This window comes from Muntiacus reevesi, chromosome 7 (genome assembly GCF_963930625.1).
Source record: "Muntiacus reevesi chromosome 7, mMunRee1.1, whole genome shotgun sequence".
Classification (NCBI taxonomy): Eukaryota; Metazoa; Chordata; class Mammalia; order Artiodactyla; family Cervidae; genus Muntiacus; species Muntiacus reevesi.
This window is the reverse complement of record NC_089255.1, coordinates 57,000,551-57,072,639: the sequence shown is the minus strand read 5'-3', so window position 1 is coordinate 57,072,639 and position 72,089 is coordinate 57,000,551. Positions and strand designations below refer to the sequence as shown.

Genomic DNA, 72,089 nt, shown 5'->3' with positions numbered 1-72,089 from the left:
GACTGTAAGAGTTGGGTTTATAGCCAAGACTGTGGGGTTTTGAATAGAAGCCAGGGTGAGAAGCACTGCTTTAGTTCTTGAGCTGCAGGTGTCATCCTTGACTTAAGTAATAAAAAGATATCTTTAGCAATAGACATCAAAATATCAGAATGAGTTTGTTTTTTAATATGAAAAAATCCCAGCCTTGATTTTTAAATATATCCCCAATTATCAACAGGCTTACTTGCTAATAATGAGGGTTTCCTCTCCATGTACCCAGACTCTCATGAATTCTCCACACATCTTGTGGTAATTGCAGGCACTGCTGATCCCCATCCAGAGGAATCTGCCGTAGGAAATGAGGGGCCCAATTCCCAGAAAGTAGCCAGGACCTAGGAAAGTTATCAGATCACAATCAGTATTTCAGCACCACTCAAAAGAGCAAGTGCTTAAGATACTGCTGTTCTTGTTCCTATAAATCCAAATGTCCTTTTACATCTTCTGGTGTATGTGGGTGAGTCACACGCACAAAATAATTAAAACAACAACACAAGTTAACATGAGGCTCTTCATAACTCTATGAATTAAAAGTAGTCCAGATTCTGTACCTTACCACTTCCTTTTGATCTTAATAATTTCAGTCTGAATGGACCGGAATAGATGTCTACTATATTCTTGCTGTGTTAAATGGTATCAGTGGTGTCAGATACAAGTCAATCAGTCCCCCTTAGAATAGGAATGAAAATGAGAACAAGTGAGAAGTTGACAGATTTGTCTGGTTGCCGAGTTTTGTCTGAAAACTTTGGATTTGAAAGCATCAGTTAATGGAATGGGTAGGTTTGAATTGATTTGTGATTTTGGTGTCATCTTTTTAACTGTGAGAAATGTGGTCTGCAAAGACAATGTCCAAACAGAAGGCATCCATTTTTGTTGTTGTTGTTGTTGTTGTTTTCCCCCAGAGAGGTTTGGTTTAAGAAGAGAATCTTAAGTGAAACCTCATTAGACAAAATAAAACAAAGCATTGAGTAATGAGGTAGTGGGTCTGATCAGTGTCTCGACCAGAGTCTGAGTCTGGTGACATGGGTTTTCTGAAGAGCAGTGGCCCTCATACCCTTGCTGATGTAGATGATGACAGAATTGTAAAGAGCGTGAATCTGGTGAGCAGCCAGGGGATTTGTTGTTGCTTATATCAGAGAATAAACCTGGTAGCCTGATTTCAGGGGTGATGGTGAAAAGTTAATCAAAAGTGTGTTGGAAAGATTTTAGGAGTTCTGTTGTAAAGTTATAACATTTCTATATCTTAATTCTTAATTCCATTCTGTCAGTGAATTAGTCTTGGGGCCAAAACTTACTCAACTGTCTGAGACAGTATAATGATGGTAATTTAGATAAGTCTTTGTGTGAATTATTTAAATTGGATGTCAAAATCCAAATCTGACAAACAAGATTTATTACTTAACTTTGAAGTAGCTGAATTAATGTGGAAAAAACTGTCAGGGTTTTCTTTTTGCCCTTAAAATGGAAGGTCTTTGTTAATGTCTATATAGCAATAACAAGTTTGGGAGTCTTAGGTCAAGGAGTCTTAATCCTGTTATTGTTCTAATAACACTATAAGCAGTTGACTGACTCATAGAATTTTTTGTTGGACTGGGTACACATGCCTGCTATGAGGAATTCTCCCTGAAAACTGCGCAACAGTCTGATATTTCTGAGAATTCTGTTAATCTGATAGTGTAGAGTGGTGGGGTTTCTATTAGAATTATCTAGGTAATTATATTATACTCTTTTTAAAAAATTTAATTTTAATTTTTTAAAATTAATTAATTTATTTTAATTGGAGGCCAATTACTTTACAATATTGTAGTGGTTTTTGTCATACATCAACATGAATCAGCCACGAGTGCACATGTGTTCCTCATCCTGAACCCCCCTCCTACCTCCCTCCCCATCCCATCCCCCAGGGTCATCCCAGTGCACCAGCCCTGAGCACCCTGTCTCATGCATCAATCCTGGACAGGCGATCCACTTCACATACGATAATATACATGTTTCAACACTACCCTCTCAAATCATCCCACCCTCGCCTTCTCCCACAGAGTCCAAAAGACTGTTCTTTACATCTGTGTCTCTTTTGCTGTTTTGCATATAGGATCATCATTTCCATCTTTCTAAATTCCATATATATGCGTTAGTATACTGTATTGGTGTTTTTCTTCCTGACTTACTTCACTCTGTATAATAGACTCCAGTTTCATCTACTTCATTAGAACTGATTCAAATGCATTCTTTTTCATGGCTGAGTAATATTCCATTGTGCTTATGTAGCACAGCTTTCTTAACCGTTCATCTGCCAATTAATCCACAGAGGTTGTTGAAGATTCTTTCAGGGTGTGATGTTTCAAAGGATCCAGAGAGGTCGCCATTTTTCTTCCACTGTCCAGGGCCTATCTAGCCCTTAAGGTGGCCCCACCATCACCACCACACCCAAGAATAAAAGAAAATAAAGGGTGGGATGACGAGAAGGAATCAGTTCAAGGTGGGAGAGAGTAGAGACAAGGATGAGCAAAGTGGGAGGGAGACAGGACAAGAGGCATTCCAGAGGCGTTTTTACCTTCAGAGCAAAGCTGGAATGAATTTGAATCAAAAGAGCAAAGGCAGTCCTGGAATTTTACCTTGTTTTATTCCATCTTAAACTTACTTTAAAGGATACTTCTACCAAGTATATTTTACCAAAACAAAATGCAAACTAGAAGGCATTATCTAAGGTATTTTTAATGCTTTCATTTAACATGTACATCACATGCACATACATGTGATGATTGTTATAAAAATACTCACCTGAGTTCATTTGCTAATATATTGTGGCTTCAACCATACCCTCAGATTTACTCTTTGCCATTTTCAAACTTGTTTTACCCTCATGGACCAAAACCCCAAGAAAATATTCTCCTTAGATATAGAACTAAATGGCTGTATTATCTGGTATTGAGGTTGTGTTTTTGTTTGTTTGTTTGTTTGTTTTCAGCACAAGGCAGACTTTATTGATCAGTCCTAAGTAAAGGCGTCTCAGGTGGCGCAGTTGGTAAAGAATCTGATTGCAATGCAGAGACACAAGAGACAAGGGTTCGGTTCCTGGGTCAGGAAGATCCCCTGGAGGAGGAAATGGCAACTCACCCCAGTATTCTGGCCTGGGAAATCCCTTGGACAGAGGAGCCTGGCGGACTACAATCCATGGGGTCACAAAGAGTAGGACAGGCCTGAGCATAAGCATGCACGTAAGTCGAAGATATCAAAACCTAGACGGTAGTGACCCAAATCACCACCTGGTGGGACCGCCTCTCAGGGAAAAGGTCACATGTACTTAAGTTGGAAGGACTCTTTGATTCTGTGACACAGGGTGTCCAGTATACAGCAACTTAGTATACAGAACCAGGGCTCAATTAGAATTAAAAAAAATTTTTTTGGAAATATTTATAGGTCTGTAGGAAATTGCAAATATATCACAGAGAACGTCTCTATACCTTCACCCACTCCCTTCCTCCACCACTGGGGGGAGGTTACCTCTTGAGTAAAATATGGTATCAGAACTAGGAAGCTGACGCTGATACGAAGCGTGGGGATGGTCTTGCCCTGTTACTGCATGTGCAGATCTGTGTCATCACCACCACAATCAAGACACACAACTAATCCATCACCACAAGTTTCTCCCTTGCTGTAACCTTTGTGGTCTCACTCATCTCCTTCCACCCCAGCATTCCTAAGCCCTGGCATTAATTTGTTCTCCCTCTCTATAGTTTTGCCACTGTGAAGATGCTATGCAAATGGAATCATATGGGAAATTACACAGTGGCTTTTTCATACTGGATTTTCCTCACTCTCCATGATGTCCTTTAACTCTCTCCAAGTTGTTTCATTCTTTTTTATTCATGTGCATTCCTTCATATTGCAGGTTGGTATTCCATGGAATGGGTTCATTTAACTCTTCACCTAGTATAGGACATTTTTGTTGTTTCCAGTTTGGAGCTATTTCAGATAAAGTTGCCGTGAACAAGCATATATGGGATTTTGTGTGGACAGTTTTAATTTCTCATCAATAAATGCCCAGAAGGGAAGTTGCTGCATCATAAGGTAAGTGGATGTCTACTGTTTTTTAGCAAACTGTCAAAATGATTTCCAACATGACCAGACCATTTTACATTTGCACCGACAGTGTATGAGAAACCCAGCTTCTCTGCATCCTCACCAGTTTTTGGTACTGTCATTGTTTTTTAATTTTAGTTATTCTAACTTTTATTCTAACAGAAATCACAGCAGGATCCTCTATGACCCACCTCCCAGAATATTGGAAATAAAAGCAAAAATAAACAAATGGGACCTAATGAAACTTAAAAGCTTTTGCACAACAAAGGAAACTATAAGCAAGGAGATAAGACAGCCCTCAGATTGGGAGAAAATAGTAGCAGATGAAGCAACAGACAAAGGATTAATCTCAAAAATATACAAGCAACTCCTGCAGCTCAATTCCACAAAAATAAATGACCCAATCAAAAAATGGGCCAAAGAACTAAACAGACATTTCTCCAACGAAGACATACAGATGGCTAACAAACACATGAAAAGATGCTCAACATCACTCATTATCTGAGAAATGCAAATCAAAACCACAATGAGATACCATTACACGTCAGTCAGGATGGCTGCTATCCAAAAGTCTACAAGCAATAAATGCTGGAGAGGGTGTGGAGAAAAGGGAACCCTCTTACACTGTTGGTGGGAATGCAAACTAGTACAGCCGCTATGGAGGTTGTGTTTTCATAGTTCCAAACCAACAGAAGAAAGCCAGTGATCAGCAGCATTGCAATGCTGACAACAGTCACACCTTCAGCCACCATGCCGGTGACATCATAATGCATTGGATTCAGCACTTACAAAACCATCTTGTGGTCCTTGATCTCAGGGGAAGCAATTTAAAGTCCTGTAGAAATCAAGAGGCAGGAAAATTAGAGAATCCCCCAAAGGTACATCTAGGACTTCTGTTGCTTCAGAGGATGCTGTGCTATAGAGATGGGTGCTTTGTTTGATAATGTGATGGGACATTTAGACAAGACAAATTTGTGATTTCAAGTCAGAACAACCAATCCCAAGAGAGAGAGCTTTTGGTTTGAAGTGCGACAGTTCTGACCTTTGCTAAGTATCATGTTCTTTTAGATGCTTGTTCTGATAGAACCTTATCATCTTGCCCTTGAGTAGGTAGAGTGACTGAATTCTTAACTAAGAGCCAAATTTCTTACTGAAGTACATGAAAATGTAACTTATTCCAGAGATGGAGTCATTCTATGACTTCATCAGCATTTTGTTTAGGCAATCTTTTCCCTGGAGGCAAACTTTTTTTTTTTTCTAAAGCATTCCCTCACCCCCTTCCTGCTGAAAATTACTTTCCCCAAAGAGTAAGCTTTTTACAGTAATGAGAACTTTTAATTTCTCACTCTTCAGTTTTCTTCTGACTCATCATTTTTATGATCATTATCTCAAGCTCTTCAGCATGTAGATTGCTTATTTCCACTTAATTACTTTTTGGGGGATTTATTTTATTATTTGATTTGGAACAGATTTCTCTATAGCCTCATTTTGCCTAACCCACTGTTTTTAACCCTATGTATTTGGTATGATGATTTTGTTTCTAATCTTGGGGATTTCCTTATGAGGAAATGTCCTGCAGGCCCAGCAGTACACTGCCCTCTGGTCACCTGAGCAATATACTTTAGGGGTGCCCTCTATGTTGGCTGCGTGAGTCTCTCTGTTGTGGCAGGCTGATCACTGTGGGCGTGGTGATTGACGTGGCTGCACCAAGGCCAGATGCACCCTGCCTTGTGCATCCCTGGAGAAGGAAATGGCAACCCACTCCGGTACTCTTGCCTGGAAAATCCTATGGACGGAGAAGCCTGGTAGGCTATAGTCCATGGGGTTGCAAAGAGTCGAACACGACTGAGTGACTTCATCAGACTGCCATCTGTAGGTGGGCAGGTCCAGGTCATGAAGTGGCTTTGAAGCCCCAGGAAAGGGGGGCCTTGGGCTAATGCTGGTCTGGTGGTGACAGAGCTTGGTCCTGGGCTAGCTGCCTGTGGGTCCAGGACTCCTAGAGCTGGGCCAGCCTGTTGATGGGTGGGACCATAGCTCAGAAGTGCGAGGCTTAATGTCCCCCTACTGGTGGGCAGGGCCAATTCCTCACTTGGAATTGGGTGACTGTGGAGTCTGGGATGACCCAGAGCTGGTGACAGCCCACTGGTGAGTGCACCAGATCCTAACACAGCTAGCCGTGGGGCCATGGTTTTCCCAGGGCTAGTGTCCACCTGCTGATGAGTAAGGCCAGATCCCAGGTCTAGGGGTGTCCCACTGGTTGAGTGGATCTGTGTCTCTGGTTGGAAGGTTCTTGGATTTCCTTAGGTCCTTCGGTGTTAGCCTGCTGGTGGTCATTCCAAGGCAGAGGGGGGCTTCTCAAGACTAGTGCTGGCCCCCTACTGGGTAGAGCTGGGTCCCAGGGTCTCTGGCAGCAGGGCCCTAGTTTGACACCCAGAATTTGTGTCAGCCTGCAAGGGCTAGGGCCTAACCCCTTGTGGGTGAGGCCAGATTTAGGGCTAATGTAGGCCTTCTGGTGGGTGGTCTGGGTCTGATGACTAGCTTCAGAATCCTGGAGGTCTGGGGTTTTGCTGGGGCTTTGCTGGCCTGTTGGTAGGGAGGGCCAGCTCTTGGGCTGCTGGGTGCACAGGGTGTCCTTCAGCAGCAGGACAGTGGGGCAGTATCCCCACCCAGGGGATACTGGATGTACTGGGACTTCCTGTGACTCGGGCAGACTCGCAAGTGGGTGAGGGCAGGTCCCTGCACTGATCATCTAGGCAGAGAATGTCACAATGGTGATTACCAGCACCAGTGTTTCTTGGTAGGATGTGCTCTCATTAATGACTGCTGCCAGCATCGAAGTCCGTAGGCTGAGTTTCAGTTGCTTCCTGTGTCTCTGGGAGGCTCTCCAAGGTTAGCAAGTGGGTCTGACCTAGACTCCTTTCAAGTGACTGCTTCTATCTTTGGTCTGTGAGCTTGTGAGATTTTATGTCCACCCTTTAGAACTGGATTCTCTATTTGCCACAGACCTCTGGCTCTCCCAAAAGTAGCCCTACTGGCCTTAAAGCCAAATGTCCTGCAGGGCTGAGAATCCAGAAATACACCCATGCACTTATGCTCAATTCATCTACAATAAAAGAAGCAAGAATATATGATGGAGAAGAGACAGTCTCCTCAAAGAGTGGTGTTGGGAAAACTAGACGGCTACATGTAAAAGAATGAAATTATAACATTCTGTAACACCATTTAAAAAAACAAACTCAAAATGGGTTAAAGACCTGAACATAAGATTGGATACTTTAAAACTCCTAGAGGAAAATACAGGCAGAATACTCTATGACATAAATTACAGCAATATATTTTTGGATCTGTCTCCTAGAGTAGTGGAAATAAAAACAAAAATATACAAATGGGACCTAACTGAACTTAAAAAGTTTTTACACAGCAAAGGAAACCAAAAACAAGACAAAAAACCATTTATGGAATGAGAGTAATATTTGCAAATGATGTGACTGACAGAATAATTTCTAAAATATGCAAATAGCTCATGCAGCTCAATTTAAAAAAACCAAACCACCCAATCAAAAAATGGGCAGAAGATGTAAATAGACATTTCTCCAAAGAGATGGACAGATAGCCAATAGGCACATGAAAAATATTCTCAATATTGCTAATTATTAGAGAAATGCAAATCAAAACTACAATGAGGTATCACCTCACTCCAGTCAGAGTGGCTATCACAAAGAAGTCTGCAAATGATAAATGATGGACAGGGTGTGGAGAAAAAGAAACCCTCTTACACTGTTTTTGGTGGGAATGTAAATTGGTGCAGCCATTGTGGAAAGCAGTATGGAGATTCCTTAAAAAACTAAAAACAGAGGTACCATATCATCCAGTAGGACCATTTCTAGGGCTTATGTCCAGAGGAAACTAATTCAAAAATACATGTGCACCCCAGTGTTCATAGCATCACTATGTAGAATAGCCAAGACATGGAAGTATGCATGAAGAAGTGTGGATAAAGAAGATGTGGTATATATACTCAATATTCCTCAGCCATAAAAAGAATGAAATAATGACATTTGTAGCAACATGGATGAACCCAGAGGTTATCAAACTAAGTTAAGTAAACCAGACAAAGACAAATACCATGTGATATTGCTTTTATATGTGGAATTGAAAAAATAAATGGTGCAGATGAACTTATTTACAAAACAGAAGCAGGATAACAGACATACAAAACAAACTTATGATTTTCAGACGGGAAAGCAGAGGAGGGATCCCAAAGGGGAGTTTGGAATTAAAATATGTACATTATTATATATAAAATAGATGACCAACAAGGACCTACTTTAAAGCCCAGGGAGTTATACTCAATCAATATCATGTAATAACCTATAATTGAAAGGAATCTTAAAAAGTATGATTGTATATTTATTTGTAAAACTGTAACTGAATGACTGTGCTTTACACCTGAAACTAACAGCATTATAAATGAACTATATTTCAATAAAAGTTAAATGGATAGATACATTTGATTTTAGCCATTAAAAACCTACAAAAGTCCATGGGGCTCCTCTTCCTTGTACAGAATGACTGGCTGAGGAATCCAATGTGGGGTTCAGATCCCTGACTCACAGGGGAGCACCTCAGCAATGATAATCATCCTCTCATTAGTAGATTGCCCACCCAGTGTGTAGGAATCTAACCACGTCTCCTACCTGTCTTGTGGTTCCTTCTGTATATCTTTGGTTGTAGAAGATCCTTTCTGCTAGTCTGCAGATCTTTCTCATCAGTAGTTGCTTGTAAATAGTCGTAATTTTGGTGTGCCTGTGGAAGAAAGTGATTCTGGGTCTACTTGGCTACACCCTCCATCCTATGAGATTGAAGGACTGTGTATGGCTTCTGTAGGCATTCCCCTTGCTAATTTCACTGTGGGCTCCAGGACTGGCAGCCCTAAGCAGCCCGAGGGCCACTGGGAAGAAGGCAAGAATGTGCAGGATTCAGGCAGGGATGTTGTACAAAGTATGAGTGAAAAGTATGTTGTGCTCATATCCTCAAATTTGTTCTTTTCAAAAATCTTAAATTATGATATACGTGTACACACACACGCAGAATATTTTGCCAACCATGGACACCCTTCCTATTTGCCACATTGGCTTTAGAACACCTACCTGTAACTTTAGAGAACTAGAACTGTACAAATAAGTCCCCAAGTCCTCACGTCTTCTGTCTGCAGAACTGTCTGCATTCCAGAACCCAGCGCTCATCCCTGTGCGTGTGGTTTCAAGTGTGCCCCCGTCCTCTGTGGGCACTCTAACAGGAGTGTCCACATTCAGAGCCCCTGGCACTGCAAAGAGAGACAAGGTGGACACACAGGTTCGGAGACACGTGCTTCTGGGTAGGAAGGCTTGCTTAGGACAGGGAACCTTGGGGGGCTTCAGCACCTGAGGACATGAGGAAGAAGCAAAGAGGTCTTGAGGGTTGGTGCTGGGTGCAGCTAGCGCTGTGGAATAGCTACAGGTGGATGGATTGCAAGGATGGATTATCCCAGAGAAGTGCTGGGAGGTTGTATGTGACCCATGGCCATCAGGAAAACAGCAAAGATAGTGAAATGCCTTGAACCAGTGAAGGGTCAGCAGTGTGCGTGTGCTGGTTGGTGTGGGTGGTCACGGGGTTGGGAAGGGGTACTGTGGGCTTCTGGGACTGAAATGTAGAGGGTAAGACTTGTACATGTGTGCAATAATTAGACAGTCAGTTCAGTTCAGTTCATTCACTCAGTCATGTCCAGGTCTTTGCGACCCCATGGACTGCAGCAAGCCAGGCCTCACTGTCTATCACCAACTCCCAGAGTTTACTCAAACTCATGCCCACTGAGTTGGTGATGCCATCCAACCATCTCATCCTCTGTTGTCCCCTTCTCCTCCTGCCTTCAATCTTTCCCAGCATCTGGGTCTTTTCAAATGAGTCATCTCTTCACATGAGGTAGCCAAAGTACTGGAGTTTCAGCTTCAGCATCCATCCTTACAAAGCATATTCAGGACTGATTTCCTTTAGGATGGACTGGTTGGATCTCCTTGTTGTCCAAGGGACTCTCAAGAGTCTTCTCCTGTACCACAGTTGAAAAGCATCAATTCTTCAGCACTCAGCACTCCTTATAGTCTAACTCTCATATCCATACATGACTACTGGAAAGACGATAGCCTTGACTAGATGGACCTTTGTTGGCAAAGTAATGTCTCTGCTTTTTAATAAGCTGTTTAGGTTGTTCATAACCTTTCTTCCAAGGAGCAAATGTCTTTTAATTTCATGGCTGCAGTCACCATCTGCAGTGATTTTGGAGCCCCCAAAATAAAGTCTGTCACTGTTTCCACTGTTTCCCCATCTATTTGACATGAAGTGGTGGGACCAGATGCCATGATCTTAGTTTTCTGAATGTTGAGGCAGCTACCCAATTATTCCATTTTATTGGCATTTTAAAGACACCAACACTGTGTGAGGCACTGGGGAGAGTACAGAGGTGACTAGTTCAGTGTTTCTTGCACCAGGAGGCTTACAGTGTCTGGGGACGCAGGCTTGGGTCCCAGCCCGAGTCAGAGTCTGCTATGGGACAGAGATCCAGGCCAGTGTAAAGGACCACAAATGTGTACAAGGTTCCAGCTGATGAGGTGAGAAGAGCTTCCTCCAGGAAGGGCATTGAGGTGGGTGAAGGCTTCCTTGGGTACAAGTTGGCTTTTTTTTTTTCCCTTGTTTAAAATAATTAATTAATTAATTGTAATTGGAGGCTAATTACTTTACAGTATTGTGTTTTTTGCCATACATTGACATAAATCAGCCATGGCTTTTAAGCGAGAGTCAGAGGAACGTAGACAGGAGGGTTGAAAGGTACATGGAGGAGAGTGTGTGAGAAGTAAGATGGAAAGGAGCGACTTTCGTGACAGAAATAGCCAATGGGCTCTTCTTGGAGTTGCCCACCCTTAGGGGCCCCTGTAGACTTCTTCTTGGTATTATGTGGGGTGTGAGGCAATTGCAGTCCTCAGCAGCCTGAGGAGACCAGGAGAGCCCATTGACGGGAACACATGGATCTTGCTACTGATTCACATCCATGCTGTCCCACAGGTTCTCAGCAGTTATTTTATGTTTTCCTCTTCCCTCAAAGATTTCTGGACATCCTGGGTGTATCTGATGTGACCCCAGGCCTTTGCTGATCCAAAATGAGGATCCCTCTGCTTCTCCCCATCCCTTCCCACTGAACCCCAGTTTGCCTGTGAGTCACAACCTCAGCTATGTACATAGTTAAAGTCTCTTCTCATAAGGTCTTCAGATTAATGTTTTTCAGGAGATGCAGCTAGCTGCTGGGATGTTCCACCTCACATCGTCTATGATTAGTTTCCAAATCTGCCTGTGGTCCCAGCTGGGGCTCCTGATGCAGAGCGAGAGAGGGAGGGTGGGCAGGACACAACCTAGATTGAGCACGTGTTCTAATGGCAGGATCTCTGAGCCTCTTAGGCACCTCATCTCACTTCATCCAACCTGTAGGGTACATTCTCTCCTCATTTTTCAGGTGGGGAAACTGAGATTCTGTTTCTATGACAGCAACATTTGCACAGCTGGAAAGCAGCAGATCTGGCCAGTCTGTCTGGCTCAGAAGTCCCTTCCATCAAGCCATCTTGCCTTTCTTCTCTGCTTACCTCCCAGTGTTGTAAAGAAGGAAGTAGAGCTGGCAGTAGGGTCCCACTCAGATTCTGAGTCAAGACTGGTATTTGGGGGACTTGTCTACAGCAAGCATTGGTTCTTCTTGCAACTCTCTGCAGCCTTTCTCTGGTCCTCGGGTCACTCATCTGTAGAATGGAAGTGTTCTCTCATCTCCACGGTCCTTTCGGCAGTGACAGTTCATGATTTATGCTCTGAACCCCTCACCCTCATCAAGGATGGTCAGGAGACCCTTGAAAAGAGGTCTCTTTTGGTCTTTATTTCAACGAAGTTTGGTAGGCATTTCATGACCAGTTTGTTCCAAGGTGCCAGGAAGCTTTATTCCCATGTCAAGGGTGGATTTTATTATTACTTGTTACTGGAGTAGGCCTTTGGACTGCCTGTTTTACTAGCCTGTTATGGTCCAGGAGATAGTTTCCTCTTGTTGCTTCTTCCCATATCCAGAGTTACATTGTTAAGATGGTTGATCTTATGAGACTATATATTTGATAATAGTTTCAGGTTGCCTAATCATCATTCATTTTATCTGAGGCTCAGATACACATCTAGTAATACCAGGAACAATAATCTTGTAAATACATGTGGGCACAGTCACTTTAGTTGTGTCCAACTCATTGTGACCCCATGAACTGTAGCCCACCAGGCTTCTCTGTCCATGGGATCCTTCAGGCAACAATACTTGAGTGGGTTGCCATGCCCTCCTCCAGGGGATCTTCCTGACCCAGGGATCCAACCCAAGTCTCTTACATCTCTTGCACTGGCAGTTGGATTCTTTACCTCTCGCACAACGCAGGAAGCCCAATCTTGGAAATAGGCAGATACAAGTAATATAGCTAATAACATTGGTGAAATCATAAATAATTACTTAAACTAAGAATTTCCATTAGGTTTGGTCCATTATCTCCAAAGGTTATCTGACCAGTCTACCTGCACCAACCACTATGATTAACGGAAATTATATGTTGGCATTGTATATAAAGATCACCAAAGATGCTACATCTACCTGGTGAGTCATGGGTCTTTGTGTCCATTATAAGGTTAAGAAAGAAAGTTATCTTCTAAGGAGCTACCTGATTGGTGTCAGAAGGAGAAAAATTGATCTTTCTGGCTAAGCAGGTATTTCTGTCTTTGAGGGGTGGTTTGGTTAATACAAATATAGATGCACAGTGCACACTACACAGGAGAAAAGGGGCCAAAGAGAAAAAGCTTTATGTTTAAATTTTTCTGGTGTTTCCTTAAAAATTGAATTTTTATTTTTATCAGCATCAATCACTTTACTGTTGAGATTTTAAAGTGAACTCAGAAAGCAGTTACCAGTGAAACTATCTTCTTTATTCCAAGAAAATTACTTATACAAATCTTGCTTTAATATACCAACCACATGTCCTTACAGGAGGGCCTTAGTCATTTTTCATTCCTTGAGAAATTCTCAGTTCTTTTCCTTTGCTTGTGAAAAATCTCTTCAACCTCCCATCAGTCAGCTCCCCTGACATCTGAGGTAAAAGAGGTCTATTTCCTAGTGAGTTTGGTCTGAGAAGGGGCTACATTGGGAAAGCAGAACTGTTTCTATGTTACCTCTGAACTAAGTCTATAGACATTTGAAAGTCTAGCTGACATATCATAAGAAGCAGTGGATTTTCTGTCCACTGAGACACCCCCAGAAGGTCTTTGCCATGGTGAACTGATCATCATCCCAGTTTTAAGCTCTGCTCTATGGGCTTGCACATATGTCTCCCTCACTGTCTCAGCACCAATAAATCCACCCAGGCTGATGGAGTTTGTGGAGACAAGCTCCAAGCCTGAAGGTCAAAGTGCTGATGACAGTAAGAAATTGTAACTGCCAGATGGACTGCATATTCAGGCACTGTCTGTCTGCAGGTACACAGAAAGGCAGATGAGAATCACAGTATCTATTGCTGAGCATGAGAATGGAGAGAGAGGATTTAATTACAGGATGTGGTTTCATTTAATGGCACCAGATCTCAGCAAGCCTCTGTCCCCAGAAGGGAAGCATCCTTCCAGGTGGAACAGAGCTGGTGAGGCCTTAACAAGGCTCCTTTTCCAAGCATAGAGCTTGGGTGAACCTCTCCAGGCTTTCCATGGCTGACCAACTTCCTTCAGATTGGTACAGTCGTTCTGAATCTATTTTAATACCATCTGGTTTGTTTGAATTGGAACCAAGTCACCTAGGGTATCTGTTGTGGTCAGGTTCTCTGGAAAGCAGACTCCCGGGCAGAGATGTGTGTGCTTTGGGAGTACTCTTGGGATGAACACCTATGGTGGTATGAAGACAGCAGGGTGGGAAGAGGGAGTTGAAGTGCCATGCAGATGTGACAGAGGTCAGCCAATCCCACGGGAGGTCCTGGAGCTGGAATGGTCCCTTCAAGTTGTTCTGTATAAAGGTAGGAGGCCCAGGCTTGTTCCTTGCATCTATTACTGGATGTGGGTTATCTGTGGTAAGGGGTCATGACTTTGAATGAGGCTGTTCTCTTCAACAGAGAGGAAATCCTAGAGGAAAACTCATCTGAGCCATCAGACGACAGCACTGCTGCCGCTGGGGTCATCGATGCCTCAGTCTAGTACATACACCACCTCAGTCCACACTGTGACTTGTGAATATGAGCCTTGATCCCAGAGCCTGATTCTCAGTGACTGCTGAGCCCCATACAAGCCCAGCCATTTCAGTGCAGTGGCGTGTGAAATGAGTCAGAAGTGGCTGCATGGGATTTCATTCATTTGAAACCTCATTATTAGTTATTGCCTGAGGCATCTTCAGGAACGATAAATCTACCTGGTGGAGGGAACTTGGCCATCACGACCATTCTGTGGTGGTCAGAATCTGGGTCATTAGCCCACTAACTGTGCACCTCCTCTCCCACCATGGAGAAGGACTGCAGTTACAGACCCCTCCGTTTGTTCTGTGTGTTTCCATTTGCAGCTCCCTTTGCCTGGGATGCTCTCTGCCTAGCCTTCCCCCATGTCCAGCTGATGACCTCCTCATCTTTCAGGGTCCAGTGTGAATGTAACCTTCTCTTGGAAAACAGCCCCCCCCCCCGACCTCTCGCAGTCCAGTTCTTTCCAGTGCCTAGCAGAACTCCTTATGCCCTCTCTGGGTCCCTAGAGCACCTGTTATCCCTGCCTCAGGCAGCTCTGTACTTGTGGGTCTGTCGGTCTTTCTCCTTCTGAACTCCTTAAGGCCCGGGACTGGATCTCACCCCGTCTGTATCTCTGAGTACAGAGCCAGACAGATTCGGTGGATGAGCTGCCTGGATGAAGGAGGGAACTTGAAAACCTTGACTCAAGAATGAAAGAGAGCAGTCAGGCTGAAGAGAAGTTATGGTGGATTGAACTAGAAAAGAGTTCCTGTCAAGAAGCCCAGCAGGGAAGCTTCTCATCCTCAACTTGACTTTCAGGGTTTCACCTGAAACCCTCTGTGAATAAGCCCTCTCCCCAGTGCGCAGGTGGTGCTGCCTCGTGTCTCTACCCCCTGCCCAGTGTGTGGCTGAATATACCAGCAGTCAGTGCCCAGTCAAAATGTGTCAAATAAGTGAGAGACTCCAGAGTTCAAGGATAAAGGCCAGGATCGGGATCCTTCCTAGGAAGGAAGGGTTAATTTAAAAGTAGTTTGAATGTAGAAATCATAGCCTTGGTGACAGGCTGTAGCACCTGGAGAACAAGGAGAGCTCGTGCCACAGGAGAAAGCAGTTTTGAAGGTGGAAGAATCAAGTCAGTCAGGTTTGAACGTTGAGTTATAGTCAGCTCACGTGGTCCATACACTGAATGTGAATACTTAAGTCAACAAAGCAGGACTCTGGGTAAGAGAAAATGTGAAAATTATATTGTATAGCAGAATAGAAGCATGGTAGTACATAGGTCAGGTCAGAGCTCCTGTTCTATTTGTGATGCTTCACTTTAAATACTTGGAGTCGTTTTTTAAGATTTTTCCATTCAGAAATGACACCTATGGGTTTCCTGTCTAGACTTCTCTATCCTCTCAGTGGCTGTCAAATGGAAGCTTCCTTTTCTGTTTCCCATTCAGAAATGTTTGCTAAGTCACAAGCAAAACTCACTCGCTTCCCTGCAGTTGTTCTTGAGTCCCTCAGTCATGTCCAACTCTTTGTGACCCTGTGGACTGCAGCACACCAGGCTTCCCTGTTCTTCACCATCTTCTGGAATTTGTTCAGACTGACATCCATTGAGTCAGCGATGCCATTCTACCATCTCATCCTCTGTCGTCCACTTTTCCTCCTGCCCTCAATCTTCCCCAGCATCAGGGTCTTTTCCAATGAGTTAGCTCTTCACGTCAGGTGGCCAAAGTATTGGAGCTTCAGCTTAAGCATCAGTCCTTCCAATGAATAGTCAGGGTTGATTTCCTTTGGGAGTGATCCTGATCTCCTTGCTGTCCAAGGGACTCCCTGCAGAACAGTTGCTTTTTTTTTTTTTTTTTTAATATTATTTTATTAGTTGGAGGCCAATCACTTTACAACATTTCAGTGGGTTTTGTCATACATTGACATGAATCAGCCTTATAGTTACACGTATTCCCCATCCCGATCCCCCCTCCCACCTCCCTCCCCACCCGACTCCTCAGGGTCCTCCCAGTGCACCAGGCCCGAGCACCTGACTCATGTATCCTACCTGGGCTGGTGGTCCGTTTCACCATAGATAATATACATGCTGTTCTTTCAAAACATCCCACCCTCACGTTCTCCCCCAGAGTTCAAAAGTCTGTTCTGTACTTCTGTGTCTCTTTTTCTGTTTTGCATATAGGGTTATCGCCACCATCTATCTAAATTCCGTATATATGTGTTAGTATACTGTAATGTTCTTTATCTTTCTGGCTTACTTCACTCTGTATAATGGGATCCAGTTTCATCCATCTCATTAGAACTGATTCAAATGAATTCTTTTTAACGGCTGAGTAATATTCCATGGTGTATATGTACCACAGCTTCCTTATCCATTCATCTGCTGATGGGCATCTAGGTTGCTTCCATGTCCTGGCTATTATAAACAGTGCTGCGATGAACATTGGGGTGCACGTGTCTCTTTCAGATCTGGATTCCTCAGTGTGTATGCCCAGAAGTGGTATTGCTGGGTCATTTGGCAGTTCTTTTTCCAGTTTTTTAAGAAATCTCCACACTGTTTTCCATAGTGGCTGTACTAGTTTGCATTCCCACCAACAGTGTAAGAGAGTTCCCTTTTCTCCACACCCTCTCCAGCATTTATTGCTTGTAGACTTTTGGATAGCAGCCATCCTGACTGGCGTGTAATGGTACCTCATTGTGGTTTTGATTTGCATTTCTCTGATGATGAGTGATGTTGAGCATCTTTTCATGTTTTTGTTAGCCATCTGTATGTCTTCTTTGGAGAAATGTCTGTTTAGTTCTTTGGCCCATTTTTTGATTGGGTCGTTTATTTTTCTGGAATTGAGCTTCAGGAGTTGCTTGTATATTTTTGAGATTAATCCTTTGTCTGTTTCCTCATTTGTTATTATTTTCTCCCAATCTGAGGGCTGTCTTTTCACCTTACTTATAGTTTCCTTTGTTGTGCAAAAGCTTTTAATTTTCATTAGGTCCCATTTGTTTATTTTTGCTTTTATTTCCAATATTCTGGGAGGTGGGTCATAGAAGATCTTGCTGTGATTTATGTCGGAGAGTGTTTTGCCTATGTTCTCCTCTAGGAGTTTTATAGTTTCTGGTCTTACATTTAGATCTTTAATCCATTTTGAGTTTATTTTTGTGTATGGTGTTAGGAAGTGTTCTAGTTTCATTCTTTTACAAGTGGTTGACCAGTTTTCCCAGCACCACTTGTTAAAGAGATTGTCTTTTTTCCATTGTATATCCTTGCCTCCTTTGTCAGAGATAAGCTGTCCATAGGTTTGTGGATTTATCTCTGGGCTTTCTATTCTGTTCCATTGATCTATATTTCTGTCTTTGTGCCAGTACCATACTGTCTTGATGACTGTGGCTTTGTAGTAGAGTCTGAAGTCAGGCAGGTTGATTCCTCCAGTTCCATTCTTTTTTCTCAAGATTACTTTGGCTATTCGAGGTTTTTTGTATTTCCATACAAATTGTGAAATTATTTGTTCTAGTTCTGTGAAAAATACCGTTGGTAGCTTGATAGGGATTGCATTGAATCTATAGATTGCTTTGGGTAGAATAGCCATTTTGACAATATTGATTCTTCCAATCCATGAACACGGTATGTTTCTCCAGAACAGTTGCTTTTTGATAAACTACAAAATTAGCTTCATGGTATTTCAGCTCCATAAAAACAAATTTCTCTTTATAAACACCACTCAAAGCTTCATTATACACAACAGTTTAAAATTTACCAAAGATGTATTTAAGGATTGTAAAACCATTCAGAATAAACATACGAACAAATGTAATGACCATTTTTCTCTAACCAGGCATTATCCACTATCCTGCTTGACTTTCCAAAGGAACTCATTCGTCTAGGAGTTCTAGGTGGCTCTTTCCCTGAGTTCTGTCCATCTGTCTTAGCTTCTTTTCTAGGATTTTATGAAGTTTATCTCTGCCTCTTCTAAGACTTGAAAGAAACTACTTTTTTTCCTTTACTTCCTATATAGGTTTCCACAAACAGCAGGGACAAAGCCCTGGGATAGGGGTCACTTGACGAACTGACTGGAGACAGACAGAGAAAGTTGTTGAAGCTGGCTGAGCAGACGCATTGACTTTGTAGAGGTCAAGAAAGCCATACAACTGTGCTGATTTTATATTTCTTGAAAAACTAGAGTTATCATAACATCTCCCTCACGAGGTTGTTTGAAGAATGGATAAGAAGAGGACAAAAAGTGGTCTTTTGCTTTTGTGTGGAGCCCTAGATTCATTTCCTACTAAGTGTGTTGGTGACTAATGTTGAAAGAAAGAATATTCTCTTCCATTAAGCGATATAAACTTATGGAACTTATAAACTCTTGAAGTACTTATAAAAACTTAACTATATAAAAGCTGTAATTAGAAGATAAGGTGGGAAAAAATAATTCATTTACAATAGTGAGAAGCAGATAAAATATTCCCCAAATAAATGTTATCATGAAAGTAATATATTTCTAGATTAATTTAAGGAGACTTTACATCTTTTCATATAGATGTATCGGTATCAAAGTATTTTCAAATCCATAGAAGTTCAAACGTATCAGACCTTTCCACTGCTCAACGCTTTTATGGTATCCTCTTTGGTGTGGCTTAACATAGCATTCTAAATGTGTTTTTGATGTATATCTATTTATATGATTAAAGTCACATTTTTCTGCATATAACCTGAATCTAAGTTCACATGAAAAAGATGCATATTCTTAGAAAAATTATAATGAAAACATACTGGTCAAACCAAATATTATAATATTATAAAGCTCTGATAATTAAAACATGACTGTGTCACTAATATAGATTAAAAAGTAAGGCAAATACATGCTGGAATTTATTACATTATAAAAGTTGTATCAGGTAGGGAAAAGGTAAATTATTCATTTAATGATGTTCAGACAACTATTAAATACATCATTATATGAAAAGAAAAATTGCATCTCTAACTCACTTTTAACGACAAATTCCAGGTAGACCAAAAAAAAAAAAACTTCATAAAGAATAAAATAATAAATGTAACATGTGAAAATATGAATGATTTGACTAATAATAGCAGAATGTGAAATAATCTTTTAATAAACCACATACAAATTAGTAAGTTCCACTACATAGAAATAACAAAACAAGTGTGCATGAGAAAGAATTTTCAAGCAAAATTAAAAGAAAAAGGGCAAATACAAAGCTGAGAAAATGCTTGCCACCTGTGTAACTGATACAGAGCTATCTTCCATAATATATTTCTTTATACAATAATTACTTCTGCATATATAAAAGTGAGTGAAAGTCACTCAGTTGTGACTGACTCTTTGCAACCCCATGGACTGTACAGTCCATGGAATTCTTCAGGCCAGAATCTGGAGTGGGTAGCCTTTCCCTTCTCCAGGGGATCTTCCCAACCCAGGGATCAAACCCAGGTCTCCCGCATTGCAGGCAGATTCTTTATTACCTGAGCCACAACAGAAGCCCAAGATTACTAGAGTGGGTAACCTATCCCTTCTCCAGCGGATCTTCCTGATCCAGCTATCAAACTGGGGTCTCCTCCATTGCAGGTGGATTCTTTACCAACTGAGCTATCAGGGAAGCCCATATATGAAAAGCATCCTGCAAGTAAACATGAAATGGAAAAGTGATATGAGCAGTTATCAAAAAGGAAATATAAATGGTTCAAACATGAAAAGATTCTGAACTTCAGTGTATAATAATAGAAGTATAATTAAATGTATAATGAGATATCATTTTTGGTAGTCTATTGGATTGACAAAGATTTGACAAGAGGCTTTATCAATGATGAAGTTTTGTGAGCAAGAGGGATTCTGTGTCACCGCGATTTAACCTGTAATCTGTTTGGATTTTGAACTTCTTGAAGAAATGTAGTTGTCTGTGAAGTAAACTGGTATTTAAAAATAGAGTTTCCAACAATACTACATGAATTGCTGTAGGCAAAAATCATCTGTAGATGCTAAAAGTAGTGAAAAGTTATGATTGAGATACAGAGTTTTTATTCAGTCTCATACCATCTCCCTATAAGCTACTTAGTAAGAACAAAGTGAGAAGTACGGTACTTAATCCAGGCAGCCACCGTCCTGTAAGGAAGCCCAAGTGGCCACATGTACGGGATCTGAGGCTCCCAGTGGCAGATGTATGTGATGTATGTGAGTAAAGGAGCCTTCAGGAGATTCTAGCCTTTGGACTTCAAGTTTTCCAGCTACCTCCAACAACATCATGGAGCAGAGGCAAGCCCTTCTTGATGTACTCCCTCCCATCTCCCTCCCCATCCCACCCCCCTAGGTTGATACAGAGCCCCTATTTGGGTTTCCTGTAATGCTTTCTTGATGGAGGGTGAAAGAGGCATGTATGTCTGATGGGCTGGGTTTGATGACCAGATTGCCTTATCTCTATGCATTCCTTTTGTCTTGTTGACCTGGTGGAAATGGTATGGCAGTGACTCCCTAAACATAGATCAAAACCTGCTGAAAACTTCAATAAGAGAATGAGTAATATCTTGAGTTGAGCCATGGAGAGTTTGTCTTTGCCCTTAGCGCTTGACTTTGTTTTTGAGCTCAGTTTGACTGAAAGTACCACAAATTCCACTCAACTCCATACTTTGACAAAGTTTAATTTAGCCAGTCTTTCTGCAAATACAGATGATAAATTCAGTTCCAGAGATCAACTAATACAGGAGACTGAGGAGGCCCAGCTAGCACTCTTCCCAGCGGGCCAGTGCCACACACTTCTGTGGAACATTAGCACCATGAGTAGTGAGGGGCGCTGCTTAGAAATGAAAAGTGACAACTTCCAACTGGCTGTAATGGAAATCCCATTATGTGGAGTCTTTCTAAATGAGATGATTTTCCACTTGGGAGAGGGAAGAGTAAGAGGTCAAGGAAGGCAGAGGCAGGTGTCTGGAACTTCCAAAGATGGTAGACTACAGTTTTCGTCACAAGTTGAAAATGATAGAGCCCTCAGGTGTATGCATTTCACTAATAATTTATACATTCCAGTTCTTTGAGAGTTGGTGAAGACAGAATACACAGCACATTCAGAGTCACAATTAAGTACTTAACAATGAGGCAAAATTCTGAAGCGAAAACAGGATTTTCAAATATACGTTCATCAACCCAATGAAAAAATCAATGACATTCTGTATTCCTTAAGCCAAGTCTGTACATACTTATGAGGTTTGTAGTACAGGGAAAAGAGTGACAAGCTGAACAATTACCCAGATAACTTGTTTCTGGGAGAGTTTGCTTAGATAATGCTAACCGATATTTTTCCTCTCCCCTTGCCCCCACCCCACCCCAGTTTTCCTCGAGCATATTTTTGTATCTGCATTATCTATATACAACTATATTCACCTTCCATTTCACTTTGTATAGGCAGAGTATGACCTTGGCTGCATATATGCATTTTAAATACAGTAGATGTTCAAGAGAATTAGATGGATGAAGTACAGGGATTCAAAGTCTGTTTTTCTCTACTGTGCAGCTCCAGCCAAACAAAGTAAACCATTAATAATCACCAAGTAAATTAATGAGGATACATAAAGTCTAAAATCCTTTTCTTTCAGGCTTTTGAAGTGTTTGGATACTCATCTAGACCTGACTGCTTCCTTTGTGGCTCAACTGGTAAAGAATTAGCCTGCAAAAAAAAATTTTTTTTTAATAAATAAAAGAATTAGCCTGCAATGTGGGAGATCTGGGTTCGATCCCTGGGAAGATTCCCTGGAAAAGGGAAAGACTACCCACTCCAGTATTCTGGTCTGGAGAATTCCATGGACTGTGTAGTCCATGGGATCGCAAAGAGTTGGACATGACTGAGCGACTTTCACTTTCACTTTCTAGACCTGACTACACAGATATATCCAGATACACAGATATATTTCTGCATATGTTTATGTCATATAGATGATCTAGATAATTTCAATTTCAAATATTTGCTGCTTTATTAATGCCCATCCTTTAATTTTTAGGATACCTGCTTCTCCTTTACTTGATTTCTGGGTCAATTAGAATATCTCTGGGCCAGAGTGTCAATTCAGTATTGATCTTAAAAACAAATATGGGGCATAAGAATAGGGGACAGGCATGGATTCCAAAAGAAAGAAAAGAGCTTCTACTCTCAGGAGCTTACGTTCTCATTTTATACTCAGCTGTTGCCCTCCTGCCAAAGAGCAGGATGAGAAGAATATTCAGGTTGACTCAATGGCAAACATTTACATGTTTGTAAATGAATTTAGTTTTTAGTTTTTATGTGGCATTCAGCAGATACACTTGTAAGGCCATATCAATAATACACAAGGAAAGTCGTATTAATACTTGGAAAATTCACTCATCTGTTTGATTTGGCGCTAACTTCCAAGATGTGCATTTTCCCATGGTTACATATAGTGGTGATTCAGTAAACCAGGTTAACTGTTAAATCTCATAGGTGACTGTTAAATTGGAGCTAGGATAAAATGTGATTTTAGGGGTTCTACCCTGGCTGTGTTCTCTACTGATATGCTTGTTGCTCTTGGCTTTTGGGATCATGGAAAGAAAGAGGAGGGGAGAAATGGTGAGAGAGAAGGATAATGGTACAAGGGGCACTCCTGAGAAATTTGAACCCACTGGGCTGTAGATTTAGATATACACTTAGAATCTTACCCTCCCTGAAAATCATAGAAGCTTCAGTAAGAGTTAATAGGTGCCATTATCTAAATTTATCTTTTGGTTACTGCACTCCTGGAGCTAAGCAACAATGCAGACATGAAAAGAGGAATTTTATTTAATTTAAAATGCATTGTTTGAATTTTTTACAATGGCAGATGAATGGTACTGATTATATCTTATTCAGGCTATTAATAAGTTACTTAGTAGTCTTATACCTGAATCTAAACCTGTTGTATCAGAGTTAAGAGAGCAATAAATTGAGAAATTGGGAAAGGATAGTCTTCAATTTAACTTTTTCCGCAGACAAGTCACATGTAGATAAACAAGAGTTAATTGAACGTAGTTTGTTGCAAAAGTCAAATGCTGAATTTGTAAGCATTTCTCCAAGGGTATGGATGTTGTAGTCCCCCGCCCCGCCCCCCCCCCCCCCAAACAGCAAATGAAAATGTTTTATTCATGCTAGGAGATATGTTTGATCTGAGGTACGCAGATGTTGGCCTGGCCTTTGTAATCAATTGAGTGCTTCTGCCCCAGATGTTAAAAAGCTCCCAGTTCAGTGTAGGACAGTAAGGAGCTGGGCTGAGTTTTGCTGGTGGCTTGTCTATTTCAAAGCATGTTTTGTGGAATTGAGTCTTTAGGGCTGCAGTTTCCTGTACAAACTCTTGGCCTCTATTTTCTCTTGCAGCCTGGTGTCTGGTTTGGATCTGGTCAGATGAACCGTGTCTCCTGGCTGGCTGACAACCCACAGGAGGTAAGCCTATAAAACGGCACAGGCCATGGTTGTTCATGTGAGGAGGACCACCTGGCAAAGATGGGTGGTTCCCACGTGGAATACTGTCCAGCAGTGCTCTGGGGCAGGGACTGACCAAACTTCTTTAGTGCTCGAGGCACCTGTCTGAATTTCTTGGGATGAAAATCATTTCCAGCCGGTCGCTGGTCTCGTCTGGATGCAAGGATAAGTCATTTTTCTTCTGCATCTTCTCAACGCACCGACCTTGCAAAGTCTGCACATGGAAGCGTCTCAGAAGGGTGACCAGGATGACCTTCATCATCACCATGGCGATGTACTTTCCCGCACAGGCCCGGGGCCCAAAGCCAAATGGCTGAAAGTACCTGTAAGGAACCTGGGAAGAGATCAGACAATTAGCCAGTGTAGTAAAGGCTAGAGTCATGCATCTCCGTTTGATTAACCCTGAAAACACAGTCAGTCAGAATGCTTGGTTTTCGTGATTTGGCCATACTGCTTCCCCACAGACAGGGATGACTCTGATTCAGATAAGACTCTTTGTCCTTCCAGTTTGATTCACCTTTTGTGATACAGACACAACCTCAATAATTCCCAGCTACATTTTCATGTAAAGTACTCAGCTAACTCTGTGGGAAGGCCACATCTTTACTGCTGTTCTGCCAGTCACTGAGACAAAGACTGTTGTTGTCCCAGGCCATATAACCTGTTGACAAAGACAAATTTAGGCAAAAGTGTGGATTCCTGTCCTATGAATGCCAAGAATCTAAATATTTTTTGTTATACAAATATTTAAAGAGACACATCACTCTGTCTTGTCCCCATTTGGATTCAGTGTCTGGCACCTAATAGATGCTTAGTTATTTTAGACCAATTGGCAACATGGCATGGGTTGCTTATATAGAGGCAGAATGAATTAGAGAACTGGTTTAACTTAGATCATATCTCTTCTCCACATGGCAATGGAAAAAAGGGCACAGAGGGAACTATATGGGTAATTCAGATTTTTTAAAAATTTCCTAGAATTTGATATAACGGAGGTAGAATCTCTAGTACACCTCAATTAAAAACAAGGTGGGAGTTCTTCTAATTACTAAGTCATGTTTAGAATAGAGATTGGTACTTGTGGGGCCATTTGGAGAACCAAAGGCAGACTGAAAAAACCAAATCATTTCTTCTCATTTGATTTCCATCTACTCATCATACATGATACTATAGCTGAATCTACATGATGACAAGGTGATAAGTTTAAATGGAAAAGTGGGTTGGTTAAAGAAACTTCATCTCATTTTAGGCAAATTAAGGGCCTGAATTGTTCACACTTGATCTCTCATGTGCCCTCCATGAAGACATTTCCAAGAGCTGGAGAGCCAGCCTCCGTGGCTTGAGGACAGAACTGATGGGCATGTTCTAGCCGGGGGAATTGTGTTCTCTCCTGGTGATGCTGGAAGGGATGAGTAAATAGAATGAGATGTACAAACACAAATACAGAGGGGATTTAACAGCTGATTCTTTCAGGGGTGGCACACTCAGTTTTAAGGAAGGACTCTTACATTCTTGGCAAAATTTTCAAGAGTAAATTCATTAGGCTTTGGGAAAAACTCGAGTCTATGCATTCTTCCAAGATTCAGGATAATATTAGTCCCCTTTTTCACCGGGTAGCCATCGATGACGTCATCCTCTAAGGCTTTGCGCATGACCAGGTCCACGACGGGCTGGTATCGCATGCTCTCATTAATAAAGTTTTCTACCACTTTTAGCTTTTGCATATCATCAATCCTTATGTCTCTTTCACCTGTAGAATAAGATAAAAAGACACAACTCATCTTAATTTCAATATATGGTCAGTGTTTAAAATCATACATTTTCCACAGAGCAGTTTCCTCTTAGTTGAAATCATGTATATCTACAATTCTAATGTAAGCCAGTAACTGGACTAAAATATTTTATGCTTGTTCTGTAGAATGTTTTATGAAAATTTTGATTTCAATTTTCTTATCTTAACACCTAGGGGTTTCATAGTTAAGTCTACATTTCTAGGAAATTTAAAAAGACAAAAAGAAAAAAACATTTGATCCACATCCCCACATGGCTGCAGTTGGCTGAGGCTGAGTTTCTGAGGAGCCCTCTAGAGAAACTCCTCTCTGCAGCATCATGTAGACCTACCCAGTCTACTTCAGACATTTATCTGCCACCTCTGTGGTTCTTGAGTTTGGTTCCCTACTCTAAATTCTAAAAGATGTTAATTTCTTCTTTAGTCAAAGTGAGATGGTAAGTTTAATCACGTTCAAGGAAATGTTCTCTTCTGGTATCCTGTGCAGTCATCTGTCAGAAAATATCTTTGATCATCCCTCCTCCCCATCTCATCCAGGACAACCTGGTGTGGTAGGGTGGCAAGAACTCCCTATGCCCACCACACAAAAGGGGATCCTGAGATAAGACCTAGGTGAGTTGGGGACTGATGGACACCTCTATGATCTCAGCATGGCCCAACACTGGTCAGACAGGCTCAGATCACTCTCAGAATTGGCAAAACTTTAAAGCATTCTCAAATGGGGTATCACTTCTGTAGAATGAAAATCAACCCAGAGTCCCAAGGCAGGTCTGTCTCCTGTACTATCCAGGAGAGGTCTTACTTTTTCAGAGAACTCTACTGACCCAGCCCTTCATGTACTGCTCTTTGTACACTTCAGAGTCTAATGGGCGTGTTTATCTGGGGTGGGGAGGTAGAGGGCAGATGATGGGGAAGGTAATCCAAGTAAATTCCTAGGAAGTAATGACCAGGTGTGTGAATCTAGAGGGAGCACGTGTACATGCACTAGTGTTTGTCCCAGTTTTTTGTTTCAAGAGGACTGTTTTGTCAGGGAGACATCATGGAGCACAAGCCCTTTTCACCTCTCAAGGAGATTATATTACAGGCTTATGATCTCAAGAGCAGTTTCCCCCTTGTTGTCTGCAGTCTGCCATTCTGTGGCTCTCCTTCTCACTCCAGTGAGCCTGCTTGTTGAGTTCTCTTTTTCTCAGGAGACTGAGAGCCCCAGGACTGCAGAGATGGACCTGGCTTGTTCACCAGGTGCCCCTGCACCTGGCGCAGAACCTATAACCTGAAATGGGTGCTCGAGAAAACATTCCAGAACTGAAGCCTGGAGGTTATTGTGGTTCCTCACTATCTACCTTCCCAGGCAGCTTTCCTCCTACAGCAACACGTCTGCAGAAACCTTCTTTCACATATTTAATACTTGTATGAAGTTTCACCTGATTGTCAACTATTTCAAGCAGCACTCAATTGTTTTAAAGGTAAATAAGATAAAATTTTTTTAAAGTGTATTGCCTTTCATCAACGAAACAGGCTGTTTCACAGAGATTCTTTAAAGTCAACAAAGAAAAGTCTATCATTACAGATATCTCTTCACATGTGTCTGAAATGTACTTCTAAAGAGATTACTTATATGAAGCACGTTCCAAATAGAGCATTTCATTTTCTCCCAGAAAGCAATTCTGACTTTTGAGTGTGGCAGTATTTCTAGGGGAGTGTGGGGATATCAGGAGCAGTGGCAGAATGATGTGAAGCAGAGGCAGAGCAGGAGGAGATGGAGTTGGGAAGAGCTGAGCAGAGGCCTGGGAGATCCCCTGCAGAGGAGGAGAGGGTAGGGGGAGGAAGGACCTGGCAGTCCAGGACTGGGGGGCAGGGAAACAGATTGCTCCCCTGCCTTTGCTATCACCCTCTCTCCTCCCTCTGCTCCCAACTGGAAGAAAGGACTGCTTGAAACCCAGAAACACTGCCTTAAATAATAGCCATTTCCCTGAGTGGACCTTCAAAAGCCTTTGGTACAAATCCTTGTGGATGATCTCATATGTTTTAAACACAGACATATAAAACCAGATGTATGTGCTTATGTGGCCCTTTAAAAAGACCTGGAAGAAGACAGAAAATAATAACAGTGATTCCCTCTGGGAATTGAAATGAGGTTGAGGAGAAGACTGGTTGGGTTCAAGTGACAGTACTTTCTGCTTTATACATCTCTCCATTATTTGGATTTTTTCAATGAGTATGTGCTATTATAAAATTAGGAAAACACAGGAAGAACTATCATTTCAATCTGTCTGGCATAATGAAAATATGACACAATGACTTGCCTTATTGTTCTCTGAGCAGATTATAAGAGAGTTTTTGACATAAAAATTTTAGGACATAGAAGCTCATATCAAGAAATTGTTTTCTGAGCTCTATTGTTTGTTTGATAAATTCTTACCAACAACAGCCTGGATTTCCCTCATTATTGCCTCTTCAACCTGGGGATGCTTTGCAATGAGACACAGCATGAAGAACACAGAAACAGACATGGTGTCTGGTGCTGCGATCAGCATTTCCAATATGCACTGGTTTACATTCTCTCTTGTAAGTTCACCACGTTTCTGAAGAATGGGAAGGGAGAGAAATATTGGGAAAGTGAGCGAGGTTCAGAACAGGAAGGGAGGTAGCACTCAAGAATCAATTACCTCAACAAAATGAAATCGTAGGAATTACAAGTCTCTGGAATTGACAATGGACACTTTTATTAATAATCTTCAGCTCAAAGCCAAACAATTTAGATATTTATCTATGTATTTAATGTGTTTGCACTCCCTGGTTTTCATGTTTTGTATTGTACAGACAGAGATGTTTAAATCCTAAGGGTCAGTCCAATCAGATTGTCTAATACTGGGCTGTTTAGTCTGGGTGTTATATAAACACTAAAGCAAACATTTAAAAGCAGAAACATGCAACAATTAAGAAGTGGGAATGTTTAGACACCTATACACAATCATACGTGCTTCCCAGGTGGCTCCGTGGTAAGGAACCTGTCTGTAATGCAGGAGACCTGGGTTCAGTCCCTGGGTCAGGAAGATCCTCTGGAGGAGCAAATGACAACCACTCCAGTATTCTTGCCTGGAGAATCCCATGGATAGAGGAACCTGGTGGGCTACAGTCCATAGGGTTGCAAAGAGTCGGACATGACTGAACGACTGAGCATGCTTGCATACAGTCATACACATAAGTTGTGTAGGAATTATGATTAGTGTAGGCCTGTACCTCAGCAAAAATCAACTCAGTGGCAAAATCTATGCAGTCTTCCAGCTTCTCTGCTGTTGAAATCCTGTGTCTTTTTTCTTCTATGAGAATTTCCATGGCATCTTTCAAGTCCTTGCTAGAAATAAAAGTGAAAATATAATCTACCTGTACTCAGTTAAGACACCAAAAAATGGGTTTATTTGCCATTTGTTTAAATAAAATGAAATGCTATAGATGAAGCTATTAGTGTTCATGAATAACCACATTTATACTTAATTATTTGCAAATATCCTTAAATTATGCATACATTACAATTCATAGTAAGGAACCAGAATTAGCCACATATCTAGCTACTGGTAGCAAAGTCAAGGCTATAAACTATAGTTAAATGTTGAGAACTGTTACCAAAAGGCTAAATCCAATATATTTTTTTAAGTATTGGTATGATAGAGAAAATGCATGCTGGCTTTCTCACTTGTATGTGGAATCTTTCTCACTTATACGTGGAATCTTTTCATTTTAATTCTATTTATTCATCTTGGCTGTGCTAGGTCTACATTGCTGCCTGGGCTTTTCTCAGTTTGCAGTGAGTGGGGGCTACTTTCTAGTTGCAGTGCGGGCTTCTCATTGTGACGGCTTCTCTTGTGGCAGAGCACAGCCTCTAGGGCACGCAGGCTTCAGTGTTTGCAGCTCTTGGACTCAGTAGTTTTGGCTCCCAGGCTCTAGCGCACAGGCTCAATGGTTGTGGCCCACAGGCTTAGTTTCTCTGGCTCATTCTGGACCAGAATCAAACCTGTGCTCCTGCATTGGCAGGCAGATTCTTTATGACTGAGCCACCGGGGAAGCCTCGTGTGAAATCTTTTTAAAAGTGGGAGTTCATAGACACACAGAGCAGATTGTTGTTTACCAAGGCATGAAGTTGAGGGTGGGAGCCAACTGGTGGTGGTGATTATCAAAAGATACAAACTTTGGGTTATCATAAGTCACTGAGATGTCATGAACAGTATGTGTTCATATTACTGTGTTGGATATTTGTGAGTTGCTAAGAGGGATCTTTAAGGTTCTCACCACAAGAAAAATTTTGTAACTGTGTATGGTGACAGATACTAGACTTATGATGATAATAATTTTGCCAAATATACAAACATTGAATCATTATGTTGTATAACTGAAGCATAATTTTATATGTTATTGATATCTTAACAAAAAACCAAATATTGGCATATTGCAAGGGCATATGGGGAAGAAGACTAAACAATTTCTCTAGGTCTTTACTGCTCTCGGTCATAGGAGATATTACCTAGTTCACTATCCATTAGGAAATTTTATATATTGAGAGAATGTTGCTGAGCTAATTTTAAAGAAAACAAAGAGGAACTGGTATACAGTCTCATGTGATGTTACTGTGAGCCTGCTGACAATAGTGAAGATAAAATAATGACCAAATGTAGCTGCAGACCAGTATGACTCTTTCAGTTCAGTTCAGTTCAGTTCAGTCACTCAGTCGTGTCCGACTCTTTGCGACCCCATGAATCGCAGCACGCCAGGCCTCCCTGTCCATCACCAACTCCCGGAGTGTACTCAAACTCATGCCCATCGAGTCTGTGATGCCATCCAGCCATCTCATCTTCTGTCATCCCCTTATCCTCCTGCCCCCAATCCCTCCCAGCATCAGGGTCTTTTCCAATGAGTCAACTCTTTGTATGAGGTGGCCAAATTACTGGAGTTTCAGCTTTAGCATCAGTGCTTCCGAAGAACACCCAGGACTGATCTCCTTTAGGATTGACTGGTTGGATCTCCCTGCAGTCCAAGGGACTCTTGAGAGTCTTCTCCAACACCACAGCATCAAAAGCATCAATTCTTTGGCACACAAGTTTCTGCACAGTCCAACTCTCACGTCCATACATGACCACTGGAAAAACCATAGCTTTGACTAGACGGACTTTTTTTGGCAAAGTTATGTCTCTGCTTCACTCTGTATGACTCTTTAGGCCACACAAAATCTGACCAGAGTGAAGAGATGAATAATTGACCTTATTGATTGAAGTCACACTCAGTTCTGGTTGAGACAAAGAGAAGTGTTTAAGGAACCATGTGTCCAATTCATCCACCTGATACTCATCGACCAGTTGAGAACATGCAAGAGCAACATGAAGCTGACTTCCTTCTTGGAGACTAATATTATTGAATTTCAAAATGTGCAAATGGATGAAGTTAGCTCTTCAACCAAGTTTGGGAACTTTAAGAGTTGGAGAATTTAAGACAGTCTGGACATCTGAGTAAGATATGAACAGAGATATGAAGAGAGCTGACATGTTTATTGTCTCCTATGTGTCATGCTCTATGCTGATTGCCCTACATAGAGGATCTATTAACCTATTTCCCACCCTGGAAAGTAGGTTATATTTTATTTTAAAGAACTTCCCAAGATCATTTGGTTACTATGTGGTAGAGATAGGATACAAATCAGGTCTGTCTACCTCTAAATTCCCTGGGTTTTCCATTGGTGGTTAGAGGTGGCATGTTTAGTGGCTGGCAACTTACACACTGGAGCTTCCCTGTGGTGGCTCAATGGTAAAGAATCTGCCCGCGAAGCAGGAGATACAGGTTTGATCCCTGGGTCAGGAAGATCCCCTGGAGTAGGAAATGGAAACTCACTCCAGTATTCTTGCCTGGGAAATCCCATGGACAGAGGATCCTGGCGGGCTATAATCCATGGGGTTGCAAAAGAGTTGGACATGACTTAGTGACTAAACAACAACAACACTTGCACCCTGAAAACCCAATGATTATCCAGTAGGCCACTGGGCGTTTGTCCAGTCTTCTGCTATACTAGTCTGAGACCAAGGCAAAGCCATTTAATGACTATTTTAGGATCCCCCAAGACATAGAATGTATAATTAAACAAACAAACAAACAAAGCACACCTTATAAAAGTTCATCATGAAAAAATTATTTTGTGACTACTGTCAGTTCTTACAAGTTGAATTAAGTTAAATTGTTTCAATGGAACACAATAAATGATTTCATGTTTCCATTTTTCTAGACATGCAAAGATTTTTTGACAAGTAATAATGATAGGTTCAGCCAACTCTTTTGTCTTCAACTCAGAACATACTTCAGTGTCAAATCTAGTTGTAGATTTGGGGTTCTTAGTTTCCTAAACGAAAAGCATCCCTGGGCCAAAGGCTGCCTTTCCCCTGTGGTCTGGCCACATGTGCCCAAGGCGCTGTAAGAAGTGCTTCACCAGCATCTTACTCAACAGCTCCCTGTGGTTCTGGGGACGAGAAAGCTTGCCAAAGAGGCCAGAAATATCTGAGACACACACAAATCAGTCTCATCAATAATAATTCCAAAATGTGTTACTTACACAGACTTTTCATACTTTCTGCACAGCCAAGAAATCTTAAAGAAGATGTCTGGTTTGAGAAGGAGAGCTTGCCATGCATCAAAATACCCCTGGATTTTAACCACGATGGCACTTTCTGGAAAAAATGGGAGCAGATGAACAAAAACGTGAGTCCAAGAAGGGTATGCCAATGAAAGAAGATCCCCTGTAGGCTCTCCTAACATTTTGGACTCTAAGCAGGACAAGGTTCTGTCTTCAGTGGGTGTTACAAACACATGAATGTCCCCAAACAAATCAACACTAATTCATTCTACTTTAGCACCTAAATGGCCAAGTTAACCAGAGATTTGGTAGTTTTCATGTTTATGGTAGAGACCCAGCTTAGAATCTCACATGCATCTCCTTGGCTGAGCCTCCAACATCTTCTGTTTTCTTGATCATGGGAAATAAAAAGTAATTAATGTTATTATGGCCTCAATCTGGCACCAAAGGCAAAAAACCTTACCATTCTTCTGTTTATATTTCAGTTCAGAGTGTAGAATTCATCTTGTAGTTTTCAGTGCCTTATCCTAAGTCTCCTGAACAGTCAGTTCTTAATTGATTTTCTTGAACTACATTGAATACTAGAGAAAAGAAAAACACTACTTTTCTCAAATTATACACAAGGGAAGGGAAGAGACCTGTATTTTCAACTGGTAAACACCGGGCACAGGGTAAGGTGCTTTAGAAAGAAACTTCATTTCATCCTTACAGTCTTGCGAAGGGAGTAAGAGTGTCCTTGTTGTGCAGGTGCAGAAGCTGGAGTTCATAGAATTGAAGAACTTTGCCCAACACTATACAGCCAGTGTGGTTGGCAGCCCCTAGGCTGCAGCCCAGTCCTATCTGACCTCAGGGCCGTGTCCTTTCCTCTTTGGTGCACCATGGCCCCCAGGCTCACTGAGAGTTTAACAAGGACCCAGTGAGCAGGTGGAAATACACAGAACTCTGTATGGATTATGCAGGTTCTTAGCAACAAAGTCTGCATCCATAAGTTAACAGAGAGTTGTACAATGCACTTTTCTTTACCCCTCCTAAGATTCAAGGCTGTTTGGGAATCAAGGAGAAGGGACTTCTAAAATAGGTACCTGTCAATCCTTAGGAGTGTGTATGGAACAGGCAAATAGGGCTTTTAGAGTGCCTGTCTGAAAGGAGTTCAGACAAGAGGCTGTGACTAAGGTCCTCAGAGTGAATGAGACGCCCATCCTGATGTCAATCAGACTGTTATGTCCTCTTGAAAGAAATAATTAAAGAGTGGGGAGAGGAGGCAAGGAGAGTGGAAAAAAGGAGGGGAGGGCTTATCACTTGTTTGCTTGTCCAAATGTGGTCGGTCAGGGAGCAGGTATGATAGCTCAGTTGGTGTGGTCAAGAGTGAAAATCATGCCTTGTTCTTATTCCTGTGATGTTCTTCCCTCAGATCTGCAGAGGGTTCAGGGCTACACTTCATCTGGGGCTTTGTTCAGATGTCCATTCCACATCAGAGGATCAGAGGCCTTCCTGATCACCCCTTCTCTCCACAATAGTTTTGGCTTCTCTCCAACTGCCTCCCTTCACTTTCTAGCCCTTTGGCCTACTTTTTTTTTGTTCCCAAGGCACTTATTATTGCCTAAAATATTGCTAGATAGTAACTTGTTTACTGTCCATATGTCCACTGGGATGTAAACTCTTTGAAGGCAAAGACTTTATCTAGTTCATTGCTGTAACCCCAGAACCTAAACCTTCCATAAAATAGGCAATCAATAAATATTAGTTGAATGAATGTATGAATCAATAAAGATTGTTAGAAATCAAATCAGGAGAAATTTCTTTAAGCTGATAATAGCAGAATGGAATGAATCCACATGATTAATGTTTGGTTTTTTGTTGGTGGTAGAGTTAAATGGATGTGTTTAATATTTGTTTCTATAATATAATGAGGAAAGAATCTTCTTGAGTGAGAAATCTTGCCAGGATTGTTATAAATGCTAAATCACAAGCTTTATGTGAAGCAATATTTTATACTACTTGTCACATTGTAGATACTAAATTTATGGGAGTTATCATCATCATTTTCAGCAGCATCAGCTCGAAGTTTTCATACTTAGTGACTTTGAGGGAGAGGTATATGCACATATTTATGTGTGTGTGTTTGTATATATACATAGAAAGTTAAATAGGTTGAATGTGGCTATGGGTTTGTATGTGTGTGTGTGTGTGCATATATCATGTGCAAAAGAATGGTTGGTAATGGTTGAATACATAGGTTTGGTGGTAGGATATATTTATGACCAAATGAAATGATCACATCTATTAAGTTTCAGCTGTGGGTAGAATTATTGTATTTCCTAGAGCAATGAGGAGAGATACAAAAGAAATAGAAGATGGCTCTTGCTATGAATATTTAAGAGCTTATAAATGAAGAATGCAGACATACCAGGAAAACACTTTAGGAATTCTTAGAAAGATTTAAAGAACAGTGTACAAAAGAGCGTATCTTTCCATACGTTCATTACCCTTCTCATGCCCTGTTTAGTAAAGGGCTGAATGTCAAGTCATGAGAATGAAAATTTCAGTACCATCCAAGGGGATCCCCAGGAAGAGCATGTTAGAGGTGTCCAGCATGATGCGCCGCATGAGGGTCAACACGTCCACATAGCCCAGGTCAGTGCAGACCTCTTCCAACCTGTCCAGATGCTTGGTGATGGAATCAGCACAGATGGTCACCATGCGCACCAGGCCAGGACCGGATAAAGCTGAAGGGCACAACATCAGAGAGAGCTCCCTCCAACTCCAGGGCACACAACCAGTCAGGCAATTTTGGCTTTTTATGTTTGGAGCTTAACTGACCACAAATTTTTTTCAGTGAGTGGGTGGAAATTTTCATTTTCTTCTTTATACTTTTTCTGTATTTTCCTAATTTTCTACAGCAGATCATCACATTTATGGTTAAAAATGAAAAAATAAGTATTTTTAAAACAGACTATTCAAAATTATACTTTTATTCATATGATAACAAATCATTTGTGAGATTGCAAATGAAATATGTAATACTTGGGGTTATAAATCACAAATCTGTGATTTTCCATCTTTATTATATACCCTTCTAAAGAAGATTTGGATTTGGTAGTAGGATATTTTATGTTTCATAGGGTGGCAGAATATTGCTACAGAACTATTCAAATTGGATCTTACTGTTTTGATCTAAGGTGCTTACTGTTTAATTATAGGTTATACATGTAAAATGCTAATTTTCTAAATTACCAAATGTTTTTTGTTGTTGTTTAGTCGCTAGGTCATATCCGAGTCTTTGGAACACCATAGACTGTTGCCAATCAGGCTCCTCTGTCCCAGGCAGGAATACCGGAGTGGGTTGCCATTTCCTTCTCCATGGGATCTTCCTGACAGAGGGGTCGAACCTGTGTCTCCTGCTTGGCAGGCGGATTCTTTACCACTGAGTCAATTAGGAAGCGCTTACCAAATATAACCTTCTCTTAATCTTAGTTTCTCTTCAAACTACAATCATTCATTTTACTCAATCAATGCATAACAACAAAACAAATCCTTGTTTGAGCAGTCTTTCTCATAGAACTGGGCAGTCTTTCAGGGCAGTGATAACCTATTAGCTTTGTACTTCAAGTCCATAGTAACATGGTGGCTCTCCAAATGTATTTGTCAACTAGAGGAATGAATGAAACCTGGTAGAGTTAACTAGCTCTGTTCTCTCCCTTTGCTCTGCTCCTGACTGTCTTAGCAGCTACTGGGTCATGATGGCAGATGGTCTAACTTGAGAGTTTAACTCTTAAAATTATTTCTCCCCTTGTTCCAAGTTTTTTTGAGTTTTCTTTACGAGTAATTGCTTTTTTATGTCTTTTGTTATTCAGATTTGCTGTTAAATTCAAAGTGCTCAAGCAAAGCCAATCAACTGTGCTGCAGAGCCCCTGAAGACACACTTTACAAAGAAGGAAGAGATCTGTAAGTGGTTCTAGACTCTAAGCATGTCCACCCAGGTATAAAAAAGAAGCTTGGGTTGGCAGCATACTTTCTGACTTAAGGAAGGAGTTGGAGATATGGAAGGTGGGGATGCTGTTTTCTGGGTGACTGTCACATCCGCAAGTGGGACAACTAATTCCTTCATGAATCAATCCTTTGCATGAAAGGATTGACCTTGAATATCAGTCCCAGGCTGATGTCTGATTTGCCTTTAAGTTCAAGAGTTTGAAGCCACATTTCAGATGTATAAACAAATTGTAATATCACTGATAGGGCCATGGGCCAAAGAATGTGGGCAGCCTCTAGAAGCTGGAAAAGGCAAAGAAACATTTTCTCCCTAGATCCTCCAGAAAGGAATAGAGTTTTCCCAGTATCTTGATTGGAGAAGGAAATGGCAACCCACTCCAGTATTCTTGCCTAGAGAATCCCATGGACGGAGGAGCCTGGTAGGCTACAGTCCATGGGGTCGCTGAGAGCTGGACACGACTGAGTGGCTTCACTTTCACTTTTCACTTTCTTGCATTGGAGAAGGAAATGGCAACCCACTCCAGTGTTCTTGCCTAAAGAATCCCAGGGACAGAGGAGGCTGGTGGGCTGCCGTCTATGGCGTCACACAGGGTTGGACATGACTGAAGTGACTTAGGAGCAGCAGCAGCAGCAGTATCTTGATTATTGCCCTGTGAGACCCACATCAGACTTTTGACCCATAAAACTATAAGAAAGACTTCAATTCCAGTGGCAGATAGAGGGAGGGAAATCGCTAGATAAGGATTTTGGAATCTAGTTTTTGCTATTCCATATCTGGCTATGTTGCCTTGGGGAAAAGTCATAAGCTCTCTAGAAATGTATATACTTAAGTAAAAAACCTAGAGCCTGGAAGAAATGACATATATAGCCATTCACAGTTTTGAAATTATCTAAGTTATTTGCAAACTGTTTTCTGTTAAAACACGTGGGATGTCAACCAATGCTTCACCAAACATGTTGGCTGTGCTAAATATGGCTGACACACTCAATTCTTAATTGAAGTGACATTAAGTGTATAGAGAGCCGATTCTTCTTTAAATCCATGAGAGGGATGTAGAAACAGGAAGAACCAGATCAAAGTGGTTAAATATGTAGGCTCTGGGGTTGTCTTCTGTGCTACCATTTACTAATGGTGGAAATTGGGCAAGGCAGTTAACTTCTTTATGCCTCAGTTTTCTCATTTGCAAAATGTAGGTGATATTATTATTGTTTACTACATGGAGTTACTGTGGCATTAAGTGTTTAAAATCGCGCCTACTGTAAAATGCATATGTAATGAATGTTAGCTGTAACCATTTTAAAATTGTGAAGTAGCAGAAGTTAAAAATGCTTCCAAAACAGACATGCTCATAGACAAAGCAGCAGAATGTACCCGGCACCTGAATACCTTTTGTAAAGAAAGGTCGAACAGCTTTCCAGAGTGCTGGGTTATTGTTGAATATGATGCCTTTCTCGTGCATGCCGATGAACTGCAACCCCAGTTTGCTGCCAAACCGGGATATATAGTGACTGTGCTTCATTACATGGAACATACTTGAGGACCTGCAGCAAAAACAAACCTTGGTGTTGATTTTTAAGGGTCAAGAACTCACGATGATGAGTTTGACTACCTGTTGGCTCTTGGAGCAGATGCATTTGATCGAGACAAAAATGCATTATTTCTAGTGTTCAGATTAAATAGGTACTTGTGTTAGCATAAGAACCTCCTCCTCCAGTTAAAACATTTCTACCTACTAGCTCTCTGTTTGGGCGTCACTGAAGATCAACAAACAACACACAGAGTTATTTGTTATTTGCCCTTCTTCTCTGACACCAAGTCTCTAAAATATTACCCACGAATGTGGTCAAAGCTGCAAGGCTGTGAGAAACTGCACCCTCCACACCACCATGTTTCTGAGAGCCTCCAGCCCTGAAGCAGCCCCACTCCAGATGGTGCCCTTCTCTCCCCTCCCCGCCACCCCCCACAGAAGTGAATCTCAGAATTGGGAGATGCTGGAATATTTGAAGTCTCATCTCTTTAGTCTGAAAGCAGCAGTTCTGCCTTGTACCACCTATTCCCCAGAGTCTCTAATCAGGCCTGGCCCCTCCAGGGGTATCATTCTGGGACTGAAGGATATACCTGGGTACCTCTGCCTTGAACTTGACTGACTTGGGTGGACCTGGAAGGCTCTCTGTGGTGGTGACAGCAGTTCTTTTGAGGCTCTGCATCCGTCATGAATCACCAGGGTCTAGAGGGTCACAGAGTTCTCCCAAGATGTAGGATATGTTGAGCCATTAGATAGTCCTTGATATGGCATCCCTGGGACTTTGCCAATAGCCTAGGCTTCCTTCAACTTCCCAGTTCTTCTTGCACTACTCCGCCCTCTACCTTCGCTCTTGGACCAGTTCTTACAGCCTAGCTTCAGCTTTCAGAACAAGTAGGTAGGGAGGAGGCAGCCCCCTCCCCACAGATCTCCTCCAGGGCTTGCTTTCTACCTCCAATCCCAGTAGAATTAGGGTATGATAAGGCATTAAATATTATAAAATTTTTAAAAATTCTAACTGAACGCATCATGGGGCCTCCACATGTGAGGAGAATATCGTCTTCATAGGACAGCAGTACAGAGTTCTTTTTAGAGAGGCTCACTTTGATGAGAAGCTCTTTTATTAAGGCTACTTATAAGTCAGGCTATGGCATTAGAAGTATAAATCAATCATTTAAATAATTTAATAATTGAAAGGATAGGGTTTTCTATGTAATATCATGTGATCTCCAAAAGTGAGAGTTTTACTTCTTTTCCAATTTGAATTTCTGTTATTTCTTTTTCTTCTCTGATTGCTATGGCCAGGACTTCCAAAACTATAGCAAAGAAAAGTGGCAAGTGTGGGCATCCTTGTCTTTTTCTTGGTTTTAGAGAAAAAGCTTTCAGCTTTTCACCATTTAGTATGATGTTTGCTGTGGGTTTTTCATACATGGCTTTTATTATGTTGACATAGATTCCCTCTATGCCCACTTTCTGGTGAGTTTTTATTATAAATGGCTGTTAATTTTTATCAAAACGTTTTTCCACATCTATTGAGATGATCGCATGGTTTTTACTCTTCAATGTGTTAATGTGGTATATCACACTGATTGATTTTCCCACCTAGAGGGAAACATAGGAAGGTCACTCTTTGCCATAAATCACAGTAATATCTTTTTGGATGCGTCTCCTAGAATAGTGGAAATAAAAACAAATATAAACAGGGCCTAACTGAATTTAAAACTTTTGCACAGCAGAGGAAACCATAAACAAAAGAAAAAGACAAACTACCAATGAGAGGGAATGTTTGCAATTGGTGAGATCAATAAGGCATTGATTTCTAAAATACTCAAACAGCTTATACAATTCAATATTTAAAAAAATCAAAGAACCCAATTAAAAAATGGGCAGAAGAGGTAAATAAACATTTCTTCAAAGAAGACATACAGATGGTCAACAAGCACATGAAGAGATGTTCAACATTGCTAATTATTAGAGAAATGCAAATCAGAACTACTATGAGGTATCACCTCACTCCAGTCAGAATGGCTATCATGAAAAAGTCTATAAATAATAAATGCTGGAAAGTATGTGTATAAAAAGGAAACCTTCACTGTTGGTGGGAATGTATTAAATAAATTGGTGCAGCCACTATGGAAAACAGTGCAGAGGTTCCTTTAAAAACTAAAAATAGAGCTTCATTGTGATCGAATGATCCCATTCCTATGCATATGTCCAGAGGAAAACATAGTTCAGAACAATAAAGCACCTCAGTTTTCACAGCAGCACTATTTACAACAGCCAAGACATGGAAGCAACCTAAATGTCCACTGTCAGGTGGGTGGGTAAAGAAGATGCGGTACATACACACGATGGAATATTACTCAGCCATAAAACAGAATGAAATAACGCCATTTGCAGCAACTTGGAAGGACCTATACTCCAATAGTCCAGTAGAAGTTCCAATACTTTGGCTACCTGATGTAAAGAACTCACTCATTGGAAAAGACCCTGATGCTGGGAAAGATTGAGGGCAGGAAGAAAAGGGGACGACAGAGGATGAGATGGTTGGATGCCATCACCAACTCGATGGACATGAGTTTGAGCAAGCTCAAGGTTTTCTTGATGGACAGGGAAGCTTGGCGTGCTGCAGTCCGTGGGGTCACAAAGAGTTAGACACAACCGAGCAACTGAATGGAACTGGAAGAACCTAGAGATTATCATAGTAAGTAAACCAGACAAAGAAAAATATCATGGTATCACTCGTATGTGGAATCTAAAGTAAAAAAAAAAAAAGGATAAAAATGAACTTATTTACAAAACAGAAAGAGACTCACACATCTAGAAAACAAGATTACCAAAGGCGAAAGGGGGTTAAGAGGAACATATACACACTACTATATGTGAGATAGATAACCAACAAGGACCTACTGTATAGCATAGGGAACTATCTTCAATATTTTGTAATAATGTATAAGAAAAACAGGGCTTCCCTGGTGGCTCATCGCTAAAGAATTTGCCTGCCAATGCAAGAGACCCAGATTCGATCCCTGAGTCAGGAAAATCCCTTGGAAAAGGAAATGGCAACCCACTCCAGTATTCTTATCTGGGAAATCCCAGAGACAGACGAGCCTCCAGGCTACAGTCCGTGGGGTCATAAAGAGTTGGACACAACTTAGTGACTGAACACCAACAAATAAGAAAACAGAATCTGAAGGAGTGTGTGTGTGTAAAATTGAATCATTGTGCTGTATATCTGATACTAACAAAACATTGTAAATCATTATAGTTTAATAAAAAACTTTAGGAGGACAAGATGGCAGAGGAGTAGGTTCATGTGGCGTACATCTCTCTTCACGGATACATCAGGAATACGCCTTCAGACACAGAAATGCATGCAGAACACCAGCTGAGAGCAGATAAGAGTACCTGACCAGCGTAGAATAATACATAGAACCATGTAAAACTCACATCCACAGCTCACTTGAATACAAAACCTGACATCACTCAACAACCAGTAGCACCCTGTGCAGCATGCCTCATCTAAACAACAAACAAAGCAAAAATACAAACCCAATCATCAGCAGACATGATTACCACCTCACTCAGCCTTGCCCATCAGAGGGAAAAAAAAAAAAAAAAAAAAAACTCAGCATAAATCTCACCCTATACAGAGCTCACACAAACCACTGGAACAACCTTAGGTCTCATGTACCACCTTCAACCTCCCTTTGCTAGTACAGCTGTTCCAAGCTTGTTACCCAGAACCCTCTGTAGGGCAGGACAACAGGCTCTTCAGATTACAGGGTTTATGTCACAGTATTTATATGTGGACCACATGGCCAAGTGTAAATCCATCTTAGTAACACAAGCATAGCAGAGTGACTTTCCTCCTTATATGTTTATGAAACTTCAAAAATTCCACTTGAGTATCTTCAAATTGCAGCCATTTTTTCACAGAGATAATCAGAAAAAAGAAGCAGAGTTTGGGAATTAAAAAGAGGGACAGAGTGGTGAGCAGAGAAGTAGAGGTTTTTTGCAGGGCAGCAGCTGGAGACATGAAGAAAGTCAGTGCAGGGTGAACCGGTATCAGTCTATGGTTCAGCCGTATTTATAAGACAGGAGCCAGAATGTGTATAAAAGATGCCCACCTTGTGTGCTCTGGTGAGGAGCTGCCATAGGCACAGCTAAAATGATATAACCCTTAAATTCGGGGCTCAAGAGCCTACCTGCTCAAGTCTGCTAGGGAAGTTAAAATAGACCTTCCAGAGCTTTCCCACTATTCCATGTATCCAAGGCCAGAGTGGAGTTCAGAAGAGACACAGATCATGACATCAGAAAGGGATCAAACATTTGAGTAGAGGAATAAAGGAAAATATGAACATTATAACAGGAAAGTAAATATATTTTTAAACAAAAAAATTTTTTTTATGTGGACCATTTTTTGAGTCTTTATTGAATTTGTTACAATATTGTATCTGTCTTATGTTGTGATTCTTTTGGCTGCAAGGCATGTGGGATCTTAGCTGCCCCATCAGGGATGGAACCCACACCACGGGCATTGGAAGGTGAAGTCTTAACCACTGGACTGCCAGGGAAATCCCTAGGATATATTTATAAACATCTTTGTGACATTGCAAAAGAGGGAGAATCTGGACTTTTTCTGGTGTGCAGGGGATAGAAATTGGAAGGAATCACACAGTGCTCAATTGTGCAAATTCTAGATGCATAACTTATTTCTGATGTTAGCTTTACTTTAGATGTTATTTCCTCCCTTATTTTGGTGTGCTTAATATTGTACAGATTTTCATGTATTTACTAGTACTTTGGCTCTGCCTTCCTTCTATATTAAAATTCTGCTTCTCAACTGCAAATTCTCCTACTGTAGCTATTTTCTGAACAGACAACTCTGAAAGATGGGGAGTGGCTCCTATACCCTATGCATTTATTCTTCCAGTGGGTTAGGGCGGACAACTTCTCATTAGTTCCTCTCTCTCCAAGTTGCAATTGACTCCAAAAGGATGATTTAGCTCTAATGAGGTTGTTCAGTGAATGCCTGTGAGAACACATTGCCATAGAAGATCCTGGGCCAAAGGAGCTCAGCTCCAACTGAGTAGATTAGGTGGTGGGCTAAGTACTAGCCAAACCCACACCTCTGTGATGGATTTCAAGTTCCCATGTAAACTTTAAAAGAAAGCCCCTGAAATAATGGCAGTGCTATGAAATGAAAACAGAATTATCATATGAATGAGTTATTTACTTGATATCTATTTCAGGAACAAAATCTTATTTTCAAACCAAAATACTAAGTCACATATATTCTTGACTTAATCCCAGATAATATTAACCAAATTATCCTAGTTTGGGGTAAGTTTTTCTCTTCCTAGCAAATATAAAAGCAAAAAACCCAAATATCTAGATGCCTCTATTTGTGTTTCAAGGAATTAGTTTGACCAACTAGTCAAACTTTGTCCTGTGTGGAAATATCATGCTATAGAAAGGACTGAAATTTGTATTGATTAAAAGAATTTAGGGCTCTATCTTTCTCACCTTCCCCCACCTTGTTCTATAATTAAAACAGAAAGTAAGCAATTTATTGCCTCATTATTAACAAACTAGTATACACATTTTAGTTAGGAAACAGGCAGAACAGTATTTTTCTACTCTGACTCCTAGAGCTTTGGCATATTTCATAAAAGATATTGGTCTTTCCATATGTTTTGAGGAACTACCTTATCAGTTTAAAAGAAGAGAATAAGAAATCTCAATCCGAGTAAATGCTGGTTAATAAAGAGCTACCATTTAAAGGCAATGTGTTCTTTAAGGGGCACCAATATCTTATTTATGCTGAGACAGAGGCTCTAACTTGGCAAAGAATGCTTCCCAGGTAGTGTTAGTGGTAAATAACCCACCTGTCAGTGCAGGAGACATAAGCGATCCCTGGGCTGGGAAGATCCCCTCAGGGAGGGCATGGCAACCCACGCCAGTATCCTTGTCTGGAGAATCCCAATGACTGAGGAGCATGGTGGGCTACAGTCCATAGGGTCACAAAGAGACACGACTGAGCAACTTAACACGCACATGCAGGCAAGACAAAGGTGATACACACAGCAAGCAAAGTGTGACTAAAGACAAGCAGTTTAAAACAAGATCACTTGTCAAAAGTAGGCTGGTTTTATCTAACCAGAGTAAATCAGGAGAGTGAAGAAGGGAAGGTTGGTGAGGTGCTAAGCCCAGAGCTCTCCTGACATTTAGGTGGACAGTAGAGACCTCCTTCCCATAATTGTACTGGCTGTAACACTAGGTAAGGGGGATGTTACATGGATTGACTGAGAGACTGAGGGTCTCTCACCACTGAGAAGAGACCAGAGAGTCACCAAGCTCAGAAGGGATACTGGGTAGTTTAAGATGCCTGGTCCCTGAGGTTATTATTCTTCTCAAAACATGACTGAAGTCAAAAGCTATCTCCAAAGAAGGCAAATCTTTTGTCTCCTCAGAATGAAAAGAAGCCAGGAAGTCAGTTTAGGTGGTAAAGAAAAGAAGTTTAGGTGGTAAAAACAAACAAACAAACAAAAACATCCCTTCTGAGTTTAAAGAATTCACAGACTCTTGGTGAGGTTCAAGAATGATGAGTACTAGAAATATGGGGAGACAATCAGTGGAACAGCTGGTACCAAACATTCAAAAGCACTTGCTTCCTGTAGACCTGTTCTGTGCCTGTCACTCACACTGCATCAATCCTATCACGTTTTCCCTGTCTTTTGCCCTCTAATATTCTTATGCAGCTCTAATACTGAGGTCACTGCAAGAGAGAATGAATATAACAGACCTAACTGCAACCACCCTAAGCTGATTAGATTTAGTATTCATAATATGGGACCACCTTCCCTGGGCTCTTGATTATGATGCAATATGAAGTGTCCAGGACTAAACAGGAAAATATTCTTACAAAACAGTTGATCTGGATTGGATTGATCTTATAAACGTAGTGTTCAGTTTATAAGCAATACCAGGAATAGAAGAGTATGTTCAATGACACCATAATGAGACAATGAAAGAAAGATGGAATGTGTGACATCGTGTAAGACAACTGACATGGTCTCTTCAGAAGGTCAAGGTCAGCAAAAAGTAGGGAGATTGTTCTTCTTTCTTGTTCATTTGAACTTTTCTTACTAGAAAGTTGGAAAAATGTTTCTTGTCTATCATTACAGTCTCTGCCTGTCATGCATCCTCACCTCCTTGAACTTCTACTTACTTTGTCCTAGTTCCCTGGTAAAATCTCAACCCTATTAAAGCCAACTCCGCTTACTCTGCTTGCACCTGGCAGCTGAATGGGGCTAGGGGAAAACCATACATGCACAAAGACACACACACACACACACACACACACACACACACACACACACACACACACACACACACACACACACACACACACACACACACACACACACACACACACACACACACACACACACACACACACACACACACACACACACACACACACACACACACAGGTCTCAGTTAAATTCAAATGGGCCCAAGGTGCAGTTGCCCATTCTAGTACATTTCCTGAGTCCAGTCACACTCTTGTCTCCTGTATGACTGTTATATCCTGCCTCCTGTCTTCTCCAGTGTTCTACTTCCTCACCTTTAATCTCATCTACAGACTTGATTGGGTCAGGAAGAGGCCCTGGAGAAAGGAATGGCTGCACATTCCTGTATTCTTGCCCGGAGAACCCCATGGACAGAGGAGCCTGGCAGGCTACAGTCTGTGGGGTCGCAAAGAGTTGGACACAACTAACACACACACAGAGACTTGACCCTATTTTGCTGAGAAAACAGAAGCAATTAAAACCTCTGCAAGTCCAGCTATCAGGATCAGTGCCCATATGTTCAATCTTCACTTCTGTTACTGGGGATGAACTTCCATGTCCCTATTCAAGGCCAATTCCACCTGTCACTCCTTTGTCATCTCACCTGGCACACTCCTTCTTTCTGCTGCGCCGATGGTTTTCCTCTGTGACTCATCATTCCCACCAAAGCACACATATCATAGTATCTTGTATCTCAGCAAACAAAAAGACTTGGACCAAATACCCCTTTCAGCCTTATTCTATTCCTCTGCCTCCTTTAGGGCAAACGCCTTGAAGAGTTTGTATCTGCCACCTCCAATTCTTCTCTCCCCATTCTCCACAGTGGTCTCATTTTGCCCCCAGAACTCCACTGAAACTCCCCTTGTCAAGGTCACCCTTAACCTCCCTGGTGCTAAATGCAATGCTCACATCTCTGTCTAGTCATGTGGCATTATCTGGATACTTGCCAGTTCCATCCTCCCTGACATGCATTCCTCACCTGGCTTTCAGACCTCCACTCTCTCCTGGTTTTCCTTTCTCTGTTTGGCTCTCCTCCTCAGCTCCTTTGCTAGTTTCTGACTACAGTGGAAGGTCTGGATGGTCAGAAATTCCTTCTTAATATTCCATTCAGTGGTGCTAGGCAAGTCAAGTCAACATATCTGAAATGGAATCCTGATTCTTCCCCATCTGAAAGAAGTTCCACCCACCTCATCTTCTATACAGCACATATCTACCTGATAATAGTGTGGGCTACCATCCTGGTTTGCCTGGAACTATCTGAGTTTTACCATAAAAATCCCACAACATGGGGATAAATTTATACACTATTAAAATAGGTATATGAATACTATAATAGTAATTAGTATTTAAATTAGTAGGAGATGGGCCAATTTGACCCCAGTTAGTGGGCTTCCCTGGTAGCTCAGATGGTAAAATGTCTGCCTACAATGCAGAAGACCCAGGTTCGACCCCTGGGTCGGGAAGATCCCCTGGAGAAGGCACTGGCAACCCACTCCAGTATTCTTGCCTGGAAAATCCCATGGACTGAGGATCCTGGTAGGCTACAGTCCATGGGGTCGCAAAGAGTCAGACACGACAAAGCGACATCTCATCATCATCATCAGTGTATTAAGTGCTACTCCCTTATTGATGCTACCCACATTCTTCTTTTTGATATTCTTGCAAACACCAATATATACTTATGGCATGAAGTATCTGTGGCCCCTCATTATTTACAGCACCCCTGCCTGGGGGATGGTGCGCAGTTTACCTACAGACGATCAGATGCCCTCCCCCTGCCGCCCCCAGCATCTCAGGCAGAAGCCCAGCAGCACTGGTGCCTGACATCTCCCCCACCCACAGCTCTGCAGCCCCCACCACTTCAGAACTAAGCTGATCTGAAAAGTTGAGCCATAATCTCAGCACAGTTGTAATGACGACAGATGTCAAACTTTCAGAAGAGAGAAGACCTGGCATATTATTCAAAGAAAAAGCTTTCTGGGGTCCAGTGGGGTCTCTTCAAGAGGTACAGGAAGTTCTGGGAGGATCTGAAGAACAGCGAGGGAAGGAGATGGGGACAAACACGTCCTATTCCTGCGGGGAGCTCAGCCTTAACAACAAAATCTGCGTGGCTCAGAGGCAATTATAGAGAACACAGAGACTCCAACCAGAGAAAAGCCTGTGAGGACAGGACAGGGGGAGAGCTGGGAGAGCAGGGATGGAGCCGGGGGCAGGGAAGATGGCTGTTGTCTGTGTCCTCAGGGCGAAGTAAGCAGCTGACAGTGTCGGGGTCGGTAAGGTCACTTTCCTGAAAGGTGCAGACTGGTTAGACACCACGTGCTGTGACCAGGATCCTATTTCAGGAATCGCCTGTGAGGTTCCTGGGCATTTATCTGGGGATCTGAGTATCTAGTGTCTGCAAGCAGTTTCTGTCCTGATCACCTGATCCTTTCTCATGTGCTTCCTTCTTCCCTCCAGGTCACATCTTGCACCTCCACCACCTGACCTAGACTTCAGGGGGAGAAGATTAGACAAATCCACTACAACCTGCTTCAGTATTTCCCCATACTGAAGGGAAAAGCCCTCTGTCCTGGAAGCTTCTTACCTTCTCTCCTCCCTCCAGCTCTGCAGCATATTGGAAATACCTGGAGGGCTCTGAACACCATCAGTGCCTGGGTCCCCCCATCAAGAGACTATAAAACTTGGGATGTGACCTGGGCATTGGGTAGTTGAACAGCTCCCTGGGCGACTTTGATGTGAAGCCAGGGCAAGAAGCGGTGCTCTAGTTCCCGAGCTGCAGGTGTCATCCTTTTGGATAACTATCCTGTGGGTCCCTTCACCTGTATCTGAGGGACAGGCAGATGCTGACCTGAGGAGGGCTGGGAGGCAGCTTTCTGCCCTGGGAGATCAAAGAGCAGGAGGCAGTGTCCCAGTCCCCAAGCTCAATCGTCATCTGTTCCAGGACAATTTCGAGACTCAAAATTGGCTGCAAAAATGAGTGAAGTACTGATTCTGAACATGAGAACATGTCGAATTCACTTAAATTTGGCTGAGCAGAGCTCGATAGACCAAGTTGAGTAAAGCCTAAGAGCACCTATGTTCTCACCATTAGAGCAGCCAGTCTCAAACTGCAGTGTGCCTCAGAATGACCTGGAGAGCTCATGGACAAAGACCCCTGGGCCCCGACCCCAGGCTTTCTTCTTTAGTGTGTCAGGGAGGGACCAAGGATGGAAAGCCAGATGTGGCTGCTGCTGGTCAGGGGACCACAGTCAGAACCACTGTACTGGGGTGTTTGACTTTAACCCAGTGAAATGACATTTCCACCTAAATGACGTTTCCACTGAAGCTGTATAAGCATGTTTGGTTATATAAACATGGTCAGTCTTAGTTACTGTTAAGACTCTTACAACACCTAACTGAATGAAATGGGAGAACACCCAGGCAACAATTGAGAAATTAGTCTGGTTCAAAATAACATTCTTGGATAGGTAGAAATATTTGGAAGGATAACACCTTTTTCTCCCCTTCTCCCTTCTTTCAAGTATTTGGTTCAAAATATTCAGGCTTTGTGTTTACCATGGTATTTTCAGAAATGATGTATAACATCATGGCATGAGAAAAGCCAATGTAGTTCCCAGAAATGCTTCACTTATTTCTGGGCAAGTTTATGTATCTGAAGAAAAACTTCTAATAAATAAGTAAATCACACTGGTCAGTCTTAGTTTCTGAGTAAATCTTTGTCAGGGATTATAAATATAAAATCTCATTAATGAGACATTCTGGTACCTAGCTTTGCTAAAATTCTAGCAAAGTAGCTGAACATTTATGATATGTGCTTTATTTTAAACTCTTCATTTTCTATGATCAGTCAGTAAGAGAACTAATATTTCACAAAGCTAGTTCTTTAGTTGATCCATATTTTGTTAACACTGGAGTGAACTCCAAAGTTCTCCCAAAGTTATCTGGAAAATGTAACAGTATACGAGGAGCAGGAGAATGCCATTGCTTTTACTGGGACACTGGCAGACAGTCACCTTAGGATAGCTGCATTCTGTAAAGAGAAGAATGCCTTCTTCGTCTGCTGTCTCCCCTCCTGTTGGCATTAGAAACACATCAGCAAATTGATGCAATCAGAATTCCGCTCCCCTCAGGTATTTGTTTTCTATTACTATTGCTTGTTTATTTGTTTTCTTGCTTGCTTCTACAGTTAAGACCAAAATCTTAGGGAAGTATAAAAGATAACACCTCTCCTTCAAGAGTTTTGTCAAAACCAAATCATCTATATTCTAAGTTTCCACATTCCCTGCTCAGAGATATTTTGAATAATTTCCAGTCTTTCTAGAATTCATTGTATATACCTCAGGTTTCAAGCAAAACCCAATTATTCTGTTTGTCTCGAGTGTTATATTATTCCCTGGGAATCACTCATCTTTATTTAAGTAGTAAAACCATTGGAAACAAAGATGGCAAAATATCAAAATAAGTTTGATTTTTAATAGGAAATATCCCAACCTTGATTTTTCAGGTATCTCTCCAGTTATTGAGACTTACTTGCTAATAATAAGGGTTTCCTCTCCACATACCCAGACTCTCATGAATTCTCCATACATCTTGTTGTAGTAATTGCAGGCACTGCCGATCCCCATCCAGAGGAACCTGCAGTGGGAAATGAGGGGCCCAATTCCCAGGAAGTAGCTGGGACCTAGGAAAGTGATCAGATCACAGTCAGTATTTCAGCACCACTCAAAAGACCAATTGCTTAAGATACTGCAGTTCTTGTTCCTATAAATCCAAATGTCCTTTTACGTCTTCTGACGTATATGGGTGAGTTTCACATACAAAATAATTAAAATAACAACACAAGTTAACATGAGGCTCTTCACAGCTCTACAATTAAAAAGTAGTACACCCCACACCAATTCCTTTCGGGCTCAATAATTTCAGTCTGAATGGACTGGTTTAAGAAGAGACTCTTAAGCTAAACCTCATTAGACAGAATAAACCTGTGCACATGAATGTTCATAGCAGCCTTGTTCACAGTAGCCCCAAAGTGAACACTCCCCAAATGTCCACTAACAGTAGAATAGGTGACTAAACAGTGAGATGTTCATGTAACTGCATACTATGTGAACTGCAGCTGCATGCCACAACCTGAATGAAACCTACAGGCAAAAGTGTAAGGAAAAAACCAAGACAGAAGAATAAGTAATATAGGATTCCTGTTGCTAAAATATGCAAGAGCAGGTAATACTGAAGTATGTTGTTTAAAATATGAAATTAGGTGAAAAATCTATCAGAAAGCGGGGGAGTGATCATTATAGAATAGAAGGCTATTTATTTACTTCTGGGGGTGACAGAGGGTATAACTGGAAAGGCACAAGAGGAGTTTCTGGGATCCTGCTAACATCCTCCTCCTTGTTCTGATCTGTAATCACATGTTTATTTGTGCATTTTATGTAGAACAGATTTTTAACGGGCAAAAGGAGACTGTATCACCATGCCTTTTTCCCCCCAGTGCTCCTGTAACGAATGTGGTGCACAGGGCAGAGAGAGGGTCTGGGGGAGAGGGCCCACGTACAAGGTTAGATATCACCCTGTAAACTTGGGGAAGGGAGAGGTGCCAGGCGCCAGGTAACCGTAGCCTTGGCAGAGATCAGTGAACTGGCGCAGTTTCCCCAAGTTGAAGCTTGCAAATCACCAAGTAGGAATGATTCTTTCCTCTCCAACCCTCACGGGCCTCCCTGGCACTATGTCCTCTGCCTATGTGTGTCACCTGTGCACACTCCGGGACCCCCTGTCCCCATGACCTGATAACACAGGGCCTCTCAGTAAATGTGGGTTTAAGAAGCTTAGATTTGAGTCCGAGCTTCATCATCTACCAGTTGTGGACTTCTGGCCTCTTTATGTCTCATTTTTTTCATCTGCAAAGTAGGAATCAACACACTTACCTCACCAGAGTGCCCAGAGCTTCACAAGAGAACGTGGGCATGAAACTGCTTTGAAAATTGTTAAGTGGAGGAATTTGGCTCACTGTCTGAATGGACTGGTTTAAGAAGAGGTTTGCGTTGCAGGTGATGGTAGAACTCCCTTGGAGTTCCCTTCCCTATTCTTTGGCTCCACTGACCCTGAGATTCCCCATATGCATAACACTCAGAGCCCAGAGAGCTGGTGATTGGAGGGATCTGGCCTAGAGGGTTCTAGAGCTAGAGAGTTCTAACCAGACCTCACCTTTCCCCAGGGAAAGCATGATATTCAATAGAACTCCCTAGTAGCAAAATGAACATCCATCCGGGATTTAGGACTTCCTGGTGGTTCCCTTGCTCCCCCATTCCCACTTTCCTTCCAGCTGAGATGCTGGCAAGCCTTTTCTCTTCTGGAGCTTTAACCCCTCACGTATGAACAGAAGAGATTGACTCCGCAGTTATTCATACTGCCTGAACCAGGCAGAGGCCCTCTCTGGTGCTCAACTTCCCTTTATATCAAATGAAGGGGTTGGGCTCCATTCTGTGCTCTCAACCTTGACTGCTCAGGAAAACCACCTGGGAAAATGAAAGGTCCACACGAGGATCCACTTCAGGCAGGACTGAGAGTGACAGCACTGTGTGATAGTGTCATAGACTGTGAGTGTGGGACAGCCTCATGTCCTCAGCCCAGAGCTTCAGGGATGCTCATTCTGTGCCTGCCTCCCCCCACCTCCCCAAAGGTCCAAGGGAGTTCTACCATCACCTGCAACGCAAACCTCTGGGGTGACTTGTTAAAAACAGCCCCTCCCTCACCTCTACCAGTCATGGACCCTGACTTAGGTGCCCACTGGTGGAAGAGAATTCAGTGAGAAAGGGGCAGTGATGGAGATGGGATTCAGTGAGTTAAAGACCATGGAACAGTCTTCCTTCAGACCCCTATCAGGGAGTAGAGAAGAAAACCAACTAAGCATTCCATTACATTGGGCATTTAAAGTAACCTAAAATACCAGGCTGAATCAAACAGAGAGACAGCCCATTCTGTCGAAAATGATAAAGAAACCAGACCCAGGGCATTTTGCAGCAGCCCTATACTCCCACTCTCCATCACTGTGCAAAGAGGCCTACACTTGAAAGTGTGTAATGAGTATGCTCTTGAAATAAAGCCTTATCAAGTGTCCTATGGGACTGGGGACAGATGCTTGCTATGAGGAATTTTCCCTGAAAATTAAAAAGCAGTCTGATATTTCTGAGAATTCTGAGTTAGTATGACAGTGTGGAGTGATGGTGTTCCTACTGAAGATATCTGGATAATTATATTATACTCTATTTTTAATTGGTCCACCGAGCTTGTTGAAGATGTTTCTAGGTTTTCAAGGCAATGATAGTGGTCCCCCACTTTTCTTCCAGTATCCAGGACCCATCCAGCTCTTATGGTGGCATCAACATCACCACCTTATCCAAGGATAAAAGAAAATAAAGAATGGGATAAAGAGAAAGAATAAGTTTGGGAAGGGAGAGGGCAGAGGACATGACTGAGGCAAAGTTGGAGGGAGACAGACAGAAGGACAGACGGCATTCCAGAGACATTTTTACCTTCAGAGCAAAGTTGGAATGAATTTGATCAAAAGAAAAGTGAGTTCTTGGAATTTTACTTTGCTGTCCCCATTGTAAACTTATTTTAAAGGATACTTGTGCCAAGTCTATTTTACCAAAGCAAAGTGCAGCCAGGTAGAGATTATCTGAGGAATTGTTTTAATGCTTTCATTAAACATGTGCAGATAATTGCCTAACATTTTTTCACCTGAGTCCTCATTTGCTTATATGCTGTGGACTTCAGCCAGCTCCCCAGGTTTACTCTTTGTCGTTTTGTAGAATTTCCTTTACCCTCATGGATCAAAAGCCCAAGGAAACAATCTCCTTAGATACAGAAATAAACGACTGCCTTACCTGGTATTGAGGATGTGTCCTCATAATTCCAAACCAAGAGAAGAAATCCAGTGAGCAGCAGGATTGCAATGCTGGCAATAGGCACAACTTCGGACACCATGCTAGTGACATTGTAATGCCTTGGGTTCAGCACTTCCAAGAACATTTTGTGTTACTTGATCGGGAAGCAATTTAAAGTCCTGTGGAGATCAGAAGAGTGGAAAAATTAGAGAATCCCCAAAATGTACATTTACGACTCCTGTTGCTGCAGAGGATGCTGTACCGTAGAGACCGGCGCTTTGTTTTATAATATGATTGGACACTTAGGCAAGACAAATTTATAGTTACAAGTCAAAACAAGCAAACCCAAGAGAGATCTTTTGGCTTGAAGTGCAGCATTTCTGACCTTGGTAGAGTCTCAGGTTCGTTTAGACACTTGGTCTGATAGAACCTTATCACCTTGCCCTTGAGTGGGTAGAGTGACCGAGTGCTCAACTAAGAGCCAAATTTCTTACCAAAATATATGAAAATGAAGCTCATTCCAGAGGTGGAGTCATTCTGTGACTTCATCAGCAGTTTCTGTTTAAGCAATATTTTTCCCGAAGCCAAATACATTTTTTATAATACAATCCCCAACTACCTTGCTTCCTTGGGATTACTCCCCCCAAAGTAATACCCAGTCAGAAGGTATTTCTGAGGCATCACTAAGGCATTCTCAGAGCCTCCCATAAATTGTCTATTGAATTCTCCTGACTCACTCAGGACAATCTTTTCCTATTGGTTTAATGAAGCTTGAAAACCTCTTGCACCATGTGCTGGTTGAAGCAATACACATTGGACTATGACAGAGGTAGTAGGAAAGAAGAAAAGGAGAGAAAGAATAAAAAGAGAGGAGGAGAAAGAGAAGTGGGGAAGCAGGAAGAAAAGAGATGACTTGGTTGATACCACCAGCAGTAGCTCAAGTGCCACCCAGCCACCGGCTCTCCACAACAGCTAATCTCCTGTACAGGATAATTTTCAGTTTGATTCTCTGGTTCCGATGTGGTTTTCTTTTTCCTTTTTTCTCTTGGAGAGCATTTTTTTTTTTTCTGCTTTATTGAGTTGTAATTGACATACAGTAGTATGTAATTTTAAGGTGTACAATATAATGATTCGACTTACATGCATTCTGGAATGATTATCAAATAAGGTTAGTGCTGATCTATCATCTTATACAACATTGAAGAAATAGAAAAATAATAGTCTTCCTTCCTTCCCTCTCTTATTAATTCATATATAAGATGCAGCAGTGTAGGTCATCTTTATCATATTGTACTTTATCTTTCCTAGTACTTACTTATCTTATTACGGGAAAGTGAAAATCCCTCAGTTGTGTTCGACTCTTTGCATCCCCATGGACTCTACAGTCCATGGAATTCTCCAGGTCAGAATACTGGAGTGGGTAGCCTTTCCCTTCTCCATGGGTTCTCCCCAACCCAGGGATTGAACCCAGGAGGATTGTTTACCAGCTGAGCCATAAGGGAAGCACTTATTTATCTTATTACTGGAAGTTTGTACCTTTCGACCACCTTCATTTAATCCCCCGCCCCCTTCCACCCCCTGCCTCTGGCAACCACATACTTGATTTCCTTTTCTATGAGTTTGTTTTTGAGGTTTAATCGAAGTACACCACCATTTTGGTTCCTGGTACACACAGCATAGTGATTTGGTCTTTCTATACATTTCAAAATAATCACCATGATGTCTAGTTGTTATCTGTCACCACAGAAAGATATTATGTAATTATTGCTGTGTTCTAACACTATAAAGTTCATCCCCATGACTAGTTTATTTTGTGACTAAAAGTTTGTACCTCTTAATCACCTTCAACTGTTTCCTTCCCCGACACCCCTCCCCTCTGGCAACCACCTGTTTGTTCTCTGTATTTATGACTTTGTTTAGTTATGGTTGTTCATTTGTTTTGGTTTTCAGGTTCCACATATAAGTGAAATCATATGGTGTTTGCCTTTCTCTGCCAGACTTAATTCATTTAGCATAATACCCCTTAGGTCCATCTATGTTGATACAAATCGTAATATTGCACTCCTTTTTATGTCTGAATAATATTTCATTTTATACACACACCCCACATCATCTTTATCCATTCATCTGTTTACGAGCTCTTAGATTGCTGCCATATCTTGGTTATTGTGAATAATTCAGCAAAACACATAGCAGTTCATGTATCTTTTTGAATTAGTATGTTAATTTTTTCCCATAAATACCCAGAAGTAGAATTGCCGATCATAGGTAGTTTTATTTTTAATTTTTTGAGGAAGCTTCGGATTTTTTTCCAGAGTGGCTAGAGCAATTAACACTCCCACCAATAGTGCACAAGTGTTCCCTTTTCCCCACATCCCCACCAAAACTTATTTGTTCTCTCTTTGATAATAGCCATTCTGACTGGTGTAAAGTGATGTCTCATTGTGATTTTGATATGCATTTCCCTGGATAATTAGTGATGTTGAACATGCTTTTATGTGACTGTTGGCCATCTGTGTATCTTTGGAAAAATGTCTATTCAAGTCTTCTGCCCATTTTTAAATTGGGTTGTTTTGTTTTTTTGATATTGAATTGTATGAGTTCATTATATATTTTGGACATTAACACTTTGTTGGACATATCATCCTCTCCTGTTTAGTTGATGATCATTTTGTTTGGTTGATAGTTTCCTTAGCTGTACAAAAGATTTTTTTTCCCACTCTACTCCCATTTATTTATGTTTATTTTTATTTTCCGTGCCTGAGGAGACATATCCCCTAAAATATTGCTAAAACCTGTGTCAAAATCTATATTTTCTTCTAAAAGTTTCAGGTCTTACATTGAAGTTTTTAATCTGTTTTTAATTTTCTTTCATATACGGTGTAAGTGGTGTAGTTTGATTCTTTTGTGTGTAGGTGTCCAGTTTTCTCAGTACCATTTATTGAAGAGGTTGTCTTTTCCTCATTGTTGTAGATTAATTGCCCATATCAGTGTGAGTCATTTCTGCACTTTCCACTCTGTTCCCTTGATCCATGTGTCTGATTTTGTGCCAGAAGTATACTATTTGGATGATTATAGCTTTGTTTCAAATCATGGATACCTCGTGTTTTTCTTTCTTAAGATACTCTTGGCTAATGGGTATCTTTTTTGTTTCCAAATTTTAGAATACTTGTTCTAGTTCTTTGAAGAATGCTATGTTTTGATAGGTATTTTATTGAATCTGTAGATTGCCTTGTGTAGTATGATCATTTAACAATATTAGTTCTTCCAATCCATGAGCACAGTATATCATTCCATCTGTTTGTGTCATGTTCAATTTCTTTCATTGCTGTCTTTATAGTTTTCCAAGTATAGGTCTTTTACCTCCTTGGTTAGATTTTTCCAAGGTATTTTATTCTTTGTGATGTTATTATGAATGGGATTATTTTTAAAATTTTCTCTAGTAGCGCCTTTTATTGTATAGAAATGCAACAGATTTCTGCATGTTAATTTTGTCTCCTGCAATTTCACTGAATTTACTGATGAGTTCTTGTAAAATTTTTTGGTGGTGTCTTTAGGATTTTCTGTGTGTATTATCAAGTCATTAGCAAACAGTGACAGTCTTACTTCTTCCATTCCAGTGTAGATTCCTTTTATATCTTTTCCTTCTCTGTTGACTGTGGCTAGGACTTCCAAAACTATGTTGAATTAAAGTGGTAAGAGTGGACATCCTTCTCCTGAACTTAAAGAATATTTCAGCTTTTCACACTGAGTATGATGTTAACTGTGGGCTTGTCATTTATGACTTCAGTGTGCTGTGTTCCCTCTATTATCACTTTGTTGAGAGTTTTTTTTTTTTAAATCATAGATGGATATTGTATTTTGTCAAAAGGTTTTCTGCATCTATTGAGATGATCTCATGATTTTTATTCTTCAGTTTGGGAATGTGGTGAATCACATGGACTTATTTGCAGATATGAAACCATCTTTGCATCCCTGGTATAAATCCCATTTATTTATGATGTATGATCCTTTTAATGTATTGTCAAGTTTGGCTTTCCAATATTTTGTTGAAGATTTTTGCATCTATGTTCATCAGTGATATTGGCCTGTAATATTCTTTTTGTGTGTTATCTTTATCTGGTTTTGGTATCAGGGTGATGCTGGCCTTGTAGAATTAGTTTGGAAGTATTTCTTCCTCTGAAAGTTTTGGAATAGTTTGAAAAGAGTGTTAGGTATCTTCTGTTTGGTAGAATTCACCCATGAAGCTGTCTGGTCCTGGACTTTTGTTGGGAGGATTTTGCTTTTGTTTTACTAATTCAATTTCATAGGTAGTAATTGGTCTGTCTGTATTTCTATTTCTTATTGATTCAGTCTTGAGAGGTTGTACACTTCTAAGAATTTGTCATTTTCTTCTAGATCGTCTACCTTATAGGCATATAATTGTTGATAGTAATCTTTTATGATCCTATGTATTTCTGTGGTGTCAGTTGTAACTTTTTATGATTTTATTGATTTGGGTCTTTTTTTCTTGATGTCTGGCTAAATGTTTTCCAATTTTCTCTTTTCAAAGAATCAGCTCTTAGTTTCATTGATCTTTTCTTTTTAAGTCTCCCTTTCATTTCTGCTCTTACCTTTATGATTTGCTTTCATTTTCATTTGTCTCCAGATATTTAAGTTTCCTCTGATTTCTGTAGTGATCCATTGGTTGTTTAGTATATTGTTTAGCCTCTGTGTGTTTTTGTAGTTGGATTCTATTCTCATAACTTTGTAGCTGGAAAAGATGCCTGATTATATTTCAGTCTTCTTAAATTTACTGAGATTTGTTTTGTAGCATAGGATGTGATCTATCCTGGAGAATGATTTACATGCACATGCATTACTTTTTGATGGACCGTTCTATACATCTATTAATTTATTCTGATGTAACATGTCATTTAAAGTCAATATTTTCTTATCCATTTTCTGTCTAGATGATCTGTCCTTTGATGTAAGTGGGGTGTTAAAGTCCACTACTATTTTTGTATTACTGTCAATTTCTCCCTTTATGTCTGTTAATATTTCCCTTTATGTATTTAGGTACTCCCATGTTGGATGCATATATGACTGTGATTGTTAGTTCTTGTTGGATTGAGCCCTTGATCATTATGTAGCATTCTTTTTGTCGTAACAGTATTTAAAGTCTATTCTGTCTGATATAAGCACTGGCATCCTGTCTTTATTCTATCCTATTTTCATGAAATATACTTTTCTATCCCCTCAGTTTGTCTGTGTGTGTGTCTTTAGATCTGAAATGAGTTTCTTGTAGGCAGCATATATATGGGTCTTGTTTTCATATCTATTCAGCCATTCTAGGTCTTTTGATTTGAGCAGTTACTCCACTTACATTTAAAGTAATTATTTCCTGGTGATCCAGTTGTTGACTCCATGTTTCCAATGCAAGGGCCACAGGTTCAGTCACTGATCAGGGAACTACATGGGCTGAAATCCTGCATATCATGTAGCACAGCCCCAAAAAAACAGATTAAAAAAGATACTCTTCATTGTTATGTATTTATTGCTATTTTGTTAATTCTCTTTTGTTTGGTGAAGCTTTTTAAAATTCCTTTTTCTCTCTTCCTTTGTAATTTGATGGCTATTTTTAGTGTTATGTGTGGAGTCCTCTTTTTTTCTGTGTATATCTACTATAGATTTTTTATTTCTGGTTACAAAATGTTTATATATAGTAATATATATATGAGCATATATGTGTGTATATATATTATATAGTCATTTTGAGTTGATTTTTTAAGTTTGAATGAATTTTAACAACTCTGAATTTTCTCCCTCTCCCCAACATTTCTTTTTGACATATTTTATAGTCAAATCCTGAGTTGGCCGGCTGAGAGGTGTCCTCCCAAGGTGTCCTCCCAGGGTGTCCTCCCAGGGTGTCCTCCCAAGGTGTCCTGGAGCTGCTGTAGGCCTCCTGTTAGCCAGGCCCAGACCCAGGGCATTCCTGGGTGGTGCCAATCTCCTGGTGGGTAGGTTGGGTATTCACATAGCTGGGCCTGGGGCTACTGTGGGCCTGGGGTGGTTGTTTTGCCTGCTGGTGGGTGGGACTAAGGCACATGGTTTCCCTGGGCTGGTGCCCAACTACCAATAAGGGCAGGTCCTGGCACTGCTGCCAACCCACTGATGGGCACAGTCAGGTCATGGGTTCTCTGGTTGTAGGCCTAGGGGTTCCCATATCTGGTGCTGGCACACTGGCAACTTCACTGGATTGTGACACAGGTAGCTACCGGTCCTTGGTGGTCCCAGAGCTGTGTCCATCTGCCTGTGGGTAAAGCCATGGCCCAGGGGGTCCTAGGGCTGTTGTCCACCCACTGGAGGGTGAAGTCAAGTCTTGAGGTTACTTCCAGCTCACTGGTGGGCAGATCTGGTCTTTGGGGTCTTTGGCTGTAGGGCCTCAGGGGTCCCAGAGTTGATGTTGGCCTGTAGGTGGGCAGGGCTGGGACCCAAGGGATCCCAGGGCTGGTTCCTCCCTGATGAGTGAAACTGGGTCCAGGGCTAATGTTGGCCCAGTGGTGGGTGGGGCCATGTTCCAGGGTGTCTAGATGCTCAGGGGTTTGTATAGAAACAGGCCTGCTGGTAGGTTTGGATGTGTCCCTATCTAGCCTAGTCACCTGACCTGGGAGTTTCCAGGACTGGTATCAATGGGCTAGTGGGGATGGGCTAGGTTCTGACATTAATAAGGTAGACGAAGGATTCCAAAATGGTGCTTACCAGCAACAATGTCCTTGTGGTGGGATCCACTCCCCAAAATGGCTGCTGCTAGTGTCATCCCCACATTGAGGTTCAGTTGCCTCCTGATTCTTCAGAAGAATCTCTAAGATCAGCCAGTGGGCCTGCTAGCTTTTGAATTACTGCTTCTGCCCTTGGTCCAAGAGCATGTGAGATTTTGTGTACACTTTTTAAGAGTGGAGTCTCATTTCCCACATCCCTCTGGGGCTCCTGAAAGCAAGCTTTGCTTCTGCTGCTGCTTCAGTCGTTTCCAACTCTTTGTGACCGTATGAACTGTAGCCCACCAGGCTCCTCTGTCCATGGGATTCTCCAGGCGAGAATACTAGAGTGAGTTGCCATTCCCTCCTTCAGGGGATCTTCCTAACCCAGGGATCAAACCCACATCTCTTAAGTTTCCTGCATTGTCAGGTAGGTTCTTTACCACTAGTACCACCTGGGAAGCCCAAAAGCAAGCCCTACTAGCCTTCAAAGCCAAATGTTCTGGAGGCTCATCTTCCCAGTGTAGAACTCCCAGACTGGGGAGTCCTATGTGAGGCCTAGACCCCTCGTTTATTGGAGGCCATCTCTACAATTGTAATTATCCTCCTGTTGGTGGATTCACCTACCTGGTGGTATGGGTCTTGACTATACTATATATATCTCCTCCTACCCATATTATAGTTCCTTCTTTAAACCTTTAGCTATAGATCTTTTCTACTAGACTTCAATCACTTTCATGGATAGTTGCTCTGTAAATAATCAAAATTTTGGAGTGCCCACAGGAGGAGGTGAGCTCAAGGTCTTCCTACTCTGCCATCTTGGCCACTCCTCTCTGCAGTGTTTTTCAACAATGTAGTGTTGAGTCTTTCTTTTCAATAAGGATTTCTAACACCTATACTTTCAGAAGAGATTTTCAGGGATTGTAGTTTGTTGAAGAGACTTATATTGAATCGTCTTATGTAATGAAGAATGAGCAACCATTCCATTCAGTTCCTGGTGCCAGGTGACTACTCCAAAGATTATCTTCCCTTGGAAAGTGTCCTAAGTTTCCAAGACTTGCAGTGTTATTGAAACAGACTTTGGCTGAGTTTTTGTTGTTGTTCAGTTGTTAAGTCATGTCCGACTCTGTGACCTCATGAACTGCAGCATGTCAGGCTTCCCTGTCCTTCACTATCTCCGAGAGTTTGCTCAGACTTATGTCCATTGAGTCAGTGATGCCATCCAACGACCTCATCCTCTGTTGTCCCCTGCTCCTCCTGCCTTCAGTCGTTCTTACATCAGGGTCTTTTCCAATGAGTCAGTTCTTCGCAACAGGTGGCCAAAATACTAGAGCTTCAGCATCAGTCCTTCTAATGAATATTCAGGATTGATTTCCTTTAGGATTGATTGGTTTGATCTTCTTGCTGTCCAAGAGACTCTCAAGAGTCTTCTCCAGCACCACAGTTCAAAAACATCAGTTCTTTGGCACTCAGCCTTCTTTATGGTACAACTGGCTGGGTTTTACCTAATGATAAAGTTCTAGATTCTTAATGAAGTCTTGTAAGTGGATATCAGGGGTTATGGAAACTCCTTGAAATACTGAATAAAATGTTATATCTGCGCTTTTATGGGGGAAAGAAGCCATAATTTTCATCAGATTCCTGAAGTATATATAATTACTTTTCTCCCCTTATCCATATGAAATCTTAGATATGCAATCAAGGACACATTTCTGGCAAGAACAGAAATTTCATGACATAGTTGAATTCATTCAGCTGCCTGATTCACTCTATTGATTCATCCTATTATTCTACCATTTAAGTAATCATTAACAGCTAAGTGCAAGGCACTAAAACTTCTTGCACATATGTTGGGCAGTTTTTTTTTCCTTTTAAAAAATATATTTAAATTGAGACTGAAAAGTCAGTCTTGTGTCTATTATCATTTGGTTCCTTTGTTAGTGAGCAGTTCCTTTGAACAGATTGAGTTTTTAGGTATTCAGTTTCCAGACTGAAATTTTACTAAGTAAAGCTCATTCTGAGTAAGCTCCTTGTGACTTCCTGACAGTCAAGACCCTCAGCATTTCTGTCTACATTGATGAAACCTGAAAGCAGTGTTAAAAGCATAAGTGAAGAAAGTGAAGGAGAATGATGTCCCAGAGAAAGTGCTGAGAGTAAAAATTTCTCATTTAAAAAACTCTCAGAGATACTACAATATTGGGAGCACAAAGTATAAGATATTGGAAGCTGATGCAAATTTATAAAGAAGTGTGACAGTTCAGCAAGGCATAGAAAAAATGTTCCAGTTCTACAAAAAGAAGACAGCAGGGACTGCTGAAATACTCTTGCTAAATTTTTTTTTTTACAAAGAAAAAAACACTTTAGGAATTGCAATGTTTCTAATGTTTAAATTACAATGTATTAAAATATTGGTTTTATTTTTTTTAACACTTCCATATACACTTAAAACCTATAGTAAGAGAGTTTTTCATGTTTCAACAAAATTTTTATAGGTCACAGTACAATTTTTAGGATTATCTTGCATAGTTTCAGCTTGCATGGTCATTTTACTGTCCTGCACTACTGCACAATGTTAGCACTGCCTGTATGTCTAAATGTTTGCAGGGGCAAATAAGCCTGATTCCTCATCTTCCTCAAAAATATGTCATAAAGATGCCTCAAAGAGCACGAGAGACCCAAAGGATGAGAATTTTTTTAACATTTACAAAGCATTTGCTGTGTGTCAAGGCAAAGTTCCCAGCACTTTACAAATATTAAGACATTCATCCTCACAATAAGTAGGCTAAGCATGATGGTACCCATTTTACAAATGAGAAAACCAAAGTGTGGTAAGTATTTTGCCCTTTGGCACCCAGCTAGTTATTATAGAGATGGGATTGGAACCCATGGAGTCTGTTTCCAGAGCCCATGCTCTGAATCATGCCATTAGCTGCCTGTTATGGGATTCATTTGGTCGCTACATTCAAGGATCTTTCAGTTCTGTATATTCATTCCCAGGCTATTCAGAACGACTCCCTTTAAAAAAGTTAGCTTTTCTGACCTCTGAATGCTATAGCTGGAAAAGTCATTAAAGATTGTCCCTGCCTTGCAGATTGGTTTTCCTGTCTAGTAGAACATTCCAGTGGGCCACACAGGTTGAACATAGGCCTTTGAGTTATGGTACAGGAATGGAGTAAGGTCCTAGAACTTCAGAGAGATTACTTATATGTCCCTGTGCCAGGAATAGTTTCCCCTCACCCACAAACATACATATACACACATGTGGCCACGTACCTTCAAAAGCCATCTCACATACCTGGCTCTCCAGGCATTTGTTTACAGAGTGGTCTCCTTCATTGAGGCATCCCACTCTGTACCAAGCAGAGACTTTGGCCTCCTGTTGAACTAGGCCTGTGCTCCCATGCTGCATGAACCACAGGTATCCTACCACCTTAATGCTCTACAACCTCAAGATAAATACCAGTACAGAGTCCCCAGTGTGAGCAAGGGCAAAGTCGGCTGGGGGCACAGCAGAGGCTGGGTGTACCAGGGCCTTGGGGGTCAGGATGTACTCTGGGCCCCACAGTGCTGGAAGGGCCTCCCAGATCCCCTGATACAGTCCTGACCCTCTGCAAGATGGGAAGGCAGGCTCTTACCTTGCAAAAGTGCTGTCCAACTTGGCCAGACCCTGTCAAATCCTACCTTGCAGCATGGCAGTGACCTGTGCAGTAGGGAGAAGACACAACCCCCTAGGGTCTGAGTGCTGGGTGCAAGCCTGCCCTCCTCATTCTCTCTAGCGCGCCTGGCCCATCTCTCTTTCATGCCCCCACTCCCAGAAAAACGTGACCCAGTCACCTTGGTTCTCCCTGCCACACCTGCTGATCTTGGTCCCCACAGATAGAAGGCTGACTACTGGGGCTATTGCATGGAGCAAGACAGATGTGACCTCAGCCCCCAGGGACTGACAGAGTCTTGGAGGAGTTACAGATGTTTATTGAATGGTTCCCCAAGTGAGTGAGAACTTCCAGTTGGGGACAGGAAGACCTATGGCTGCAGAGTGTCCTATCCCAAGGAAGGGCTCTGGAATGAAACTGGTGGCCTGGGACCAAAGGGAGCAGAGCAAAAGTGAGCATGATGTAAAGCAGAAAGAAGGATCAGCAAGGAACAGGAAGAAGGCTGGGGACCTGGGGCCCAGAGAGCAGGAGGAGTGTGGGGTGCACCGGGGTTGAGCCAAAGTGACAGCATACACCAAAGTTTTGTAGGCATATTAAAAAGGTTAGAATTTGTCTTAGAAGTGAGGAGCCACCGAAGGGCTTTAAGCAGGGAATCAACAAAGTCATACCTGCATTCTAAAAATCTAAATCTCTGACTTCAGTGGTAAGAATACAGTGCAGGGAGGGGTGTTGGAGAGGGTGGAGGAGACTTCCAGTTTTTCAGGTAATAGGAGGTATCGTGGTCTTGGGAAACAGAGACAAGTGGACAGGTTTGTGAGATATTTGGTGGTTAAGTTGGCATGATGGTCATGATATAAATACAATGCTTTGAGGGAAAAGGAAAATGTTAATTATGAAGGCATACTAAGTGTTCACACTTTGTATCTAGAGGGGTGGTGTGCCAGTTTCTGAGTGTGAACCAGTTTTGAGGTTTGGAATATCCAAGAGGTAATATACAATCTATAATTCAGGAAAGAGGTCTAAGCTGACTTAAGGGCTATGGAAACTGTATAGACTGAGAAGGGTATCTTAAGGGTCACCAAAATTTGATGACAGAACGTAGAGGATAAAACTTACAAGGAAGGCAGGGGAGGACTGGCCCAAAGCTAACAGGAAACTAGGAGAGGCTGCTCATGGTTAAGTGCCAGCATTTTTGATGAGCGAGGAGGTGTGGCTAGGATGCTATGATAATTGAGAGGAAGATGGAAGCTGGAGAATGTTCAAAAGGCATGAATCTCCAAAAACTATTTTTTTCTGTTTTTAGAAAAAGATATAACAGCTGTTATTGATGTTTTACAAGAGGAACAAACAACCTGGATGTGGGTGTCAAGAGTCCCTTGAAGAGTGTGGAAAAGACCAGATAGCTGTAGCCATCAGTTTCACTCTCACCTGGAATGTTTCACCAAGTGCTCTACATGTATTAGGGCTCAGTCACCACAACTTTCTAGAATGAGTTCATTATACCTCCATTTTACAGATGAGGAAACTGAGCCACAGTATATCAAAGCAAGTGGTAAAGTGGAAGGTGAGCACCAATCTGTGAGAGCTGAAAGTCCATAACTTAACCCAAACACACTTTCTGTGTCCTCTCACTACACGCCTGGTTTTTTCCTGGCTGCCTCTCCTAAAACAAGCATGTAAAAACGCCTTTTACATCTCTGGCCTGCTCTCTACTTTGTAGGTTAACTTCTTTTTCTTCAAATAACCCATGTTACCATTTCCCTTATACCCATCTCCTCATAACTTTTGGCTTCTGCTTTACCTACATTCACATCAGTCCCTCAGAGATTAATGCCCTTCCTACCTCCTAGTCTATACCTTTCCCCCCTTCCATCTTTGTTCATTTGATTTCACTCCAATGGCTTTGGACGCATTTGGCTGTTTCTCCTCCTTGTATCTGTTTGCCCATGACTGTTTTGATAGGCTTTTCCTTTTCTCCCACTGCTCCTCTGTAATAAATTCCTCTGTACCTGTTCCTAGGTCCCTGAACATTTCCCAGCCTAAGAGCTTAGCCCTTGGCTTCATACTCCTTTTGAGAACGCATTTCTTTTCCTGACTTTAGCTCTTGCTGCTGTGTGGGTACCCACCCTCAGTTCCCTTCTTGGCCCTGTCCTCTTTCTTTACCCCCATATCTGAAGCATCAAGTGCCTAGTGAACATCAACAGTTAGATGTTTCACCATCACTTCACACGTATGGCTAAAACCAAATCCACTAACTTCCTCCTAAACTCCTCCCACCCCAACTTTCTCATATATCATTTTCCTAGTCATTCTCAAAATCTTTACTTACCCCTTACCCTACTTTCCTACCCCCTAGGAATATTTGCTCCCTATCCCAGTCTAAACACATTATCACAAGGTTCTAAAGCTATTCCCTAAAAATGTTTTATCTCTAACACAAGATTTCCCTTTATCTTTGGACCCATATCTTAATTTTTGAAATGGACCTTAACCCTACCCTCTGCTCCATTAATGAAAAGCGTATTCTCAGTGGTCCGTTGAAGGCAAATTAGTGTCTTCCTTGTAGACTTTTGCAAAAAAAAGTTACCTTCAACTCTAATATCCAGTGGTTTTCAAAAGCCTCTGTTGGGAAAAATCTCCCCAAATTGAAGTTTTCTGGTGGACCCTTCATTCCACTCTTGACATTCCTAAGATCTGATGACTTTAAGGGCTACACGGATGACACCGTTGTGGAGATGGGTAGATGTTATAGAGCCTAGGACTACTCTCAGATTTTCAGATGTGATGCCAAACAGAACATCTCTCCATGGGTCCAATCCAGACTCCAGTCCGTCTGCAACCTTTGCTGAGTATCAAGTGCCACCACCTTTGAGGAGTTGCATACTTGGACCTGGTGTGGAAATTCCTTCTGCAGATGCCTTTGCCTAGTCGTGCTGTGGTGCCAGGCCTTCAACTACGAGTGACTTTATAAGGTCAGTCACAGACAAGTCATTGTTTCATCTAAAGGGATGTTGAGGACAACAGTTAAAATCATTTATATTTATCCTTCTGAATTGGATGTGTATGTTTCCTCAAATCCTTTACTGAATAAAATGAGGTCTTCATTCTTAAGGGTTGTCTCCCTATTTTCACTCCTGGAAGATGAGGTCCCCCAAGGCTGAGGGTCTGGATCTACATCCTTTACAACTATGTCCTACAGGGGGAACAGTGTCCAGGTCTTTGCATATGCTCACTACAAATCTGTCCCGTGTTTGAAGCATTTCCACCTCTACGCAGATTTTTATTCTTCATTGTCACCTGACGTCCTGCTTTTCAGGCTGTCCCTTTCAATTCATCCTGCACACTGCTGCCAGATTGTTTCCCAACTCAGTTTTCATTACATCCCGTTAAAAACCTTTTTTGCTTCCAGTTAACTACAAGGCTTCCAGAATTATCCTTAGTCAGCCATATTTCTTGGCTCTCTCTACCCACACTCTGACGCCTCACTGAACCACAGATAACCTACCTCATGTCTCCCCCATGTCACCCCAGTTCAACTGGTTCTGCCCTACAAGCTTCCCAGGAGAGGTCTGTGTCTTCCTCTCCTTCCTTGAGCCTTCTCTCTCCTAGTAGAAACACCCCTCCTCCTTTTCCTTTGATGTGGATCCTGAGAGACTCTTGAGTCATTCTATAACTCAGAGTTGTGGAGGCTTTCGTTAAACATTAAGGGCCCTGTCTGAACAAGGTGCTACATTCCAACACAGGAGGTATGTGGAAAGTTTTCTGAGGAAGGTGCTGTAAACCAGGACATCATGTGAGGACTACAAATCTGTAAGATGGGAGGCAAAACTGCCCATGAACATTGAGAAAACACAGAGTATCAGATCTGGGATGGCAGACGGGCTTGTGGGGAGGAAGCAAAATTCCAAGATCTTACAATAGCATAGTTCTCTCCTTTGAAAGCTGAACCAACCACATGAGATCCAGAGAAGCAAGGTCACTTGTCAATGGTCCTTAAAAGTGGGAAAAGTTTTCCGTGTGCACATTCTGTGATCTGATTTCCATGTCCTAGCATTGGGGTCATGACACTGGTGAATCAGTCATTTTTCCTAGCAGGCATCCAAGTGAGTCCCTGGGAATTTCTTATTCTGGAGGAGAAATAATAGAAACCAACAAGGGAGATCTGGTGGGATAAAGATTGTGCGGTTGGCCTGGACTCCCCTTTAGGGCACCACAGGGAGACCTCAGCCACAAGCTTTCCTTACACATAGGAAAGACTGTTGATGGTGCCTGAAAGGCACGTTTCCCTCTCTACTAAACACCAAAATCCACATTTCACGTGAGCACACAGACCCAAAGCTCTTGGGTGTCAGGCAGGCCTGGGGCTTTCCTACTCATCTTTGAGGTTCCATGACTCCAAAGCATGCTTGTGAAACTGCTCCTTTCTCCATAGCTGCTTACTGACTGCCCTTTTACCTCAGTATTCACCTTCACCCATCTGAGGCTGCCCTGTTGTCCTTCAGATACCCAATCCATTGTCTTCCCAGTAGGCTGCATCTGATATCCTGCCCCAGGTGAGTTTGTTTTAAAGTATTAGCATTGACCACCTGAAGAGCCTTCTAGATGATGGCCTTTTCAGGCCATGAGACAAGTTGGGTTGGGGGTGGTGGGTGGGGTTTGATGTCGAGAGACTGGAGACCCATGGCATCCTCAGAGCCTTTTGTAAGGAGCCACTTGACATCCAAACCATACTTTTTTCTTACTAGCAGGCTGAGTCTGTCTCATGGAGAGGCAGAACAGGCCAGGCTGGGCATCATTCCCATAGCAGTTCAAGAGGTTTCCTACCACTTCACTTTTCAACTCAATTTTAAAAGATCTAACATGTTATCTTCAGAAGGAAATGGCAACCCACTCCAGGATTCTTTCCTGGAGAATCCCACAGATGGAGGAGCTTGCAGGCTAGTCCATAGGGTCACAAAGAGTTAGACATGACTAAGTGACTTCACAACATATTATCTGGCCTCAAAGGGTTATTAGTGGGATTTTTTTCAGCCCAATTTTGACTTTTTACCTGAGGTGAGGAAATGCAGAAGTGACAGTATCACAGTAGCAGGATTCGGGGTCATGGGCCCAAGTTCCAGTCTAGGCTCTGTAACCAGCCCTGTGACCTTGTTCACTCCCCAAGCCTCCCTGAGCCCCGGTTAAGGATGTGGATTCTCTCTGCCTCAGGATTCACTGAGCCCAGGGTCGAAATGAAACCTCTGGGACTGGGCACCAGCAGGTTCGGCTGTTGCTCCTCAGGCTTCAGAGTCTCCCTGGCACACAGAACTCTGTGACTCCGCGACTCCAGGAGCAACAGTGAAAGGTTCCAAAGCAGGGGTTCTTAGGGCAATCCCAGGGCCACCAGCCAGAGGCCACTGAACCTCTTTCTTGTGGCAAGATTCAAAGCCACATCTGAGCCTTGGTGTCCAAGATTAACCACACCGAGGTCCCCAGAAGCCTTGCGTTGGCTCACCTACCTGGTTGTGATAAGTCCTTTGAAGGGGAGCAACAAAGATGCCTCTGCAGTGGAATGTCCTTCATCATCACTATAGCGCAAGTTCCTCCAAGGCAAATCCTCACTATTCACTCCTCTCTGGGGCCTCCGAGGGGGACACGGTGGGTGCCTCTACCTAGTATGTGCTCAGGAAATGTTGGTGAAGGGAATGAATCAACAGTTGATAAGCTAAGCTTCTTAGGGTCATGATGCATTCACATGTGCCCAGAGAGATATTTTCCTTATCCTATCTCTGATTCTAAATGCCAAATTCCAGCAATGAATTGGCCTGAAGCCACCACCCAAATAGTCAGATAAATGCAGCAATGCTGGCCTTTACTTGTGAGCTTATCTGTTGTTTAATGAACAAACTGTGAGACCACAGAAATGGCCTAGAGTAGGGCCAATCTCCGGTGAGGGAGCCACTGACTGATCTCAAACAGTGGCGTTACTTAACCTCTCTGGACCTCCTTTCCTTATCTATAAAACAAAGGGATTGGGACACATGACCTCTTTGAGCTGTGGATCTGATGCCCAGGGTTCTTACCCTTTCTCTCGGCTTCCCTTCACATCTTTCCCCAGTGCGTTCTTCCTCTTCCCCTTTCTTGGCTCTTTCCTTCTGCACGATTGCCCTCAGGCCACCCAGTGTCACCTAGAGGTTCAGGTACCCGGCACTGACCTGGAATGTCAGGGATTGTGAGGTGCAAGTGGCCAGGTTTGGCCATCTCTGGCTCTTCTCATTCTCTTTAGAGCCCCAGACCCATTCTAAGAATCTAATGAAAGCTGTGGAGAAACACACTCAGTAATCAATATACTTTGAATACAATGCTGGGTTCTGGACTCCCTGCAGCCCATCACAGACTTCAGATTTACAACTCCTAAGATCCTTTATCCACCTACTACTTCCGGTTCCCAATGTCCCAAAGGCTCTTTCAGATCAGAACCACCTTTGTTGACCAGTAGAGTGTGATTTCCAGGTTGTTAAGTGAGTGAAATCTCCTTTAACTTTGATGTCATTTAACTTTTCACTTGGGCTCCAACATCCTTCAGATGAAGAAGTCCTGATATGGTGGTAAATTATGCAGCCAGTGGAACCAGTGAGAAATATTTACAGGGAGAATGAGGGACACGTCTGGGACCCACTTCATATTGACACTGTCCACAGCTGCCCTAAGCCTCAATGGGCATCCAGGCTGATGGGATCTCTGGGCTTCTGCCATGGGGAAGCCTATCTCATGGAGAGCAAGTGCACATGCAGTGAATTACTGTATTCACTCCAAAAACTTAATATCTACAGTGACCCACCCAGTGTTCTAGTCCCTGGGAATATAGCAATGAACCAAATGAGGCCCTTGCCCTCAAGAAGTTAATTTGGACAAGGCAGAGTCACCCATATTACTGTTAATATTATAATTGTTCAACCAGAAGCATGATCAACAAACGATAGGGTAGAGGAGAAAGAGATTATCCTGGGAAGTCTGGGTATGGCCTAATGAGCAGGACTTGAAGGAGGAATATTTTATTCAAGACATCAAGTTGAGGGAAAGGCATTGCAGGTCCAGAGAATGAGAAAACAATTGACAGGGGGAACTCAAATTTCCTCCTGCACTCCTGCCCGTGCCATTAGATTTCCAGGGTTCAGATGGACTCCCTATCTGTGTGAGTACATTTACTGCTACAGCTCAGCTTCAGTTTCCTTATCAGAAAAATTGGGAAAATAATAGTGTTTCTTGATATGGTAACTGTGAGGAGGAAAAGAGATAAAGCATGTTGATGCCTTACCAGAGTATCTATATGAAACACATGGAGTTCAATAAACACTGTTACTGCCTTTAGTCTTTAGTCTCCCACAAGAGCGTGGGTAATAAGGGATAGTATGGGAATAGTTGGTTAGAGCAGATTCTCTAGACTGGAGTTGTGTTCTTGGGGGTGATCACTGAAGAAATGTGTCCTTGCAGGCAGATAACTGCACCATCTTGGATACTCTGAGGGGCCTGGTAACGAGATGATCTCTAAGTCCCTTTGGTGGTCCATATGTCAGCAGTTGTGACTCTAGTGTCATGGGGTAATTGGTGATTGTGTGAGAGATGCTGAGGTGGCATGAATACAACTCTAGAGCCACTCTCCACCACATTTCCTTGGCTGTGCTATCTTCCCACATTTCCTATCCACCCACTTTCTTCTCCCCAGTCAGAGGAAATCATCTCACCAAAACAATTAGTCTCCAGGGGCTAATCCTGCAGCTTGTTCTCTCTCCTGAGAGAACACCTGAAGCATTTCGGTGGAACTGTTCACGAGTAGCACTCTTTCCACTCTGTGGGAGCTTGCAGGCTAGATGGAGGAAATACTAATAAGCATGATGTTGTCACAAGCATGAGATACTAGCACAGAGGAGGGCCAAAGAAGCCTTTATGTGAAAGGTGGGACTTGTGCCGAGCCTTGAAATGTGGCTAGAATCTTGATTGTGAGCAGAAAAGAGGGCTTTGGCAATGCTTGGAGGTAGGACCGAGCAGTGCGGTTGGGATAATGAACCAAAGGAGCTGGAGTCACATTGGGAAGCATTAATAATTTCCACTGGTGGAACCAGAAGTAGGGGTGAGGATGTTGAGGAGGATGCAGGAGAGGCATTGCTCTCTTACTTGACTCCTTGGCTTCTAATTTGTTTACACATTAGAGGATGCAGGAGAGGCATTGCTCTCTTACTTGACTCCTTGGCTTCTAATTTGTTACACTTATGCTAGGAAGCTAGCATATGTATACTCCTATACAAGGAAACTAGAGGAAGTTTTAAGAAAACAGGAAATCCTACTAGCTAAACTGTATGTGTAGGTGCTAGCAGTAGAGGCAGCAGGCATCTTTGGAACTAATTTATGAGTCTTGCAAAAATGTTTTAAATTTCCATCTAATTTAGCTTATATCTCATTGTCAGTAAGAACTACATTAGGCTTAAAATGGCTTTCTACTGCTTCCCAAATCAAGTCTGTCTACAGTGGATGAAAAACTGGCCCCACTGAGATATCTGTGACTTATTTATAGTGCTGAGTATTTAGGAGGTCCTCTTCAATTCTGGGATATTTTTGGCTAATATTTCTTTGAATATTTTCTAGATCACCAGTTAGACAAATACTGGGTCTTACAGATTCATCATCCTTCATGTTTCTTAC

General features: G+C 41.9%; 1 protein-coding gene and 1 long non-coding RNA gene across 2 annotated transcripts; one reads left to right on the top strand and one right to left on the bottom strand.

Annotated features, from left to right (window-relative positions):
- Positions 1-23,732: 23,732 nt before the first annotated feature.
- LOC136171829 (uncharacterized) lies at positions 23,733-36,199 on the top strand. Its single transcript, XR_010663919.1, has 3 exons — positions 23,733-23,822; positions 32,266-32,385; positions 36,115-36,199. It is a non-coding gene; the product is annotated as an uncharacterized lncRNA (long non-coding RNA).
- On the bottom strand, positions 23,947-53,165 carry CYP19A1 (cytochrome P450 family 19 subfamily A member 1). The gene is made up of 9 exons (XM_065940843.1): positions 53,021-53,165; positions 49,662-49,812; positions 37,638-37,792; positions 34,810-34,986; positions 32,240-32,354; positions 28,891-29,005; positions 28,070-28,232; positions 25,370-25,611; positions 23,947-24,195 (listed from the first exon to the last, which is right to left on the bottom strand). The coding sequence occupies exons 1-9, from the start codon at positions 53,163-53,165 to the stop codon at positions 23,947-23,949; spliced, it is 1,512 nt and encodes a 503-aa protein (XP_065796915.1).
- Between the last annotated feature and the right edge of the window lie 18,924 nt (positions 53,166-72,089).

Excerpts from the sequence above, each read along its gene's own strand:
- CYP19A1 (XM_065940843.1), bottom strand. The coding sequence starts at position 53,165 with ATGTTCTTGGAAGTGCTGAACCCAAGGCATTACAATGTCACTAGCATG. Across the intron at positions 34,987-37,637 it reads TCGACCTTTCTTTACAAAAG|CTTTATCCGGTCCTGGCCTG; the intron begins GTATTCAGGTGC and ends TGTGCCCTTCAG. Across the intron at positions 24,196-25,369 it reads TTGAAAATTTTGCCAAGAAT|GTTCCTTACAGGTACTTTCA; the intron begins GTAAGAGTCCTT and ends ATCTCTTCCCAG.